Genomic DNA, 72089 nt, shown 5'->3' with positions numbered 1-72089 from the left:
TGAGTAAGTCTTTAAGGCAGCCCGAGACAGATTTACCTCAAGAGTTTGCTCCATTAACACAAGATGACATTTTAATTTGCCAACAGAAATTACTCCAATCATAATTACACATACATATATTTATAGAAGCTGACTGATCTCAGTGAAAGTTTAGCAGATCAAAGACAACAAGAAAAATTAAACCAATGTTTCTCTCATTGACGTGTGCCAAGAGTTTGTCTTTCACTTAAACCCCAAATCAAATTAACTAATTTATCACACAATGTATTCTAAAATATTCATAAAAGAGAAACAAGCCAAGAGGCCCAGATGACGCGAAGCAGCGACGTGGTTGGTATCCGCGTTTGTGGGTCATGTGCATTAATACCGGGACTCGCTGAGAGAGAGAAAATGCGTGTGGAGAAAGAAGCGAAGCCGTGTGTGCAAATGCATTAGTGTTTGGTCTCTTGCTCTGGAGAGACGCTGGTGTGAACTGATTTCTGCTGCCGACGCTCGGGGTGCCAGTGTGCTGGCACATGAGCTAATGGGACCTTATTTGTGCTGACTCCAAGGCCGGGCCCTGTGTGTGCCCCAACCGTGGTTAGTTTACCCTCCAACCCCCCGCAGTCCATCTACAGATGGATCCAAATCAACACCAGATTTTAGCTCCACAGCTATGCAAGCGGGCCGACCTCTTATTAGGACATGCCCTTAATAAGAGTTTAATAAGGAGTAAAATTGTCTGTGAAAGCTTAGCACTGTCCATAAAGGTGCAAGAGTGTCAATGTTCAGCGCTGTCAGGAAATATTAGAGCAGTTGTATGTTTTTTTTGGTTCTGTACTCAGAATTAAAATGAGCTTCAAATGTTGACTTCTAGCTTTAAGGCTGCTTGAGGGTGTTTGCATCATTATCAGGTGAACCGTGTTAGACTTCTAAACCTTTTTATATAAACAGTAGCACCCCCCCACATTAAGGACAATGCAGCATGGCTGCGAACTGAAGCGCTTTAAAATGTGTGTTTATGTACAGACAATGGAAAGTTCTTGACTGACCGGGTCAGTCATTGGAGCATATTGTTCCACTTGCTAAAGGCAGAAAAACACCTGAACAAAGCAGAGATGGAGATGTAGCTGCAGTGCAGGCCCGGAAGGGCAGCTGCAGAGAATATTACCAGCTGATTTACAGTCAGCAATCAGCTCAAGTGTACGACCCAAATACCCAAACATGACTCATGAAATATTATCACCTTTTCTATAAAGTTGCTATAGTGAACATTATGGCAAACAGCTGTCTATGAATCCAACATATATGGAGCAAGATTCGCACTTTATTTAGAGCTGTGTTTGGTCTCGACCAAATCTTGAGCATCCATCCATCGCTGCTGTTTGGTACTCAACAGTTGGACTTTTGATGTAGTAGCAATGACAAACCTTTTGATAACAGCAACATCACACGTTGCACAGGAGCCCTAAGTTATCTTACATTGTAAAAGAAAAGGTTGAACACGTTTTCCCCTGTGAAACGACTTGTTTAATTGTATTATTATGATTTAATAATTTTTATCTTTATTCAAGTTAGAGGAGTCCTAAACCGAACTTAAGTTGAGCCCCACGATATGGCGTCCTATATGAAAGGTCCTGGTAATGTAAAGCCCAGAAATGAAATTAAACTTTTTTGTTTTTGGGGTCATGCGTCATTAAGCAGCTGGAGCACAGAGCCAACGCAACAAAATGTGTTTTTATAAAAAGTGTCAGGAAAGCAGCAAATATTTAAAACAATATATTTTTTCACTGTGTACATCTAAAAATTCCCTACTTGACTACCTTGACGTGGTTATCTGAATACCTGCATGAATTTTAAAAGCAACTACAGCATCTCCCTGTCAATCACTCCACACACACACACACACACACACACACACACTCTCCCTCCACCCTCCCCTTGCACACTGACCGATGCAGACGCTCTCATCATCCAGTTCGGCAGAGGCGTTGCGGAAGTATCCCAGTCTGCAGTGTTGGCAGTTCTGGCCCCTGGTGTTGTGCTTGCAGCTGACGCATGTGACGATTTGCAGGTATTCGATGTAGCTGCAGCGGTTGGAGTGGCCGTAGCACTCACAGTCTAAAAAAGAAAAGAGACAGATTTAAGTTCCTGTGTCGAGCCAATACATAAAACTTAAAGAGTTAGGGTGGTATCCTCGTAGGATTCTTCCACTGACAGCTGGAAATGATAAATGACTTTGGCTCTAACAGATATGTCTGAAACTTTTAGTCTTACACATCGGCGAGCAAATGAATGACTCGGAGTGTGTTTTATGACTCGCCTTTCTGACTCTATATTGGTTCAATAAAGACAAACCACTCCCTCTTCATTCCTGCTCGCAGGTCTGCTGAGTCTGCTTCACTGGGCTGCTCTGATTACTGATGGGAATTCCACTATCCTGTGTGTGTGTGTGTGTGTGTTTGTGAGCGCAGTCATGTGAGTACAGGCATGTTAATTGTGTCTGGGAATTTAATTGTATTAAGAGATGAGTAGATTATAAGATACAGAATCATAACAGAGGGGAGGTTGATGTGAGCGTGCAGTACAATCAGACTGTACCTGACACGATGAAATCAGTCTGACCCTGCTTAACCCGGCACAAAACCTCTAATGCGTCTCCTGTTTTCTCTTCATTCCCACTCTTCAATTCTCCTTCATTTAAACGCTGCACAATCAGACCTCCTTAATTAAATTTTCTCCTTGTAATTCATGAATTATCTGAGAGGATTTGATTGCAGGTTTTTACTCTACATGCTTGAACGCTTGATATTTTAAGACCCTCTTCTGAATTTCACAGTCTAAAAACCAAAAGCTTAAAAAAAAAAGAAAATGATGCTGTGGAGAATGGTGTAAGACCTTTTTTTTTTTTGTATAATTTTCCCACAGAGAGAGCGAGAGAAATGAAAGCCTAATGTAATTCACCATAGGATGTGCATTGTGCAGAGGGGTGCAGCGAGAGGTGGAGGGGGTTTTGCTCCACATTCTCGCTCCGATTATCTTGGCTGAGGTTGGTACCTAATTAAGGTTTTATTAAGCTTTAGAAGTTGGCTGCAATAGTGCGCTGCAAGGCATCACTGTCCTCTAAAGAGGCGTTTACCAGGCATGTTTATGCAAATACACATTTAAATGCACATTAAAAAGTCGGAGTTTAGCTGTTTAATCAGCCGTCACATTATTATTTTATTATTGTTTGGTTGATGATGCCAGCTGAAATATTAATGAGCTGGTTTAAAGGAAGCCAGCGAGAGGAGCACCATAAAGTGCCTCTCTCAGCACTGAGGGAAGCGTGCTAGCAGTGGGGGGAAGAACAGCCTAATTAAATATAAATGGCCAATTACTCCACAGACTGGAGAGGCAATGGGACACTGTTCCACAAATTAACGTTACGAGTCAAGATGCTGCTTTATTGGTGTTTATCAATTGTGAATTGTTAACGGTGAAAGACAGTTGCATTGAGGGGAAAGGAACAGGGCTGCCTGCTTCAAAGAGTCTGCAGGGTTGAAGGGATAATGGTATATTTTGCTAACAAGCATCCGTTCTAAAGCCAGTAAACAGGAATGTCAAAGTTTGATGATTAAATATGAATTTTAAAAGTCCAAAACACTTACCTTCATCATGCACAAAAAAAAGCCAACACAACCACGAGGGAGTGGGAGAAGGTGGAGGAATGAGCAAAATGAAAAACACATGCAGACGAAGAGGAAGATTTTTTTGAAAAACAGCATCCAAATGACAGAAAGAGTTTCTAATCCACTGATCTGAAGTCTTTTCTGTCTATACCCTCAGACCTCATGCTGCTCATGGTCTCTTACCTCTGAAATCATCATATATGATCCCAAACAACTGTCTGGCCTGGGGCTCTCCTGAGCTCAAGAGTTTCAGAAGCCCTTGGGGGGATGAAGGAATCTCTGTTTAAGATCATTCACTGTGCTGCGTTCATCTACAGCACTATACCTCGACAGAGCTGGAGCAGGTATAGCCAACAGGTCACTATCAATACTACGGAGGTGGGGATGGGATTCCCACTAGATTCTGGCTTAAAGACGGGGGTTGCTTTCTTCTATAAAGCTGACATAATCTTCACCTAGTGCAGTGTTTCTTAACTGGTTGAACTGAATCCAGAAAGTCATCCTCTGGCTTTTTACGAGAGTCTGTTTGCAAAGAGCTACCGTTGTGCTGTGCCTGCCAAAGATGTTTCAAGTCAAATCGGGTTTGACAGCTTAATGTTTGTCTGTTTGTGGACTGGAATCTTTTAAAGCATCTCTTAGTTTATAAGATTGATACATGAAATCGGTCCAAAAAGTTGAACTTAAAAGTTCATTCTTGACCTTGGAAACAGGAGTTGGTAATCGTCCAACCACACGGTCCATCATGGTGAGATTAGCCGTTCTCGAGCTTTTGATCTTCCAAGAAGATTGGCAACCGCTGTTTCCGAGGTCAAGAATGAACTCTGTCTTAATTTGTAAGCCTCCAGAGATGAGGAATCCCTAAAGCGCTCGAAAATGTGAAAACGTCTACACTTCCATGACAGCTGGGCCAACTTCATCTGCCGAAGAAGGTTGTGTGATGCAATCGAACGCTCCTGACAAGCTACTAATTGACTGAGATGAAGTTATTTTGCCAAATCCAAAAAGAGTTTTGAAAACTGTCGCGGGAAACCTTCGTCATGATATATTTTGAAGATGCTCCAAGTGGATTCGAACTTTTGACTCACACTTTAGAGGCACGCCTATTAAACTCCGCAGCCTGCAGGTGGATGAGGGGAATAATAAAAAAAATGTCAACTTGAAGATTCAGCCAAGAAAATGATGACTCAACTGTGAGCTCAAATGATTCAAATCACCACATTTAATGGAGCCATAAATGCAATACTGTGTCACCCATTAACCTCATCATGATAAACGCCGGGTCTCAATTTGCAACCAGTTATGAATCACTGCGTTATTATACCACATGTTCGAATTTTACCTTTCTTTTTGGCCCTTGCTCTCTCTTCTTTGTCGTCATCCTCTTTCCCATGAGTGTGTTTGGAGGTTTCATGCCTCCCTCTTTCCCACTCGGGTTTTTCAAAGACTTGGTGAACTACAAAGGAGCAACAACTCGCAAATCAATCCATATTGACCTCGCACAGATTATCTCAGGCTGTTTTTCACTACTGACAAGTCAACAACATCCAATAATTTGTGAGAAACCTTTTGCTGACATAGATCCTATTCACATAATGTAGCTCATGTTAGATGCTTATGGGCATCATCCAAAACAGACAAACTCTCTTACGATCTAAAATTAGCTGGTCAGAGGAGACATAGGAGTATTTAAACTCCCATTATTCTGAACACGGCAACAATATTGTGTTTATTTCAAGAGCATTTTTCAATGTCACATTCACCTTGTTTTTGTCTGTTTATTTCCTGCCCTGCAGTGTCAGTCATCGTCTCATAAGCATAAAGTGCAACAGTTGGTACCAAATTAAGATTTTGCCTTATGGTGTATGTTGACTGACAGGGTATCATCTAGTTAGAGATAAATTTAGATACACTTCCCATTTTCCATTGTGCGACTCTCATCTCGAACGGTTCAGTGTCTCCACTGCGTATTTCCCACCACATCACAGGTAATCTACTGCGTATCCTGCAGCTACTGCAACATTGTCACCACGACATATAAAAGAGATACGAAGAGTCTCGCGTCCGTGTCCCACAGACTTGTGGAAGACTGAAACACCACAATCATTACTGACATAACAAGCAAAAATATCTTTATATTTTCTTGTTTTTCTCAGCAAACTATGATAACAAAAATTATAACAGTGTTTACATTTGTTTGTTTACATGTGTCCTATAAACCTAACTTTCCCAACTGTCCAAGTTACTGAGTGAAGAATCATTGGTCAGCCGAGTATTACAGTTTCCCTATTGGCGGTTGTGCTTTCAAAACGAGGTGTAAAGTATTAAAACTCCAGATTATGTGGGTACAACCCCTGCTTATGCTTACACTGGACTGAAGACTTTTATTTTATACATACCTACTATGTGGGCCGCACCTTGGTCTCACCTTGTTACCATGCTCATAGAATCTAATGTTTTATTTGATATAGACTTCTGGATGAGGGCAAATGGATGTGGTCCACACATCAATCTGTGTTTTAATGGTAGCGCGTTACAGTGTGTCAAATTCACACAGGTGGCAGAGGCTGTACAATACCTGATATTCAACTTAAGGATGGTTACACACTGTAATAGTCCAGTATAGCAAACTAGCAGAAGAGAATATGTCTTTGTGAGTTCACAGTTAAAACACTCGGTACAGAGTGATTCATGGTAAAACAAGACATCCCATCTGATAAACAGGAATGAACAAGCAGGTTAAGTTAATAGATAATTAGAATTCAATTAGAAGAGTGTTTTTATATTACTCAAATCAAATATTAGTGGGACCACAACGGTCCAGCCGTATCCTAGTTTTAATCTAGTCTTGTTTCCTTGCTCCTTTTCTTGCCCTTGAGTTTTTATTCTACAACCTAAGTTTACCACCTCGCAATTGTTTTTGCTGAGCAGAAACACATCCATAAATTTAGATAAATCTCTGCTGTTTATAGAGGCTCAGAGTTTCCAAGTTTAGCTTATGAGAAAAAGTTTTATCTCCTACATATTTAATGCACCATAGGTGAACTACAGCATGTAAATCGACACTAAAATTGCTGCAGCTACATAGAGGACAGATACCTTTGCTTTCTTTATGCTCCCCGTGCCCAGATGAGGCGGTTGGTTTGTGGCCATGCGTGTCATGTCCATGTCCCTCAGACTTGTGGGAGACTGAAACACCACAATTGTCAACAAAATAACAAGAAGTCTAGATGTACTTCTGCTGTTTCCAGGGGGCATTTTGTGCTGTACGATTCAGGCAGGTTTAAACTGTTGTGAAGGTTTGTCACCGCACTATATAAAATGACAAGAACATTGTGATAGTACATATGAGCATGTACCTTTTTGCTCCTCCACACTTTTGTGCCCGTGTGCAGACGAACTTGTTTGGTGGCCGTGAGTCACATGTCCGTGTCCCTCGGAAACTGACACGCCACAGTCGTCACCAACATTAGTGAAAATATCCATTTTTAAAAAAGGATTGCGACGACTACAGATAAACAGGATACCTTTCTTTTCAGCTTTTCTTTCCTCCTGCCCGTGTCCGGGTGAAACTTTGTGGCCGTGAGTCTCGTGTCCGTGTCCCTCGGAAATATGGGAAACTGTCGCACCACATTTACCGCGAACATTAACAAGCTGACTAGTTTTGACTGGCTGCTATTTACAGGTTCAACTTGCATAGTAAACCTCAACGACTACAAGAACAAGATGCCAGGATACCTTTTCTTTCTTTCTGCTCCTCGTGTGAGGTCGTGGCTGTTTTGTGGCCGTGAGTCTCGTGTCCATGTCCCTCAGGCTTGTGGGAGACTGACACACATTTTTTCCATTAATATAGCAATCAAAAACTGTGTATAATTTACAGAGGCCAGTCAAACAGGTACATTTCCTCTACTACATATTAGCCACCACTACAGTACATATGAAGATGTACCTTTATGCTCCTCCTGCCTTTTCTCCCCATGCCCAGATGAGATTGTTTTGGGCCCATGAGTCTCATGTCCATGTCCAACAGACTTTTGGGGGACTGAAACACCAGAATCATCATCACAACAAATGAAATGTGTCAACTTTTTTTGCTGTTTTTAGTTGCCACATATTTCCACCACTACATATAAGCTACAGTTAACTCCAGCTACCACTACAGTACATATGAGGATGTACCTTTATGCTCCTGTCTTTCCTCCCCATGGCCAGAGGAGGGTGTTTTGTGGCCGTGACTGTCATGACCATGAGTTTCAAGCACATGCCCGACAGACTTGTGGGGGGCTGAAAGACCACAATCATCACACAAATGTCATTATCACAACAAGTAAAATGTTTAACTTGTGGCCTGCTGAGTCCACGTTTAACTACCACTACAGGGCAGATAAGGATGTACCTTTATGCTCCTGCTTCTCCTCCCTGCGCTCAGTTGGGGCTGTTATTTTGTGGCCATGAGTTTCGTGGCCATGTCCGACAGGCTGGTGGGAGACTGAAACGCCCCAGTCATCACACAAACGTCATCGTTTAACTTGTGATCAAAGTTCTACTGCTTCACATCCACCACTACAGTCCATATAAATATATACCTTTATGCTCCTGCTTTTCCTCCCTGTGCTCAGGTGAGGTTGGCGTTTTGTGGCCATGAGTTTCGTGGCCATGTGGCTGATGTCCGTGAGTCTCATGTCTGTGTCCCACAGACTGTTGGGGGACTGGAAAACCACAGATTGACATAAATAATAAACCTTAACAATAACACTAGGGACACTACTGTTGAATTAAGACTCAGCATAGTAGCTTATTTTCAGTCCAACTTGTGGTTTCCATGTTGTCATCTACAGTTAGCTGCAGCTGCCACTACATTATATATATATATACAAGGATGTACCTTTATGTTCCTGCTGCTGCCTTTCCTCCCCATGACCAGCTGAGGTTGTTGTTTTGTGGCCAAGTGGCTCGTGGCCATGTGACTCATGTACGTGTCCCTCTGACTTGCGTGCGACTGAAACGCCAGAATTGTTAATAAAATAACAAGCAAAAATAACAAGCTGTTACTGCTGGGGTTTTTTTTTTTTTTTTTTTAGGCAGCAAATGTTTTGCTGTGAGTTGCAGAGTTTAATTTTGGTCCGCTGCACATCTGCACAAGATCTACACATAATTTAGGAGTTATACCTGTTTTTCTTTCTTTCTCCTCCTCCTCCTTTTTCTCCCCGTGCTCCGATGAGGTTACTTTGTGGCCATGAGTTGCGTGTTCGTGTCCCTCAGACTTGTGGGAGACTGTCACACCACAATTGACATCAAGCAAGAGGTTGAATTTTTTGACGTACTCAGCAATTTAAACACTAAATAAATAAATAAACACTATTTGTTATTTTTCTATCCATTATTTATCCATCTTTCACCCGTCCTTGGCCTTTAGCTGTCTCAGACAAAAATATAATGCTGCTCTTTGTGCTAAAATATGATGTAGTTCATGTTCCCAGCCAAATATAATGCTGATTTGAACGAAAATCTGCAGGAGTAAATGCAAATGAATGCGCGTTTCCATCCACTGCTGTGTGAATATCAGGAGTGGAGGATATATTGTATTTATGTTTATTTAATGTATTTATCGGAGAAACGTTATAGACTCGGCGCTCAACACGGATCTGATGTTTTATGCTTCATGTACGTCATTATTTATTGGCTGTTTTTCCATCTCGGTGTAAAAACTTTTTTCCATGATTTGGATTTTTTTGGTATTTCTGCTAAGTTTTAAGAGACAAATGTAGATACATTTCTGCTGACTCCAGTTTTTAGAGTGCTGTGAGTTTAACCCATAATAGTTTATCAGCTGCATTAACTGCATCACAAGTAAACTATATTAAAGATTTTCTATAGGGTGAGAAAAAAAACAATTTATACCTTCCCTCTCAGGTTTTCTTGCTTTCTCCTCCTCCCTTTTCTCCCCGTGCCCAGATGATGTTGTTGTTTTGTGGCCGTGATTCTCGTGTACGTGTCCCTCAAAATGATGGGAGACTGACACACCACAATCATCACTGTCATAACAAGCAAAAATAGGAGGCGCATTTTCTGAAAAGATTGCCTGCTACTACATTTAAAAGAGATACCTTTGCTTTCAGCCTTTCTTTCCTCCCCGTGCCCAGATGATGATGTTGTTGTTGTTGTTGTTGTTTTGTGACCATGAGTCTCATGTCCGTGTCCCTCCAACACGTGGGGGACTGACACATGTCAAGCAAAGCCAGCAAGCAAGCAAGCCAAACATTCAGATACATTTCAAGTGCATGTGAGGCTGCGTATTTCCACAGTCAGCGCTACACCACATACTACTACATATAAAGATATACCTTTCTGCTCCTCCTTTTTCTCCTCCTGCCCTGATGAGGTTGGTGTTTTGGGAGCATCAGTCTCGTGTCCGTGTCTCTCAGACTTATGGGAGACTGAAACGCCACAGTTACGTTTGAAATAAACCCTAAATTGACTGACACACATTTACATCTAGGCCTATTCAGACCTCTCTACTGTACCGCTTACTTCTATCAGCCTACTCTACTCACCTACTGCATATTTCCATCACTACACGTTAACTACATAAGTATGTACCTTTACGCTCCTCTTCCTCCTTTTTCTCCCCGTGCACAGATGAGGTTACTTTGTGTCCTTCAGATGTGTGGGAAACTGAAACACCACAATTGTGATTGAAACAAACCCTAAAGTGATTATCATTGATTATTATACCACTGAAGACCAAAATATAAATACAGATTTTACAGTTTCACACTTTCAGGGGACTTGTTTTGCAGTGTTTAACCCGCTACGTCCTACTTTACTCATCTACTGCACTTCTATTAACTACTACTATTTGCCAGGGTTCCTATAAGTCTGTACCTTTATGCTCCTCCTCCACCTTTTTCTCCTTGTGCACAGATGAGGTTGTAGTTTTGTGGCCCTCAGATGTGTGGGAAACTGAAACAATAAACCACATCTATTTCTAAACTTTCTCTCAGCTTTTTTTGGTCACTGCAGCCCATTCTATACCGATGTTTACCAACGAGATATCATCACAGAAGAGACAAACGTGTATATACTTTCAGTTTCCACTGGTTAAACTAACTTCGTAAAGGTTTAGCAGCACTACGGATACCTTTAAGCTCTTCCTTCTGCTTTTTCTCCTCGTGTCCAGATGCAGTTTGGTGGCCGTGAGTCTCAGGTGTGTGTCCCTCAGACCTTTGGGAGACTGACGCGCCATTTTCCATTCACACAAACAAGCAAACATTCAGACACATGGTCACTGCTGTGAGGTTGCATGAATATTTCCACCACTACAGGTTAACTACAGCTATAACTACAGTATAAGGATATACCTGTGAGCTCCTCCTGCTTTTTCTCCTCGTGCCCAGACAAGGTTGTTGCTTTGTGGACGTGCCCCTCAGACATGTGGGTGACTAAAACACCACAGTTTTTTATTAACATTAACAAGCGAAAGCTCATAAGGAATCTACTGTGCCACAAGTAAACTACAGTATCTAAATCTAGGAGAACTTCAGCTACCTTTACTTTCAGCTTTTCTCTCCTCCCCGTGCTCAGGTGAGGTTGTTTTCTGGCCATGAGGTTCATGTACCTCAGACTTGTGGGAGTCTGAAACAATCATTAAAATAACAAGCAAAAAAAAAAAAAAAAATCTAGATATATTTCAGCCATGTTTTGCTGAGTTGCAAAGTTGAATTTTGGTCTACTGCACATCTGCCGCGACTAAATTACAGTATATAAATCTACATATAATGTGGTAGATTTATATTCTCTCCACCGCTGCACACAGAGGAGTTACCTGTGTGCTCAGCTTTAGTTTCTTTCTCCTCCACCACCTCCACCCTTTTCACCCCATGCTCAGGTGAGGTTCCCTCAGACTTGTGAGAGACTGAAACGCCACAATCATTATGATTATTTGCATCATAGCGAGCGAAAATCTAGATTGTGAAAGTTCATCTACTGCATATTTCCACCACTACAGTTAACTACAGTACATGTATGGATGTACCTTTAGGCTCCTCCACCACCTCCACCTGCCCAGACGAGGTTGCTGTTTCGTGGCTGTGTGTGCCTTGTACGTGTCCCTCAGAAATGTGCGAGACTGAAACGCCACAATCATCATTACATAACATAACGAGCAAAAATATATAAGGTCAATTTTGAGAGATTGCCAACACTACATGACTACAACAAGATACCTGTCCTTTCAGCTTTACTTTCCTCCTCCTCCCTTTTCTCTTCGCGTTCAGACGGAGTCTCGTGTCCCTCAGACTTGTGGACTTCTGTCACGCCACGATCATCATTGACATGAGCCGAAACATAATAAAGGAGTATAAATTATATTGTGTTTATTGTTCAGGGTGCGGTGCTGAGAAATAAGCACATCTTCTATCCATTTCTACTGTCCTGTTTTCATTTCTTGTCCTTCAGCTTCAGTCATTGTCTCGGATAAAAATATGATGCTGCCGATGGTGCCAAAATTATGATTTAGCGGTGTCGCTTATGTTGACTGACAGGCTATCATATCGGCGGGGGGATAAATTTAGAGACATTTCTGCTGTTTTTAGGGTCCCGGTTTTCACTGTGAGCTGTCAAGCCATAATAAAAGTTTATCTACTGCATATTTACTGCACCAAAAGTAAACTACAGTATATAAATCTACAGGAACATTGCCACCACTACAACCTACATAAAAAGCAGTTGTTCTTTCTTTCTCCTCCTCCTCCTCCCTTTTCTTTCCATGCTCACATGAGCTCGTTGTCTCTCGTACGTGTCCGTCAGACTTGTGGGAGGCTGTCACGCCACAATCATTAACACAAGAGATACCCTATGAGGTGTTCAACATGCTCGTTCCTCTGCAGCCTGAACAAAAAGACCTTTTTATAATTAGGGCTGATGCTGCACTGGGTAAAGATTACTAATATCGCCTGCCTTTTCTCTCCCTCTCTGTCTTCCGCCGAGACCTTGTTTTCCTTTTTCTTTCCCTTTCTCTCTCTGTCAGATAGTGGATTGGCCCGTCGGGGGCCTCAGCCCTGGGCTTGGGAAAAAGCTGTGAGAGTCAGAGAGGCTTGAGAAACTCACTTCATCGCTACACTTTCACTCCGGGTGTGAAAGAAAATGACATGCTCTTCCTTTTATCTGAATGTCATGAAGTTTTCTGACTGGCACTGGTTCTAACTCTCTTGTTTCTTTGTTCCCTCCCGTACCAGAAAAATAAAGATCTTGCTCTTATTTTGTACATTATTTACCCAAAATATTAATATTCCTAGGGTGATGTGTGCTGTTTTTGTATTACACCAACCTTCTTCTCATGGGTGTGCTTCCTTTATGTTGAGATTTTAACGTTCTCTCTATTGCTACACTCTCAGGTATAGGGTCAGCTTAGCACACGCATCCAGCTTTCACTGCTTTTTTTTAATTGTCTCTTGCTCAAATTTTCTGCTTTTCTGTTATGTTCCACTTTCCCAGAGGGCATTATGTCATTCCCAGGATCCTTTGCTTCAAGTTTTTAGGGCTACTACACTGTGCGCAAGTGAAAGAGAGGAGAGAGAGAGAGAGATGTGAAAGTAGTTCAGTTTATGGATCAAGCCGCCTCTTCCTTTTTTTTTTTTACCTTTTTCATTTAGTGCAACACGGGCACAATTCAATAAATCAAGACAACACCGTCCTCCTCACAGACATGATTAAGAAAATGCAGATAACCAATCACATCATGTGACCACACCGTGCACATCATTGAGGGACTAATGATCACCAGATCGCTGGAGAATACAGTGCTGCATGCTTCCATCTGTGTTTCCCCCTTGAGGTGTTTTTTTTGTACAGGCGATGTATGTCTCCAGTTATTCTTCCTCAGAAGTGGGCATCCTGCTCCCCCGCAGAGCATCCCCCCTTTAGGCTATCTCCCGCCCACTCGCTCCCCTTCATCCCCTCCACTCCTCCTCCTCCTCCTCCCTGGGGCTCCAGCGAGAGAGAGACAAGGATGCCAGCAGCTGTTCTTCCAGCAACCTGGACCGTTTCACACAACTGGCATCATGCCATCATTACATCTCATCAAAGTAACCCCCGACTACCTCGACTCATGTCCGACTCTGGCCCCAATAGACCTGCTTCCTCTCACACATCTGTCACAGCTGCATCCACACGTGCATGCATGCACAGGTTGAGGGGGGGAGAAAAAAAAAAAGGGTCTCTAGTGGGGGGGAAGCAGGATCCTGTTGTTTTTAAAGGCTGATGTAGCACAGCAGCGAGCGTAAATGCAGTTTACCTCCAAGTCAGCACGGGTTACCGAGATTGTGATTCCAACTGTTGTCGGCATTAATCTCAATCAGCACAGGCCCAAACAACCTGACACACCGGCATCCGGATGCATTCAGGGCTGAAAGAAGGGACCCCGAAGACCACGTCGATCCCTTTTTTTAATATCTTGACACTTGAGACAGTCGGGGTTAATATTAGGGGATGTTTTGGTTTTCGTCCTGATTCTTTACTTTCCTGTTACCTCTTCATATCTTTACGTCACCCTGATCCCACGGCTGAGGCGCCACAATCCTCTCAGTATCTCCGAATGATGCAAAGACAATGTCAACTGAGCTCAGACCTTTCTCTTTTTCTTTTTCTTTTTATTCTCTCTCCACCCCTAAAAACTTGCTCTCGCTCACTCCACCCGCCCGCCCGCATTAACTAGATTTCACCGCCACTATCTAAATTAAATAAGCGTCTCTGACATGCGATATGACGCCGAACAACATAAAATTGTGATAGCTTGTGTACGCGAGCGTTTTAGTGACTTTCACCTCCTGAAAATTGTCCATTTCAGAGAGGTTCCGCACCATAAAAACCATCAGGCCGGCTGGAAAATGAAAATGATCTCCTGATTCTAAATTAGATTATTCTATTTTCTACTCTACTCTAAATCTACTGTCATCTAGAGCTATGGGTGTGCCTTACCTCCTCTCTCACTATGCCTCGGCTCTGAGTGTTTTTGCTCAGTTTCGACCGGGCTTGTGTGTTGATGGCCAACGTGAGTCCGGGGAGGGAGGATGGACTCTGCCGTGATTGAACGGTGAGCGGCTGACTGATCACTCGTGGACTCCTTTGAGACCGACGGAGGCAGATGTGAGCGTTCAGGGATCGTTTGTGAAGGTGTGAACTCCTCCGGTGTCAGGGAAACTCTATGCTCCTCTCCAGACGGAGAGGATGCTGAAGGAGGGAGAACCTCTGCTGTAAGAGGAAGTGTGTCAGATTTTCCCATGGGTACCGGTTGAGGCTCAGACAAAGGGCTGGTGGGTAACACATTGTCTGTTCGTGAGGTTGAGCTGGTTTTCGCCGGTGGAGCTTCGGTGTCTGTTGCATCAGTTGCATGAGGACAGAGAATGTAAATGCAATGAGGGATGAGGCGGCTAAAACATTTGCATAAGAGATGCTGCCTCAGATTGTTTATCCAAAGGAAGCTTTCCTTTCCTACCTAGCTTTCCTTTTTTTTTTTTGCACATATACACACACGCGCGGGCACACACACAGAAAGTGAGAACACACAATGAAAGTGTGATTTCACACTGCTGAGATAGGCTAAACTCAAAAGCTGTTCCACAACCCTTTCAGTGCTGGAGACTTTCCTTCGTTTGCGAATCACAGCGACTGTTAAAGGTGTGACTATTGTTAATATGGTCGTAAAAACAAAATCGCACGCTGTTTGTCAAAGTGTGCCACTCGTGTTTTTACACTTACGATGCTGTGTACGCTGCGCGTGCATATGCATCTCTGAACCCGAGAGACGGGATGAACGCTGAAAAATAATGATGTTCATCTCTCACCTCCACGACGGCAACAAATCAATTACAGATCTATAAATAAAATGACTGTACAGCGATACAATGTACTGAGTTTATGTATTCAGACATCTCCTGGGTTAAATGTCCCTGTTTTTATTAAACTGTTCTGATGTCCTCGCCGATCATCAGACTGTTTTCCACTGATTTTATTCAACACTTAATGAGAGAAAATAACATAATTGTGATGCTGGACATTCAGCTTTGCGGCCACAGCACCGCTCCTCACATTAGTGTCTTGCAGCGTTAATACATGCATGTCCTGTACGGAGAATTTTGACATTATTATTCAAGAAATCTGGTAAAAATTAATCAATTTAGTGGCTGGATAGTATGCGTAGAAATGTACTGCAGGTTATCTTTCTGCTTCTTGTCTGATTTCTGCTTCCAAATTCATCAAAGCCGCTTTGTGATACATCACGATGGTGTTATTACAAAAAGGATGAAACTAATTCTGCCTACCTCATTCTGCGACTATACCTAAACGTTTTGTTCAAATCATTCAGTTCCCTGAAGAACAGACAAACAAGACAGTTGGGAAGCAGGGATGGAGAAAGTGTCAAACCGGGCACAGGAAAAAAGAGGAGTCTGGCAGGTTTTTTAATCTGGCTAGCAGGGGATTTACCAGGATTTGTATTTTTTTGTAAACTCTACATCATCAATAAAAGCCTTACATAACTTTTAACCATCCTACTCATCTATTCTAGTGCAAGTCAAAATTATATTACTCACAAAAAGTCTCATACTACTTAAGTTTGCAAGTGCCTACCTTCTTTTAGATCAGAGTGATGAGAGTTTAGAGAGCTGAAATTTGAGTTTCCAACCTCGGAAACAGAGACGCTGGCGGGAATGGACTCTATATGTAAAAAAAAAAAAAGGCAAGGTCGAGGTCATAGTGTCATTTTCATCCATGCAACAGTGCCATCACTCCCTCACGTAATGCATCTAAGCTTATTCATTACATAATTCTGCCTGTCTCTCTGCAGATGGACTGTCCCATGACACACATGCATATATAAACACACTTCAGCGAGCGCACGGTGTCGGCTCATGTGCGTTTTCAGGTGTCTTCCACGCAGATGCATTTGCATTTAATGAGATCATTTGTCACTTGCATTAATGTAGCCTGAGAAATGATAACAATAATGTTTAATGCCACCTGTCAGTCTCAGCATTCTCATCCTTTTATTACCCGAGTGCTAGACGTTGATTTAGCTCCACACTAATGAAGCCATTGTAATTCAGGCCCAGTTAACGTTTGCCAGGACACCTAATGGCGGCGGGCCGAGTGACAGCATGGATGTTATTAATATGTCACATGATTTTCCCGACATGATCCAATCTCTTTGGGTCCAAAGCCAAGTTAAGTCTTTATAAAAATGCAAGAATAGTGCACAGATAGGACCGAGGTTCAGGCTACTGTAGTTCATCCCCGTGTGTGTGTGTGTGTGTGTGTGTGTGCTTGAGTACACAGATTCTTATACGGCTCTGAAAGATGAATCAGGGTCACGTGAGGTAACCGTGGCGTCGTACATGTATGACTGGGTTTTAGGATTTGTTTTTTCTCTGACCTCCCCTCCCCCATCGCCGCCAAACGCCCATCTGTCCAGCTGACCAATAAGCTGCGCTCTCCGTGGATCAGACGCTCTTGCCAATAGATTGCTAATCCTCATCTGAGCATGCTCACTGACTTAACTGGGGCACGGACACGACAAAGGGTTGCAACTGTGATGACATGCTGTCCAACCTGTAAATCCGCGAGAACGTTTTCTTCGGCAGCAGAAGAACAGAGCGGGGAAACTTCTCGCTGAGCATCTCGATGTTAAAACTGGGATTTGTGTTTTTTAAAATTCCTGGAAAAAGTAATAATCTTGAAAATACAATTTATGTAATCGACTTTTTTGTGGATGATAAATTGAGAAACAAAATCCCAGGCTGCTTTTGTACTTCTTCTACACAGATAATGTGTAAGCATTTTCTAAACTTGTATCGTTGCTACTAATATCTGTACAAGTTTTGAACGCGTCTTTGAATGCAGCTGAGTCAAGAGAGGAAAACTGAGATTTTCAAGATAACTTACGTAAGGTGATCTAGTTTTTAGGGCCCTTCTACTACACATTTAAACCTGTGTGTGTGTGTGTGTGTCAGTGTGTGCACATACAAACAGTAGTGGCGGCTGCTCTGTGAGAATGGAACCTAAGACCTCAGATCCCCGGGAGGAAAAGGAGGGGATGAGGATGATTTATGGGTTTTACTGAACTGCACCATATGCCCGCCATAAATCTACACACACACGTACACAAGCGCGTGCACACACACGCGCACACACACACAGATAACAAGGGTTTGCTGATATCAGGGTCAGGTTCAAGCCAAATACACTTCTCCAAATCTGAGATAAAAAAAGACAGGAAGACTCTACAGTGGGGATGATATTTATTTCTGGTGTCCCAGAAGTGCAACTGAATAGTTGTCTCTGTCTGTGCTGTTTTTGTTTTTTGTTTGTTTGATATGACGTCATTTGCATGAATTAATTGGAGTAAATATATGATTTTATGAATTAAATGTTAACAGTTTTGTCCTGACGAGAAACAGCTTGTATATGAGTAACCCATTAGTTGATTCATGGAAGATTACTAAGCAACAAATGCAAAACATTTAGTGGTTTCCGCTTCTTGAATTTTTTCCCCCTTACAAAGGATGTTAACTGTGTTTACGTCAAAGCTGCTGTCAGCCTAAATCACTGCTAATCTGTGAATTCTTTGACTTCACGACTGATGTAAGCCAAACAACAAAAGTGCTGCGCTTTGCAACAAACACTCTTAATGGATTTCCTCCAGACAAAAAAAAAAAAAAGAAAAGAAAAAGGTCTGACGACATCACAGCGTTGCAGAAATCCCGGCTCCTCCTACGTCCTAAGTGCTTTTCTGGTGGAACATGAGCGGTCCGCTGCCTACAGTACCAAGACGGCAGGTTTAAATTTAGCATGAGGGCTGAGCTCTAGGTTTTGAGGTCCACTTTACTGTACGTTCAAGCGGTTGACAGAATCTGTTGACGTCCGTCCCCGGCTTGTTTAAAAACCACTCAGTCAGAACAAATAAAGTCTGAACGTCCATATAGTATGACGCACGCCTCACTCAAGACGGGACGACCTACGTCTGACATTAACGTCACGGATGCATACGGCCAGGGAAATGGCCAATGTAGAGACCTTCAGTAAGTTTCAGAGTGAATTATGTATGATGGGCTATATACACAGACGCAAACACACTGTCAGCGTCTATAAGCACGTCCACAAACACACGTTAAAGTGCTATCCTGTAGCTGGAATCATGAGACGTAACCCAGCGTGAAATGGTAAATTGTTGCTTTACTTTCGTTAAATAAACGTGATATACAGTCGTCCCTCACTATAACGCTTACCTATAACGGTTCACCTTTCGTGGCCTCGCTGTTTCGCGGATTTTTTTTTACCACGTACTGTACAGTATGAACGCGCATTGTGTTCGCCGTCCTGATTGGCTCATAGGGAGTACTGTACAAAATATGTTCGGCTAGCCAGATTTACATAAATGTTCAATCGCAATTTTTCTACCCGAAAAAACCCATAATGTCGATGAAACAAACTGCACCGTCAGAGGAACTGTGAAATACTTGATCATTAAAATTAAATTTGTTAGAAATGTTTGGGCTTGAAAACAGGTTTTGATCTTTGGTTTCATTTACTAATACAGTGTTGTACTTATTTTCAGGTAAATTGCGAAAGTTTGAACTTTGAGAGTGTTTAAATAAGAGAGAAATGTTAGAAAATGTTAATGCCTGTCTGAGAAAAGTGTATAAAAGTGTGTGGTTAGGGGTTACAGCCTTAAAACATATATAATAATTAAAGCTGATTACTTCGCGGATTTCATCTATTGTGGGTTATTTTTAGAACGTATCCCCCACGATAAACGAGGGACCACTTTAACGTGATAATTGGTGATCTTAAAGGTCCGGTGTGTAGACTCTCCCTCTAGGTTCAAACATTGAAGGAGGAACTACAGTGGCCGTCAAAAGGTCAAGGTCAACATGGTTCAACAAGTAATAAATGCATAATTATTCATATTTTCAGGATATTATACACTAATAAAAACAGTTTCTATCAATAGATATGGACTTTTGTCAACTTTGGACAGAGCCAGGCTAGCTGTTTCCCTTTGTTTCCAGTCTTTGTGCTAAGCTATGCTAAAAGACTGCTGTGGTATGAGTCTTCTCATCTAGATTCCAGCAGGAAAGCAGATGATATTTCTAGAAATAACTGTAAAAAAACAGGAAAAAAATAGATGGTATTCTATAAAATACATGAAACCAGTTGACTTCAGTAGCACTTTAGTATCTTAATAGAGTTTATTTCAACTGTTTTGCTTTGTCTGTGGACGTTTACCAGATTCATGAACATACCTCAACCACCGCCTGTTGAATCGTAACTAATAAAGACGGTTATCTGTTAATTACGGCTGTCAAAGTAGTGGAGTGAGATCTCAAGACTACTCTACAGCTAAGCTACTTTCCACACCTTTCTGAGGAGCTCCAGACTGCTTGTGGGTACCAGCCGGAGGCTGTTCGGCGTCTGAGGTGGTTGTAGCGTTCTCTGTCTCGCCCTTGGGTCCACCCACACCCGCTTCAGGTTGACCCTGTGTTTCACCTTCAGCTTCAACTTTAGCTTCACTGTCTTCAGCTTCAGGATCAGCGTCAGACAGAGCTGATGTTGTGGCTATTCAGCGACACAGGTAAAAGTGTTGATTAGCAAACAGAAACCGAATCTGTGGGGAAACTCGACCACTTAAAGTCATTATCAGCCCATTAGCAGGCATCACAACTTTCTTTGGTAAATCATACCCATTAGTTTTTTCAAGATAACCACACAATTGTATCTAATTGTGAAGAGGAGACCTTTTTTAAAAGCAGACTTCTGCAGTGCAGTCCAATTGCTCAGTCTATCCATGCATCAGCCTTTTTACTGTCCGGCCATGTGGAGAAAAGCCCAGTGCTGTCAGGGTTGATGTTGCCACTTTGCCGATCGTTTCTGTCTAACAGCTCGGAGGCTGAGAGCCTCTCCACAGAGAGAATCCCTAATCAAATTCCCTTTTATTCCTGCCTCCCCGAGCTCTTCACCCAGAATCACACTGCATCACAACACACTAACATATGCCAACATCCTTCTCTCCCATCCCTCTCTCTTTCTGTCTCTTCTCCCTCTCTTTTTTCCCCCCCGGCTCACTTTGCTGCTCCATCCACCCTCCCGTCCTCACCCAACCGCTCGCTCATCCCTCCTTCTTCTTTAATCCATCGGTCTTTATTCTAAATAAGAAAAGCAGAACTGTGGAAAGAATTCCTCCTGTGCAGGTTAGTGTGATGTGCTGTGATGAAAGGACATGGCGACAGAGAGGCCTATTAATAATGAAGCACACAGGGCCCGAGCTGCTGCACCGAGAGAGAGGATATGCAGGAGAAGAGAAAAAAAGAGAGAAATGACTGACTAGAGAGCCAGCTGAACATCACAGGATAGAGGGAGTGTTTAGGAGCCGTGGAGAAAGCGAGGTATGGGGTTGAAACTTAAAATTTCAAAACCAATGCAACGAAAAAAAAGGGAGAGGGAGACAACACAGGAAGAGAAGAAGTGGAATACCACCTCTTCTGCTTTGCTCTGCATTATTACTTACCAGAACCGTAGGGTAAACCAGCAATTGTACCTGAAAGAGAATAAGAAAAGGAAGAGGAGATGAGTACTTGTTTATTTATGCATTCAATTTGCCTTCAAGACTTGACTCTGCCTCATTCATCAGACTCAGGTGGCAGAGAGATCTTAAGAGCGACTCTGCAAAATCAGAGCCTCGTTGTAAGACGACCTCTCGATGTCCTGGAGTAATTACCGGGTCTCCTCTGCTTACCCAACCCTCCCTAATTTAACCTGTTACTCTTCACCCCCCTCCATCCTGCGAACCCTCACATCCAGAGGCCCCTCATCATATATGCATGTTTTAAGGGGAGCGGTACCACTCAAAACTTTTTGCCTTCCTTGCACATTTCTTTTATTTTTTCCAAGACTGTATCTATAGTTAGCTTAGCTTGGCATGTATAATGCAATCTGTAGAGACCACACCGTTTCATGAACCATGGCAACTGAGCAACATTTTAATTTTTAAAATTCCACTAATGGGATTCAGGAGTTTTAAAAGGGTGGTAATGGGCTCTGAAGGTGTGTGTCACTGCCATTAGAAAACGGAGCTTGACAATAGAGCTGTTCTCTGCAGTGTGCAGGTGTATGGGAGTGTGTAGGTGCCTGTGCACGTCTATAACTCTGTGCATGTTTGTTTGAAAGGAGAAACTAGGGTGGGACTGCCCTAGATTATTATTTTATCATAGCTACCTACTGTAGCCGGGCTACGCTCTCCAAGAGGATTTCCACCCACGTCGCTAACACACAGCTCTGATCTGCTCTCTGCACTGAGGGTGACGACAGCTCGGAGAGCTCAGCCCTCACTCCACTTCACTTCTTTTCAACTTTGCTACCTTGATCCTGCTTTTCCTTTTCATTCAGGACCCTCAGAGTGACGAGGAAAACCTATACGTTCATCAATCAAGAGCGCTGGAGATTGAAATAAAAGTGCATCGGTGCCACGGGAGAATCTGGGATCATTAGTAGCAAAAATTCAAATTAAAATAAGAGAGTGAACAGGAAAATGAACAATTAAGAAATAACACCGTCACTGTGAGAATTAAGAGTTCACACTGGCTTGGAGGAGTCTTTGCTGCTATCACAGTTTTTCTGTAGTCACAGATTTAAATCAGACCAGCTTGTTGGACTGGTTTACTGGTGATACATGTTGGATTTATTCCCATTTTTAGTTCTCCACTAGTTCACTTGTGTGTAGCCCGGTGTTGTAGAGTTATCTGTGATCGAATACCAGCTAACAGGACAAACAGCTGCTACAATAGCGGTGTTAAAATACCAGTAATAACAGCTAACGGGGCTCTGAGGTAACATAAAAAGTAGCTATTCTAAGACAGCAACATCAGCTAACAGAGCGAGCGGTAAATGGGACGAGGTTATTAAGTTAAGCTGTACTAATCAATATTTTTTATATTAACAAAGGATAAGGTGACTGTGTAAAGAGCATCATTTGTAATCGCAAATTATCCCCCCGATTTCCCATCAGCTCTGCGAGGCGATTTATCACCTTTCAGCTCGTTGTTTTGGTTCGCTCTCGCTCTCACGCTCTCATCAGCATCGATTTTTTTACTCGGATCAGTGACTCGAATCTGATAAATCCACTCACTCAGCAACAAATAACAACAGACAAGGCTAACATTTGGCAGCTTAAGTGACAGATACGTTCCTCAGGAGTTGGTGGAGACCAAAGCGGAGCCAAAGGGAAAGGGAAATTGTTCATAACTTAAAACCAAAATTGAATCATTCAACGAATGCCTCTGAATATATAGAAGAACTGGAACATGGGCAAACATGTAGCCTAGCTCCTCATATCTGTACTTCCTAAAGCTCCCTAATTAATATCTCGTTTGTTTAATCCATACAAAAAATAAAAAGTTTTACGCTGGGTTATGTACCCGACTTGTTTCTTGACTCTAAGCAGTTGCCAGGCAACTAGCAGAGACTCGATGAATATCTATTATATGGTGTTAATTGGTGAGCTTTACAGGTGCTGGCAGGTGAGTTTTTGACAGAGGCTGGATCGCTGTTTCCCCCTGTTGTCAGTGTTTGTGTTAAGCTAAGCTAACTGGCTGCTCACCGTAGTGATTTGATTCCCTGCACAAACATTCAGAGTGGTGTCCATCTCCTCATCCAAGCTTTGGCAGGAAAGCAGAGAAAGAACTTTTCTTTTAAATGCAAAATAAATCTCCCTAAATCTGCAGCCTGTCTGTAGTATTGTATTGCAACAGTCATATCCATGCATGATACAGACATGCATCTCTAATGAAAGGAGTCAGCAGCATTGTAACCAACTGTGTTTAAGATTAATGAGTTGGTTCAGCACAGTGGGAACGGATAAGCATGTTCTTGGTACGTACAGGTGTTGGGGGTTCCATTGGGTACTGGCAGGTAGGAACCAGCCTTCCAGGACTTGGCTTTGAAGCCCTTCCTGCAGCGCTGGCAGTCCTGGCCAGTGGTGTTGTGTTCACACTGGCACTGGAGGTTCCCGTCCTGCAGCAGGCACTGGGAGGCGTGGAGGTTACACTTACACCTACAAAACAAAAGGAGAATAGACAGATTACATAAAGGTGAGGTGAGATGACAAAAGGTGGCAAATGAAAGATGTAATCACAAGTGGTGTGTTAATGAAGCTTGGTGGTGTTGGGAGTATTTTTACGCCAAGGAAGGGGGAAAAAAGTCAAGTGCTTTTATAGATGTAATGCAGAAGCAAAAACAAGATGAAAGGAGATTAAGATTGCAGGATTAAAGTGAGACTTGTTCCAGATCTTGTAAATTAAAGTTCTTGTGTATGTGTTACCGGTTTATACACATGTATCACTAAAACGCTGAAAAAAACAAATGGTTTGACCAAAAAGACTTTTATATGAAGCAAAATATCACAGTTACTATCTTAACTTTACTACGCCGAGTGTAATTTTCTGCTCTCAAATTCAGTTATCTCTCTAGAAGTCACTGGCAAAGCGGCAACACTCATTCCTAACTTGATGTTTGCCAGCGCAGATTGTACAGTTGCCAGTCCGTCTGATTCTGTCTCATTTGATTTCACCAGAAGCTTTACAATCCACACCACCAACTGATTAATGTTAAAGGAATGACTTGAATGTGGAATGTTGAAACAATTCATCAAGATGTCAACTAACAGATTGATTTTTGATTTTTAGCGAGGATAAACGCCCAAAGAATTCTCAGGGTCCACCTTCTCAAACGGTAGGACTTGCTATTTTTTGGTTTTGGACTGACTGTTGGATAAAATGAGAACTTTAACGATGTCACCTTGAGCTCATAAAAATAATCACTAGTAGCAGCCCTGACATAATTTTTGCGATCATTGCAACCAAGTAGGGTGTAGAGTTTTCTGTTTATTTTATAATTTATGAAGTTTTCTTACAAAAAATAAATGACATGTTGACATGGAGGATGTACACAGAAAATTCAGACTCTAAAAGTTGCAAATGCACAAAATTATAGGTCCAAAGTTGTTTGGAATCCATTTACCCGCTCTCTACCCAAGAGCGCCATTCGGGAGAAAATTGTTGTTTACAATTACCGTTCTGTTATATTCAAGTGTGTGATTGCATGTGCGTATGCACAAGTACGACCTCAGCAGAGGGCAGGGCCCAGGTGGGCTGATCCAGAGGTTGAAGCTCTGCGGGGAAGGAAATGAGGATCTTAAGGACACTCTGCAGCTACGACTTCAAATTACAGCCTTTTCCAGATGAGCGACTGGACTCCAATCCAGTTTGTTCCACTGGAGTGAACAGCTATCCGTCTGCATCAAATATTCAAAGAATGGCCGCTGTATCCTGGCGAGATGACTACTTCAATCTTCCTTCCTCGCACTAATCTGTGCTTTCTCATCAGTTTTTTTTTTTCTTTTATTTGGTTTATTCCGTCAACATCAACTCAGGTCTCGCATTACATACAGAATAACGATGACGGAAACGTTTTAACATGCGCTAAGCTTTACAGGAAGAAAAAAAAACAAAAACGGAGACACTCGATCGCTGCGAGTTGAGTCTCGTATCACATTGTTGCTCTCGGTCCTATAAATTACCCACGTCTCTCTCTGATCACCTGGACGAGCTGACAGGACGTGCCGGGGAGAATCCATCCACCGACAAGGCCTTGTTTCCTGCATGCTTTCTGAAGGACACGAGCTGTCCACTTAGCGAACAGGGAAATTGAACATCTCTTTTTCATGGAGAAAATAGAGAGTGTGTGTGTGTGTGTGTGTGTGTGAAATGAGACAGGTGTGCGTGTGTGTTTCTGCTTCGTGTGATCGTGATGCATTTGTCTGAGCGCGCCGATGACAGACAACAGATCAGAGAAGCTGAGGCACAGTGACTAATGCCTGCATTGAGTGACTGACAGCGCCGAACGAATCACTGCTTCTCATCTCCTGCATCTTCGGTGATAAATCTCATCTGTCTCATCTTAAAAAGTGGAAGCAGCCGCTGAGTGCGGGATCAAGAAGTTGTAGTTTAAAATCAATACAGAAGAACAGAGTGATTCTCTAGGTGTGCTGCTGTGCAGTTTGTGTCTTGCAGGCCTAATGGCTTGCAGCTCGCTCGAGGAAATGGCTTCCCGTCTGGTCAATTATCTGGACAGTTGACATACACCGAGGTTTAAGCCTGAATGAGTGCGCCTGCATGAATTTAACTTGATTGAATGTCTCCACGTTCCTAATATTGACAAAACCCTCTGCTAATTTGATGACTGAAGCTAAATTTTTGACTCGCACAGTCCTGCAAGTTGAAACTTTTTTGGACACTCCATCTCCTTGACCTGCTTTTTCTGACTCCTGCCACATAATACAGCCCATGAAGACCAAGAGTACATCCAGCCTTGCACTCCTTCCGCACGAATGATGTGACACGCCGACTTTTTCAAGTGCCGTGTCTCCTTAGCTCTCTCTCTTTCGGTTGACAGCTTGCACTGGGATTTCTCCCGATCCCTTTCTTCAGTCCCTCCACACACAAATAATACATGGGCACAATCATATGTTAATGTGCAAGATGTCTGCCTTCACTGCAAAGTCATCAAAGTGGGAGTAGCTGCTCCGAGCTGATGGAAGTTAAGACGGGACAGCTGGATTCATCACAACCCTGTCTATTTACTTAGAGAGAGAGAGAGGGAGGAGTGATGAAATGAGAGAAGGTGAGTGAAGGGAAAGACAAAGAAGGGCAAGAGAACGCTGAGTGAGAAAGAGAGTCGAGGAACAGAAGGAACTAAGTGATTCAAATGTATTCCAGTCTACATTAGAAATCACACACACAAGGTGGTGTTTTAATTAGCTGGTGTAATTATGGGTCAATACTTCTGTTTACCAGTCTGTTGGAGACTGTCCTCCCAAGAAAAACGAGGGTATCAGGCTTTCCAGCAAATGGAGAGCGAGACAAAGACTTCCAGCAGAGTTATGACTACAGGAAGTCAGGTGACTTTATTAGATATTAGAGTCTCTGATAATATTGGAGACATAATATTCGTGGAAGAAGAAAGTCAGAGTGAAGACCACAGTTTGTTTCAACGGTCAACCTTTCTTTTAACCATGACCGTGGTCGTTCCTGAACCCAAACCACGATCCGTCTCTAATCCTAACTAAGTTGTTTTTCTATCTAAAACATAGTGGAGTAAGATCAAAAAATGATTTCTGAAGGGCATGGACCAACAGTGTATTTTGTTGGTTAATTTGGAAGACTTGTTGGACCGTTGGCTATGTTCCTTTTTAAGTTATGGAACTTGTGACTATTGGTGGTAACAGGTTGAAGGTCCAAAGTTCATCACTTCCTGCAAATTCCTTGTAGACAATGTGGACGTCTTGCAGAAAAGGTGGATGCCGCCACTCATAATAAAAACTGCTATATGCAGAGATCAATATGAATATGCTGACCAGAAACTGAGGACTACTGTGTATAAGACGATGAATTACTCGAGGAAACACTGTTAGACACTAAGAAATAACCAGTACTTTTGTGTCCCTTTAATCAAAGTGGTCCTACGTTACTCTGTTAATGCTTCAGCTCAGCATCCCTATCTCTTGAAAAAACACTATTATATATCACAAATTTGCAACAGCATTCATGTCATGAATATTACTCTGGATTATGTTTTTGGGCAACTTTAATGAACATAGCGTCGCTGCAAAGCAGTAGCACCATGTGTGATTTCTTGTTCATAACTAATAACGTAACTAATGCATGCTCATGCACTTTAAGTTTAAGCTTAGAGAAGGAGTGTGGTCTCTAAAACCAGTGACAGTGTCTGTACCTATGCTTAACCATGATCTTTCTCAGTGCTATGTATGGCTAACATCCACCCAACCACCTTCCTGTGACATCTGTGTGATAAAAGACAGGAAAAGAAATATCACCAGTGAACATAATCCACGCAGCGATTATGTTTCCTCCATAACATATCAGGTGAAACCATTTAGTACGACATTAATGTCATTTTTTTTGAAGACATAAGATCATGTAACATCATACATATCTACATACCTGCATGCCAACGCTATCTTTTGGCATCGAGGCGGTGATCTGTAGTAATTATCTGATAGATACAATCACTGTCAAGCCTATGTACTGTATGTGCGTTTCTCTGGCCGCTCTCCTTGCAGTCTGTCTCTGTGAAGTCATGTCGACTCTGTATTTAATGATACGAGGGGCTGCCTGTTTTAGACAGCGGAGACGCAGCAATTAGGGGAATAAATAATAAGAAAGATAAACAAACATCAAGGGGGAGTCATGTGGTGGCAGAGCCTGAGAAAGCAGCTGGAAGCAGCAGTTAATGGGGCTTTATCTGTCTCTTTACTGTAGTCGACGCCTATTCCTCTATTCCTCTCCAGGGACACAGCTATCACTACCTCTCTTTTATTTTCTGTTTTGCGCTCTCCTCCCACTGTATTTTTTACTTTTTTCCCCCCCACACACACACAAATTCCATCCACTGTAACCGTTCCAGTCCTCCACTCTTTCCTTTTTGCTTTTCCTCCCTGATTCCCAATTTTATCCTCCATCTCTTTCTGTCTGTCCATTCAGCCTTAGCCCTTTAGCGCTTTTCCGACTGCCCGTTGCACCAGTGTTCACTGAGGAGTGCATTGGGCAAATTGGGTTGTGGACATGTGTTGTTTGAGAAAATAAGGGGGGCGTGAGGTAAAGATGATGCGTGAGGGTGCCGAGCAGTCAGTACAGCAGGGAGTAGGGCAGTTGTGTCAAAGCGCTGACAGTCTGCCTGCCTCTTTGTCTACAGTGGTGAGGCTCGGGGAGGAGGAGCAGGAGGAGGGTCCGCATTGACGTGCTCTAACCTGTGATGACAGACCGCATTGATGCGGCTCTGACCCAGCTGGAGATCTCCCTCCCTCCTCTACTCTGTGTTCGATCAGCCGTCACCGAGAAGGCCCGCTCGCTACTCGCAACAACTTCCTCCCCTGACAGCGCGAAAACACACACAACCTGCTCTACAACCTGCCGGAGTAATAGTAGAGTGAGGGGCTAAGGGGCGATGAGTGTCAGTGCTTTTCTCAGAGAGACCAAAGACTTAACACCCAAACCAGGACTGACTCATGACATGGAGGTCCATGTGCATATGCAAGGGATGTATAAAAGCAGGAGAATGGACAGGAAATTACAACATAATTCGATCATATACATTAGCCCCAACCTTTGGGAAGTGCATTAAGTGCACAGAAGTTTTGGGGTGGTACTTTTAAAAGTCCTTATGCACTCAAAAAAGTTTTTCAGGGAAGTTTGACCATCAGTGTGCATGATGTATGTGCAGAGCAGTGGTGGAATGTCCCTAAGTACTCAAATACTACCAAATTCAAGGTACTTGTACTTTACTTGAGTATTCAATGTTTATGCAACGTCATACTTCTACTCCCCAGGCAAGTATTGCAGTTTTTATTGCACCGCATTCATCTGACAGCTTTAGTTACTTTTAGGATTACATTTTTATTCACATCCTCTCTGTTAAAAATCATGTAAATCCCAATGTTGTGATTACGAATGTGGACTTTTCTGATAAACTGAAGGATTAAGAGTTCCGCAGTACTTTCTGCAGCTAAATAAACAATTTTAAAATCCTCTTTGATCAGCTGGAAAATGTTAATATTGTCACAAGATAAGAAGAAAGGGCTGTTTTTCCGAGCCGATGAAAAGAGACAGATTCTTGCAGAACCTTTTAAAGCACCGGTGATATGAACCAAAAAAACAGAAATCACTGCACCTTAAATCTGACTTTAGTACGTGTACATATGGATGATTCTGTGACATCACTACTGGTATAACAGCCAATCACAATCATGGTGATGCGTAAACTTAAAAGCTTCGATGCACACACACACTGAGATTCGACTTCTCAGTGAAGCAGGAGACGTCTGTGTCCGGTATTCTGGATTTCTCAATGAGATAGAAGGTGTAGATGTCGTTTTAACTAGGCAAAGATAAATGATCATTCAAAGCGGAGTCTTTTTTTTATATGTCTTAAAATATGTCAGGGGGTGATCTTGAAGTGTGTTCATGAATTAAGATATGATTGGTGGAAGGCAGTCTGCAGGAAACGCGGTGTATCCCGAGCGAAAGCGGAAAGCGATCAAGCGAGGAGTGGGAGTAACGTGAAGCTGGGATCATTGATCAGCAGCACGCCTTATTGGCTTCTTCTGAAGTCTTTATCACCACGTCCCCTCCCACTTCCTCCCCCGCCTCGCCTCGTAAATTCAGAGCGGCTAATTGGACATGACTGCGTTTATGTTCCAGCTTCATAAATTTCTTTCTCTGAAGGGAGAGGATCGATTTTCCTCGAGTGCAGCCTCCCGTGGCAGAGGAGTCTCTTCAAACCGTTCCCCTCTCCTCTCCACCCTGCCTCTTCTCCAACAATCCATCCATTCTCTCACATGTGTGTGCTCCTTTTCTCTCTCAACCCACCAATAGACTAAACAGGTAATCTATAACTGACCTCCCTTGCGATCATGTGGTGAACAGGACTTCCAGGGCCTCTCTTTTCATAACCACAAGAGTCCTTTCACACGTTTCAATCAACCTCTCTCTCGCTCTCACTCTCATTAATAACAGACGTGGGGACATTTTTTAAACAAATCACTCCACCCGAGCTCATTAGCTGTCATTATCTAATGGAAGTTGTTGTCAGCAAATGTTTTAGATACATTTCCTGCCCCTCTCATCCTGTCTTTCCCTCTTCCGGCATTGTTTTCAGTAGTTTTTTTTTGCGACACATCTCCGAAGATGTCAAAGGGAGCGTACAGGGAAGCCAAATGAACCGTGCATACATGCAGCATACATACTGTACGCGCATTTGCTAAATGTGTCCAATGTTGAGAGGTCACAGTGTGTTTCTGTCCAGCAAAAAGACATCTTAAATTATTCAAAGTGCGGGAATGACCTTGATTGTCTTTGCAATCCACACCCTGTGTGTGTTTGTAGTGTGTGTGTGTGTGTGTGTGTCTCTCTCTCTCTACTATGCAGTGTACAGGGATGTGTGACCTCCCCTGTGTGTATGCGGGATGATTCATTATATTATCACAGTATGCTCTGTTTGAGTTTAAAAGTGTGTCTTTTACTTTGTGATTCTGCACCAGATAGATGGATGATGAGACAGAGAAACACAGAGGGAGAGAAAAAGATATTGTGTATGTGACTAAGCGTATGAGTAAATTATTTACACGGGATACAGTAAAAGGCTGTTGCGTGCATGCTTAGCCCCGGCGCTCAAGAGCTGAGAGCATCTCTGTGATTGGTCGGCGTTCGGTCGTGTCAAAAGCAGAGGGCAGGGAGTCAGGGCCTACTACCTGCTCTCTGAAGTATGTACTGTGTATGCACAGCACCAAATAACTAAATAATGGAGCCCGGGCACATCCTGTTCTCCGGTCCAGACCTCAGAGGACCGTTCTCATGAGCACAGCACACACTGTGTGTGTGTGTGTGTGTGTGTGTGTGTGTGTGTGTGTGAGAGCTTTATATTGGAACAGTTCAGGTGTGGGTTACATGCCAGCTGTGTAAAATTTTACTGTTTCTGCTGGCCTTTCAAACTGCAGGGGTAATTAATGTGCAGCTTTCATAGGGTTTTGTCACCCTGGCTGTTTCCAGTGATATTTTTCTTTATGAGGATGAGACACAATTTGTAAATAACTTTATCGCCCACTTACAGTGAACAGCGGGGTGTAATGCTTTAAGAAGCGGCTTTATGATAGGAAGGTTTACGTACTCCACAGGTATATTTTCCCTTTTGTATATTACTGCATATTTTTTTACATGGATAGAACTATATGTGGTGGCAACGTGGTGCAGTGTTTAGCACTGTCGCCCCGCAGCAAGACGGTGGTCTTGGTTGGAAACACAGCTGAGGAGTTTGTATGTTCTCCCTGTGTCTGCGTGGGTTCTTTCCCGGTACTCCGGCTTCCCCCCACAGTCCAAAACATGCAATTAACAGGTTAATTGGTGAAGATGGGTTTGTCTGTGATGAACTGGCGACTTGTCCAGGGTGTACCCCGCCTTTCGCCCAATGTCAGCTGGTATAAGGTCCAGGATAAGCAGTTAGAGGTAATGGATGGATGAATAGAACTGTATGTTCTTCCTTCCCTTAGGCTTTAATTCTATTCATACTGTGGTCACTTTAAATGTATCTACCTCATATCTTTTTGTATATATCATGCCATGTTTTGTGTTTGTAACTTGTAACTGCGGCTGTGACACAAGAATTTCCCTTCAGGGATCAATACAGTAATCTATCTATCTGAATCACACTCCCACACTGTGACAAAGTACAGGCAATTCCAGCCTGTGTGGACGTTTCCTTCACTGTGGGTATAAACACTGGAACATGTGGTGTGTATGCACTTTTTTGCTTTTGTTTCAGGCCTGTATGTGATTGTCTTGTTTGCGTAATAGTGAACCAGAGATTGCATAAGATCTTGTTCAGACCAGCTTTGACTGGATGAAAAAGTGGAGCCTGCAAAGAAAAACCTCCAGAGGTGACCCAGCCACAAAAAGTTGAACCTGGCTCAACTTTTTTGCCATAACACAAAGTGAGTACATCTTGCGAGAAGCCGGCCAAATAAAATCCGTGCGCACATTCCTGGTAGATTACTTTGTAATCTGATTTGTATTTCTGTTTCGCAACAGTCACAACAAAAAGTTCAAATGATTGCAGCTGTGGTTGCAGAGTGTTTCGAGCTGTCAAACTTTGGATCTGCTTCCTGAAATGGACTTTATTGTCTCACTCTACCCAAATAAAGCCTCCCACCAACTTCACCCAATCTACAAGTCATCCAAATGTTCTCCAGGTACATTTTAGACGTTTATTTTTTTACTGTATAAGGATTAATTTGTGTCTTTGTCTTTGAATCCAATGAACTATCTGCAAATATGTGTGGACTTTCTGTCAACAAGCTCCGCTCCAAATCAAACTTATGACTCAGTCAGTTCAACAAGCTGCCAGAAATTATAACATGACACAAAGAGCCTATACAAATGTACAACTTTCTACTGATCTAACGCACAAACAAAGCAGACAAACGCTCAGTACTTAACATCATTCATTGTATTCGCATGTTAAGTGTTGTTTAAAAGTTGTTTTTTAAGTTTTATTGCCGGTTTCTCATTGGTCCATATATTTTATTTTTCTGTTTGATTGATTTTTGTGTTCAGAAAATATTGAATTTTCCATAAATTCATGTTGTGGACTAACATAACTACCATTCATTCTTGTGAAAACAAGATTTTATGCATAAACACAATTTTATTTAAACTTCCAGTAAAAAAAAAGAAGTCTGCGCTCAGTATGCAGACGTGAATCAGAAGCCTCACATCAGCAACTTCACCGAGTTGTCTCTGCATGATACTAATGAAATGTTATCGTCCTATGAATAACATATGCTGAATGTTATCACCCATGAATAGATGCACTCTCGAAAGTCAGTGACCACTGTGAAGGGTGACCCTTATTAATTCGTCCACACTAGACATATTTTACTGGCATTTGGCACTTGGCGGGTGGTAATTTAAGACTCTGCATGCCGGCATTGTAATATTCATGCAGCATGATGCAGCATGAATGATGCAGAATGGCTAACGCCACTCTTACTGAAGCAGCAGCCATGTCACTGCATCTTAAGGCTTCCCTCCTCCTCCCACTAAAAGAGAGTCCGGCCTCGCTCTCATCCGACCCCCCCGATCCGTCCGGTGATCACTGTGCTGGATATTAAGAGTGTAATCTCCCCCGCAGAGTCCTTACTGCTGCTGAATATGTTTTAATGAACACTACGGCAAAGAGTAACACCTGGGGAGAGAGGAAAGTGGGTGTGAGATGGAGGGGGAGTGTTATTGTGCTACATCCTCCTTATTTAAGATATGAACGAGGAGGAGGAAGAAGAAGTAAAGGGAGTTGGGAGGCGATGGGAGGAATGAAAAAGTGATGAAGAGACAGAAAGTCTGGGACGACATGGGGTTGGGTGGGAGGTTCTTCCTGTGGTGCAGTCCCCCCACAGAGTCCTCGGACCCCCAGGGGTGATGTGGATCTTTATATCTGTAGCATGTGTGTATCAGAATGAAAAACTTTGAAGTGCAGAACAGAATATACTTCTCTCTGATACAATACGCCCGCCGCACAAACTCTAGAGACGCACTTTAGAACCTCTGATACATTAAATGCATGTTATTATAAATTATCACGCTAACACATTAACAAACCTGCACCCTCAGGCCTTAACCCTGTCCTCACCTGTGCGCCTAATTGTTCGCAACAAACACAATTACTTCACATACTTCATTTTCTCTCATTTAAATGATAAACTGGCTCGCAGAAAGTCTCCTAAAAGTCACCAAAACTTACACACACACACACACGCTCAAACAAAAACACACATACAACTCTAATGTTCCTGTACGGCCATGTGTGTATTAGTGTCTAATTCCGGTGAGACTGTGGAGGGGAGGATGCCTGGGGAAGAGGAGCTGAGCTGGGATCAGCCAGAGGACAGGGGTTAATATAATTATCCTGCTAAAACCTTGAGACTGAAAGAACATCATTAGTCATAGCGAGAAGAGAGCCGCCCGAGGAGAGGAGGTGAGGAGAGAGGAACAGAGGAGGAGAAAATGGGGGGAAGGAGGGAAGAAGTGCTTCAAAACACAACGGTGCGGTTAGCGAGACAATTAGTACAAGGACTAAAACTTCGGGGGTCATTGTTAAATAAATTAATAAAAACAGAGAGGACAGAGTTTACCAGAAACCGCTTCAATAATTCACTAATTAGGATATTTTGCTTAATAATCTCTATATTCAAATGAATTACTCTACTTCTGGTGAAATCTGATTAATATGTGATGTTACTCGGGCGCGGCACTATTTTGACCTCAGGTTTGTTGCATGTTTTAATGTGAAGCTGTAGTTGTTGAACTTTTATTTTGGAAAGTGTCAACCTCCTTAGTGACCGACAAATGAGTTAAGGGAGGAATAAAGCACAAATCTACAAAGACGTGCCACTTAGAGCCACGAGGAGGACTCATCCAAAGACCAAAGAAGTGAATTCACTGCACTCGTTTCAGTTCAAGTGTGTGAGGACGGTGGGAGAACTGTGTACAGCTTTGTGCCTGATTTCAAGTTTGGGGAACTTGGCTTTGTATGTGTTGTAAACAAGGCTGGCTAATACAACTAATGATTATTTTCATTATTTATTAAGCTGCCAATTATTTTCTCAACTCCTCGATGAGTTGTTTGTTTAGTAAAATATCTTTTCTATAAGGCCTGAGGTGATGTCTTCAAACCTGAAGAGGTACAGTTTTTAATATCACGTAAGATTTTTTTAAAAATGTAACAAAACTGATTAATTAACTAAATCAAAATCATAATTTTATCATTTCCTGCCACTGTATTCCATATTATAAGCTAAGGTGAAGGAGCGTGTTGCACCACTTTACTTAAAAGGACACAAGCGAAGTAGCTACATAATGAGGAAGTCATGATTACGGTTTATGTCCAATTTAGCAGCTGATTAAGAGTTAATAAAGATTAATTGACAAAGCGGTCGAGTAGATTCGGAGGAACTCATCATTACACTTGGCTCGCTTCACATTTCGTCTTTTTGACTGTATCACAACGTCTTCGTCGGCAGATGAAGCTCAACTTTTTTTTGACGGCGTCAACAAGAAGGTGTAAAAGTGGCTCCGACTAATGTAAAAGTTTGAACAGCTGTGAGACCTTGTGTTGTAATCAAAAGCACGGGAACAAGCAAGTTATTGGACCTTGAATAGAGATTGTTAATTATAGTAACACGGTATACCGTCCTGTCAGTCCTCAAGTCGCTTATGATCAACTCTTGAAAGTTATTTTCAACTTGCACTGTAAGTTATTGATTAATTAGGAGACCCTGCTTTTTGTTCTTTTCTCGTCAAGATTTCGTGTCTTCTTCTTACAAACCGTCATCACCCAGCGGGTCGGATTGGAAAACCTGCTGGCTCTTGACCCTCCACGCCCCGCGATGGGACGACCGTATGCTTAGAGTGAAAGTCTCCGACATGAAAAACGGACTGATCACAGCATGAGCCGGCGTGTCTCTTGCATTCTGACTTTAATGGACGAGTTGCTCATCGGCGCCGATCTACATGTTACTAATGACGACAACAGAAAGACGCCGGTGTGTTTTTTGCCTATAATAATGCTATGCTAATTAATGTGGCTGACTGAGAACAAACCATCTTTCCAAGGACACCCTCCCTCTACCTCATGTTCTCTCACTTACAATTCCCAGCATGCTTTTCAGCTTTAAAGCACGCTTGCGGTATCAAGAGATTCCCCCACTCTCACCAGATGCCGGGGTAAGGCACGGTGAAGGCGCTAGTGGGGAGAATTCTTTATTGTATTTGTGAATTTAAAAGGATATTTATGGGATGAGTAAGAGGAGAGGGAGGGGTGGGAAGGCAGGGGAAGAAAAGAAAAATCTATTGAAGAGTGAGGGGGGGTGAAAAAAAGAGAGAAGGCGTTCATCTGTGAAACAAAAGACGGGGAATGAAAGGAAAACAGGCGAAATCGCTGACTTTAACTTTCCTCCCTTCTGAGGGGAAATAAACTGTGATTATCAAATCAGTTACAACCATTGTGTCATAAATCATCGCATATGAGAGGAACAATGACACATTCCTCATTGCGGTCCCTCAGCTTTCTGCATGCCTTTCTTTTCTGGGGAGTGCTCATGAATGATTTAAAAAGTGATCTGTTTCCGAGCCTTGCCTGTCTCGGAGGGAAGATGGCTCAGAGGGAGGAGGAGGAGGAGCCTGAAACGGGGTGGGAGGGATCCACGCGTGACAGTTTCCCGTATTTTCGCTGGGAACGCACGAGTCACCGCTTCTTATGTTCACCTCAACCCACACATCAAAACGCGGATCGTATATTTCATTCATGAGGGGGTAAATGCAGAGCGGTTTCCTTCATGAAACAGAACGGTTTCCAGCCGACGGTGGAAAATACGGGAGGATATGTGGGTAGACTTGTGCTACTCTGCTCTGCGGTGGCCGTGTGAACTGGAGAATAATATTTACAGAGCATCACACCTCACATCATTCATCACAAAATCACACACCCCAGCTAGTCCCATGAAACTAGGAGTTAATCCATCATCTGCCTCCCACTTTTCTTTCTCTCCCTCTCCCCCTGATCCAGGCTTTATACCTCCCATCCACTCACCTTCACTCTGCGAAGGACGCGAAAGAAAAAAAACTTTGGTGTAATTCAGAAACAGTGGTGACAGTTTCCAACGTCAAAGTCACCCTACGTGGATAATAAAAGACACACACACACCACACACAAAAAAAAAAGACTTGAGGCTGCGAAAAGGGAGCAGAGGAGGAGCATCTGTTCCTCCTTGTTCTCCGGTAGAGAAGATGGACAAGCCTCGAGGCCACAGAGATTTCTTTCTGTCTGCCCTGTCATCCTTATTCATGCTTCCAGTACAACAATAAACCTTTGTAACAGTCAGTTTCAGCCACTGCAAGAGTCTAATTAGTCCATCCCTGAGGAGGCAGCGTGACTGCAAATGTACTGTATATATCAGGGTTACTGAAGGTTTGTGTAAATGAATATATTGCACTTAAAATTTAAATTTGTTGTTTTTTTGTTTTTGTTGCATAAATTAGTTTAAACCTTCAGATTCCTGGACTGGCTGTTTTTTCTTCTTCCCTATTTAGCATTGCACTTTAACTTTAATGTCAGACTTGCAGTTTTTAAAAAATCGATGCAGCAGAACTTCATCCTCCTCATCAAAACCTGGGCGCCTACGTTACCCACAGTGCAACTCTTCAGACCGATAATTGCCTGACTGCGTGGAGGGATGCGTGTTGTTTAAGATATCAGTGAGACAGTGAAATAAGATCCAGGAGGCCCAGCTGGAGTAACAGGTTAACGCGTTTAAAGGCTTATCAGGCAGCAAAACACTGCACTCAACGGTTTATAGTACTCACACGCAGGACTTTACAACTCTGGAAGGTTAAGACAACAATGTGTAAAAGCAGTGAAGGTTTCTGTAACAGACGTCATATTCGTGATGTCCCCGACAGGTTTCTGAAGAGCCGTAGTCGCTCTGGCGTATGCCATCTTGGCAGTCCTCTCTCTGCCACTTTCCAGCTAATCTAAAAATGGGCAAAAGATGTGAGTCATTGGTGGAGCTAAGGCGAGCGGAATGACGCCTGGGTGCTCAAACGAACCATCTCTAACAACACCCACCTGTGAATCAAAGCAGCCACGCTCTTAATCCTGCATAACTTTAAGCCTTAATATAATGTGAACAGGTGAGTTGTATATAAATTCACCCTCAGTACAGTTGTCATGAACGGGGAAATTAGCTACAGAGACCAAAACTGTTTTTTGTACCAGGCTGTAAACATGTTTATTTCTGCTGTGAAGTTGGACATTTGAACATGGGGACTTATGGAGATATCCAGCCTCAAGTGGACGTTTGAGGAACTGCAGCTTTTGGCACCTCGGCATTGGCTTCACTTCACAGCTAAGGAGGATGCCACTTGGTTTCCCTTTTGAAAAATCTTCTGACACTCCCTGAGTTAGGAACTGCAGTTTTCCTGTGGGTTACGTCATCAGTGAAACTTTGCATTTACTTACTTGATTTATTTTTATTTTTTAATATTTGCTAAAATATAGTAACGTTTGATTTAAAGTCTCAGTGAATCGCAGTAAACCTGCTCCAGATGTGGTTCCACATACACAAACAACAAGTTACTCTTACCCCATTTACACCTGGATAAGGTATAAACACGTTACTACAAGGTGTAAATCAGCCTCAACACATCAAAATATCTAAGGTGTAAATAGGTCTTCAAGTTGCATGCTGCCATCCAGAATTGGCCGTGTAGTGTTTTCAGCACGTTTTCAGGCCTATATTTAGATTTCTACACACATTCAAGTTACGATGCAAACATTAGAAGTGTTGTGAAGAATGCTAATCCGATAATAGATGGAGATTAGGCATTTGTGGCACAAATGCATGGACCACATTATCAAAAAAATACTCCACCCAGCATATTAAAAGATCACTTAACTTAACATCTATTTCCAATAGGATGAGTAAGCCCAGGAAAAGCTGCAAGTAGCAGCAGAAGCTAGCGTGTCTTCCCTCGCTGAAACTGATGCATGAAAAACGAGCGATACCTCTCCAGCCTGCCTAAATAATTTGCATATGGAGATCTGCTCATAATGCAGGCAGGACGAGATAACAAGAGCGCTTATTATGTTGTAAAATCAGGTGCAAATACAAAGGATCAGATATCATTATCCAGATAATGCATTCATGACTAGAGTTGAAATTTCCGTGAAACAGAGATATCGCCATTTGATGGAGAATTTCAAAGGACTGCTCCAGCTGTCACGATATAACCACAAACGGACGAAGAGGAAGAAGAACGGCTACAGAAACATGAAAGAAGCCATAAAAAAAAACGCTCTGACTGTCCTTTCCTCTCTCTCTTCTCTGTAACACGTTAATAGACACCAGTAAAAGTTTTCTGTGCCAGTCTGCGAGGAGATGGAGAGCTTAAACCTCTCAGCACATTAGCTGTGTCAGCAGGGGGCCAGGATGTCTCTGAGAGGAACACAGACACACGACGGATAAATGAGTCAAGCAGACATGAAACAACACGACCATGTAGAGACACTCTGAATATCATTAGCATTCATATGGCTTGTTTTTCTGGCAGGTCTACTTTTAACTAATTTTCACTACTGGAAGATAATTAGTTGTTGGAAAGAGATAGACAAGACTGGGCATATCATATGTGATTATTGGTTCAAGAACAAAACTAAAGCACTACATTGTGTTGTGGTGCCAGCAGCAGCAGCAGCAGCAGTATTAGTAGCCCACATTTTTAGTCAGGCCATGACTGTAGGGGTGGTAATGTTGCTCCAGACTGGAATATGTGGTTTAATATGGTTACAGATATTGATGCTTTCCAGACGATGAATCCTACTGACTTTGGTGATCCCCAAAGATGGCTTGACGTGAAACTTGATAGAGAACTTCATGTTCCTTTCAGCGTTATTAGTAATAACTTTGGTGATTTGAATTTCTTTGCTTTATGACAAGCTGTACTTGTGCTAATTAGCTAAATCTATGCATAATAACACACTAAACAGTTATATTTGCACAGGCTTAGTATTATCTAGGGACGATAAGGACCTTAATCCCGTGCAGAAATGCCATTAATTTGTAAAAAACAGAAAAATTCCACCTCAAATTACTGCCATGTAATATGTCATGTTTTCATATCAGTCCCGTGTGAATATGCATCAGTCTGCTTCTTTTCCGGTCGAGGATAATTGAGGCTCGATCTCGCAAACCCATTCACAGAAACGACGAGCTCGAATCCATCGAAAGAGCAACATTTTGAAAGATGAGATGCACGATGTTCACGGCAGCAATCAAGGAGAGAGCTCCGTGAATATTTTTACCACGTGTTGTGGTTGTGCACTAATTGATCCAATTGCTGTGTAATTACTGGTTTAGACAGCAATTAAATTGTGTGTCTAATGTCTGTAAATTTCAGTATAATACAGACTTTGCTGGGCGAACGTGCCACATGAAACACAGAGGCATATGGGGGTGTTTGCCAAGGGTCATCCCCTGAGGAACCTTTGTAATAGTAATCCCGTAAGCGTAGCATGTTAGAACCGCCTTTGACTTCTGCGTACATACAGTATACAGCCATAGCAAGGCTGATGCAAGGTTCCATCTAACTGTAACACTCATTCGCACACACACTTGTCTTTCCCAGTTGATCCTTCGGGAGCAATTTGGGGTTCAGTATCTTCCAAGGACACTTCAACATGCGGACTGCAGGAAGCGAGGCACTGAACTGCTGATCTTGTAGACGTGGGGTCTACTTCTCTACGACCACAGACACACTAAGCTTGTTACAAGCACAAGAAATTCACTGGGTCCTCATTGCTCATGTACCATAATCTGTAAAACAGTTGCAATATATTCAATAAATTCTCTCAAAAACTTTAACTTTTTAACATCCTGGTTTGGCTGGAAACACACTTTCAAAAAAATCAATCTGTACAGTCGGTGGCCAAGTTTTCTAAGATTTAACATAATATAATTTCTGTGTTTCACTAGGTGCGTATTGGCATGATTAATCTAACTTCGGATGAGTGCTGTGATGTTGTACACATGCTGAACTTTTCTCTTTGCTCGCTCGGCTGACTGACGTCGGGGAGTAAGCGACATTCAGACTGCATACTTGGCTTCTCTTAAATGTCACTCTTCCCCCCCATCAGCCAATCAAATCAGATAGAGAGGTTAGGGGAGAAGATGGCCCCCGATGCTGCAACGATTACCAGCGAAGAGAGAAAAAAAAACGATGCAGACTTCGTCTTCCTCCTCATCCTGCTCCATCTCCTCAGTCTTGGCCCTAATCCACTTAGTTGGCTCTTCCTGAGCTTACAGCCTTTCCTTTATTCCATTATAAAGACCTAACGTACGACCTGCTGCTTATTTCATTAAAAAGGCCCAATCCATGACCCCTAGCTAATCCATAATGCAGACTACAGTCTGGCCCCGGTATAGTCCACGCCATAGTCCAGTATGGCGGCTGACAGATGGGATAGAGGAAACGGGGATGGAGGTCCAATGAATGAGGAGGAATTTGAGAGCTCCGTTTATGAGTAAAGCTTCCCGGTGAATGTGATTTCACTGATGTAAATGATGATAGAGTTGAGGCTCTGCTACTCTATCTTTGATGGTTGCAGATGGCTTTCACATGGCCCATCAGTGATATGGAAATGGCCACATCTAAGGTTTGAATATAGCCTGTAAAATGAGCATGAAGCCTGAGGCTTTCCAAACCCCCCCTCCCCACCCAAAAAAAACACCTTGGCTTGGAGTTTATATTGTAGTCAGTACTGTAGCTCATTACAGTTAACCTTGGGAGAACTTTGCAACACAAAGTGAGTGATGCTGAATCATATAATAATATTCATCTCAACTCTTTCCAATTTGACTTTGCCTCTCCTCTTCCTCTGTTTGACCTTCTCCCCTCTCTGCCTCGCTCCACCTCTGGCTGCCCCCTCCCTCCACCACCCCCTAAAATTCCCTCTCAACTCGACTCAAGATCCAGTTTGCTGAGTGTTTTTTCATCGCATCCACAAATCTAAATTTACAGCCTCCCTCCCGTCAAACCTAGCTTCCCTGCGTTTGCACTTAATGGCCTATCGGGTTACGTATTTATTGATAAGGCAGCACTATTTAGCCCTGAGTACCTGGCTTCCCGCATACCTGCGCCAGCTCTTTAGAGGCCGGCCAGTCACTCTGACAATGCAGCGTCAGATAAAAGAGACACGTCCCATAGAGGTAACATCTTCCACTGGTTCGTGGGGGGAGGTTGTTTTTGTGCTGTCTCTGTCCGGCCTCAACTCCGGTCATTAAGAACAGTTAACTAATAATAATTACTTTTAACCGGGTTCAGCCGGAGGGCCATCGCTCGAGGCCCGGGGACATACAATACGGCCAGGAAGTGACTACAACCCTCTCTCCATCGATAACACCAGCATATCTCATTACAGTGGCGACCTGCGCTACACTGCCATTCGGTCTTGATCATATAAAACCCATTTCGGTGCGCCGTCCCCCGCCGGAGCACCACCGGAGCGCAATATTCATTATTCAAATTTTAAGCATTGGAAATCCCAATATGTTACTAAGGCCAGATGAGATGAGATGAAATAGCTTAGCCTTTTGTCCGGGGAACATTGACTAATCGTTTCGCTCCCCAGAATCAATTTCCCAGCCGTAAGCATCAGACACTCCTGATTGTACTGTACTGTTGAAGACCCCCCACCACTATCACCTAATACTCCTGCTGGCTGCCTAGAATAACTTATTGATTAGTGATTATGTTACGGGAGGTGTGGGTGGCCGGGGAGGGGGGCGACGGAAGACGGACTGGCCTCAGTCATCTCCACGGAGCTAAATTTGGGTCCTCTGTTACCAGATCCAGCACATACTGACACTATCAGCAGCTGTCACCAGCCATCAGTCCTGCTCTCTGGGTGAGGAGAGAAATTAAGAAACGGTTCTGGGAGTATAAATATATAAAGAGAAATTTTTCAAGCAAAGCACCGCAGCAGGGGATCTGAGACGGATGATACAGTCTTAGATGTGGTGCACTCGCGGACTACTAAATAAAGAAATAAGCACAAATATTTCAAAACAGGGACGGTTGATTATTAAATTTGCTGGTCGTGGTGGAGGTTCTGGCATGGTGATGGACTGTTTCACCCCCAGGGTATTGGGCTGATCTCTCCCTCGTTCTCTGATTCTGTGCTGAGCCTGAAAAGTGGCTGTGATCAATACCTGCAGGCCCTTTCCACAGTGCCAGAGGGCTGTTTGTGTGTGTGTGTGTGCTGTGTGCTGTGTCAGCATCCACTCAGGACTTCATCAAACAACCCCCATACCTCCACTCCACACACACACACAAACACATAAAACGCCCCCATCAGCCAACGCCCCTCACAAACAGTTGCTCATTTTCACTTTTCCCCCTCTCACCCACCACCCCCTATCTTTCTCTGTCTCCCTCTCTCTCACACACACACACACACATTCGCACCTCCTTCCTCCCATTCCACGCCATCCCGACGAGGATGTTAAATACCATTCAAATGTCAGCCTGCCGTATTGATTGGAATGATAATTCTGAAAGGTAGGAGGGATGGCTTGTTGATGCTAAGCAGCCGCGTGACGGACCGAGCATCCTTCACTGTCACAAAGTTGCCATGTAAGGGTTCCCGGCTCCCCCCGACAGAATGTGGATGGCGGGTTTACGTTAGACCACCGAGGCCGCGTGTTTCTGTCATTAATCATTGTCCTCACGGGCCCGGGTGACAGGCAGGCCAGGATTCATGTTGAGAGATAGGGTCATTTTAAAAAACGCCCTTAGATCAGAGTGTCTGTGTGTGAGTGTGTGCTCGTGAATGTCAGAGCAGAGGGTATGTTCATCACCAGGTGGTTTTCTTTTATATGTCAGCTTCGAGAGACGACAGCAGTCTTTGCTTTATGATTAAAAATGTGATTAAACGTGTGGAAAGAGTCATTACTTCAGGGAAGATCAGCCGCTGTATAAAAAAAGACACTCTCTCTAACCGGCACCTACTGTAGCCATGCTGTCTCAATTTATCTGCTGATGTTTTCCGATATCCATTTCTACTGCTGCCCCAGTTCAGTGGAGGTGAATGGCAAGCGCTGAAAAATGACACTGGGAAATAGTGTCAATAATAGTTTTCGCAGCATCTACTTCCTGCTGAAGGAATAGTCCCAGTGGAAAGCCTTTAACTTCTGCACCAGAATAAACCCCGAAGTTGGGAACAGTTAAACTTTACTGACACTTTAGACTGAGAGAGTTTAATTCATGTCTCACTGCAGTGAATCGTACTATTGTGGTATAAACAGAGATGCAACTAATAGTTGATTAATCAACGTTGTAGTTACCATTAAATTAATAACTGTTTTTGAGCATCAAATTGTTTTGCTGTTACTGTTTTTTGGGGGGATGGTGACATGCACCCTGGAGTCGAACCCGCGGTGTTGCAACCAGGATGCAGCTTTTCATACATGGTAGCCACGGGACACGACTGTTTTGATTCATCTTAAAGCAAAAGTGTCCAGATTCTCTGATTTCAGCTTCATGAATGTGAATATTTTCTGTTTTTCTTTTAGTCCTCTATGACAGTAAACTAAATTTGGGACATTTTGAGGATGTCACCTTGAGCTCCAGGTCAACATTTTGTGTTGTCTCCAAAACTCTGAATCACTCATCAGTGGACGAGTCTCACAGCGAGATCTCGAATCAGCGTTTTGGTTGTTGACCGAAGTTTTCGTCACGTTTTTGTCTCTCCCTCCCGATTGTCAGCTTTCGTCTCAATAGCGAGTGTAAAGTGGCCTTTAGGGAAAACGTGGGAGATGTAAGAATGCAGTGAGATTTTCGCACCACATAATTATCGTTTAGCTGAATAATAGAGCACTTCCTCCTTGTAAATGTTTGGTAATAATTATTTCAAAGTGTAAACAAAAACCTTTTATATATGCATATATCGCAGTGCAGTTTATTTTAAATTGAGCATCAACCTTGACCCTCACCTGGCAGGTACCTCGATGTTGGAGATGGCATAGAAGTACTTGAGCAGGTTGTCTCTTTGGACGTAGGTGCCTCCGAGGGCGGGCCTGAGAAGCCTCAACCTAAGGTTGGTGAAGGTGAAGAAGTCCCTCAAACCCTTCATACTTTCCATGCGAGTGTACAGGTTGTCCATGTTCTGCAGCCGTGATCCTGCAAACACGGCAAAGCGCGCCCGCACCTCGAACTTCACGTTCTTGTCGTTCTTGGAGCCGACCCAGCGCGAGTACTGCTCGGTGCAGATGACCCGCGTGATATTGGTGGGCGAAAGGTCTTGCACGCGTCTGGGTAGCATGTTGAAGGCGTCCATGCAGTCGTCGGCGTAGAACTGGTAGGGCTGCCAGGAGCGTCCGTGATCCATGGACTTATCCATTACCATGATAGTAGGACGCCCGTACTCAAAGGTGATCTGGATGTCGTCCGTGAGCTCCAGACTCTTGTTCCAGGACATGGTGATGTTAGCCAACAGGGGCTCTGGGTGTCGTCTCCATGTGACTGTCTGCCAGTAGGTGAGCAGGCCGTTACGTTCACGGTCCTGCATCAGCTGAGGAGGGTGGGCCAAGTCTGGGTTGGAGGCATCACACTCGTCACTGCACAGGTATGGGTTCTCCTAAAAGACAGATGAAGACAAAACAGCAATACATCAGTCAGGGTTTGAGAAGGAATCTAATGATAGTCGCCTTTGGGTAGTCTTTATGAATTGTGTTTGTGTCCTGTTGCATTTAAGTACTCATAAGTTACAGAGCACACAGCAGACGGTACTCAAAAGCTAGACTGATGGAATAAAGGGGTTTTTGACAGAGAACATCAAGATTAGTTAAGAGAGCAAGATCCACCTTAATAGCCTTATTATTTCAGTTCATAATGTGCTTTGATGGTGCGTATTCAGCCCTCCCCAAAACTGCAATTAATCAAATTACAAAGTAATTGCTACATAGAGAACATGGGGCCTTTAGGGTCCATGGGGCTGTTGCCTGCTTTGCCAATTTGTTAATCCGGCCTCATGCAGACTTTGTCAAAAATGTACTTTCAGCTAAAAATGTCTGAACTGATGAGAAAACAAAATTGCAGCGAAATGTTGAGCTCAATGTCTGAGTCTAGACACCTGAAAAGTATCTCGAGCTAAACAATTACTGTGTCTGCATCCAGTCTAAAGTATAGATGTTCCCCTTTATGTGATCATATATCATTACTGACTTTTCTTGTTTATGACTCTACAAAAAAGCATCCATATTGTCCCCGCAAAGGGTGGTGCTGTGTGTGTGTGTGTGTCTAAAATGAGGAGTGCCTTCAACTCCTCGCAGAGAGGGACAGAGCTTTAAAAGTAAACTTGCCAAACAACACAACAGGAAGTGTGAAGGTCAAGAGGATCGTGCATCATCACTGTCTTTGCATAGACAGCAGAGTGCCGCTGCACTTTTTAACTCCAGAGAATTGATCCACCTCCTGCTAGTGATGCCAAGACTTTCAAGCCTCGGCCCTTTCCGCAGAACTCAACGGGATTGAGTACAGGCCTCTTTCTATCTAACTTCACATGACTTTCTAAATTTCCAGTCCCACCCCCCTCTCTCTCTCTCTCTTCCACAGTCTCTCCGGCTCATCATATTGAGACGTTTGCAGACATTTCAGTCAAATTGATGCAGCTTTACTCATGTAAGCCAGTTGTCTGACATCTACATCAGCACAGAAATTAAATATTTGCACAGAGAAATCCCAGAGATCCTCACAGCCATCTCTCCTGGTGCTTAATTTGCAAAATGCAGCTGTATCGCTGTTTAGATTGTACCGCGTTCTGAAGGCTCCACACGGCCTCAGGATGTACTAATTAGACTGATAAAAGGTTATTATTTTCCTCTCGTATTTAGTCGTACAGTCATTCATCATCTGAAAGGGGTCATTACTTGTGTTATTTGACCAAGTATTCATGATATACAGCCACCGGCTTATTTCATTATAGTTAACCGTGCACGTTTGTAGCATTACTTGAAAATCCAGACCCCAAAACTATCATTTCTATCTATTAACCGATTCATTTAATTTTCCCCAACAAAATCATGAACACTTTTCTGCTGTTGGATTTTATTAAGGTGAAGGATTAGCTGCAGATGCCTGTGACGTTTCCGCTCGGCTACGTTTCCGACCTCCTCTCCTGTTTTCTACGCTTGCACTAACTTTTATAGCAGTAAATTATTTTTCTTTTATTTATTGGAAATCCAATAGACCTGCGTTCGGCTTAACAAGCTCTTGATGGAGTGCAGAGTCTTAACATATCCGTTCACCTTCCTCCTTCTCTCGCTCCTTTCTTCTTTTTTTTGTTTTGTTCCTTTTCTCCTCGTCTTGTAATTGTGGCGCTTAAGAACGCGACTAGCTCATTTCAAAAAGCTGTTTGGTAAAAGGTAATGGAAATTATGTTGACGACAACAACAACTACAGGGAAAAAAACAGCCCATTTGCTTTTGTGATTATTTCTGGAATATTTTTAGATATTTAAATAAGTTATGACAAAGAACAAATGACTAAGAGTAGTAAGATGCAAGGAAGGAGAAGTAAAGCTCTGGTAACATCAAATATTTGCTCGAGCAAGGCACTTAAATTAACATTTCACCTGCACTGACAAACATAAGCTTCTCTGCAATTTATACTGTTTACATACTCATCTTTTTCTCTATTAGTCAAATAAAAAAAAATCTTCTACAGTATGCGTCGACATAAAACAAATCCTGTTTAACCTTGCAGCCTGTCTGCTGTGTCTTTGTAAAGCACCGGGCCCCTTATTTATCAAACTTTCAAGAATTACAGCCAAGGATGCTTGAACCGGCCAATTTAGGAGTGGGGGAAGAAAGAAAAAAAAGTGTTCAGCTGAAAGTGAATAATAAGGCACTTGTTACAAAGCGACTGAGTCCTACTTTCAGTGAAGAGTAATAGCAACCTTTAAGAGCAGAGCTCTCAAGTGATCACATGATTAATCACATGTATGCTCGGAGCAGGAAACAACACAAGGTTTTACCTTCTATCTGCCCCTTACATTGTACTCGAAGAATGTCTGTATGTGCTTTGAATTTAAGTTCATTTTATTTGTGTGTAATCCTTGATACATCCAGCAGCAGTTGAAAACAATGTAATGATATACGTAGGGATTGATAAACAGGGATTAAATAATGGGAAATTTGGCTGAAATGGAAACAGAATAAAGCAAACCTAGAGTCGAAATGCATGAAAAGTGATTACAAACTAAATCAGTATCGGCTTTATGTTTTGTTGTTGCACTAAAGTTTTGTAACATGATATCAAATGTTCAAATAAAAAACTAATACTTGGCTAAAGCTCTTCTAAATTACACATATTGCTTCAGTTAAAATAACATCCACCTTGACGAACGTCTGTCTCATCTAGGATCTAGTTTATCAACTCTAAGAGACGGCTGACGCTCACGTCATCTAAAGAGCGTTTAAGACGTTTATTCACTCATTTTTTGATTAATGTTTATTTTCCTTTTTTTTTTTACCTCATATTAAATTCTTACAAGAAAAATCCAAATGGACGCTGAAAACTGTGGCAACACGGAATGAAATATTTCATGCGGATTCACGCTTACTCTGATTCGGAGTGATGTGCAAAATTAATTCACCTACTTTGCCATTTATCAAATTATAGCGACACGAACACGAATTACACAAATTGATGGAGCATTAATGTAACGTAACACCGCAACTGCTTTAAGTTCAGCACAGCAGAATTAGGTTGCATAATGACTTAAGTGATATTCCACCCTCTGTAGACTTTACTGTAAATAGCTTCTAGTTTCATACTTGATGGAAATGTCAGTCAGCAGGAGGCTTTAACAAACCAATGCACGAGTCATGTGCGGGGATTCAGATACAAGTTGTGTGTTTGGCCATATTTTGCGTGGAGTGTTTGCAACATACCGAGCAGACAGATGGGAAGCGGAGAAGTGGATTATGAAGTAGTTTTTTTTAAAGTTTCCCATGTGTGTTTTCACACGTTTCCATTCTAAGTAACATAAATTGAAGCTGACCAAACTTTCGACAGCCACCTTTACAGGCGTACAAAAGCTGATTGTTCAATACTCCAAAAAGATTTTTGGGTGAAGTATCACTTTAAACAGCAGTTTCTCCTTTGTGATGTAAGCTCTAACGTGAAAGCGATACTGCATATTATCGATGTACTGTGCAAGCACAGATCGTGTGTCACCGCTTCTTTTCAGACGTTTTTTTTTCTTTCTTTCATGTCCGATGCCAAGAATCTGCACCCGCCGACAGTTCTGCCTTTTGAATAAAGTCATTGGACTGCACCGAGGGGAAAGTGAACAGTCAGTCAAATCCACTCTAGTGGTCTAATAACAAAAGCAAAAGTTACAATCCTGCGAGGGTGAGATTATAAATCATCTGATTTATGGTGACAACGCAGAGTGGGGAAAACTCCAAACATAAGCAAACGCTGAGCCCGGTGCTGAGGGAAGCTGCACGGCACAGAAGACAATATACAGGATCATGATGCATGTGAAGACACAGCAAAGAAACTACAGTATCTGTATACCAAGAGAAAAAAAAACTGCTGATAATCTGTCTCCCTCTCTTCTCGCTGGAACGACATAGTAGCATTGTTCTGTATCTGATAACCCAATTATCCCGGTTGCACTGACTCAGATAGAGATCACTGTCAGCGCAAACACACTTAGGATGATAATCTACAATGCTCATAAAACAACTGCAACTGGAAAAAGTCATTAGAATTAGACGAAGGAGGTTATGGAGAACGTCAGCAGGCGGGGGAAGCTACTGTCGTGGCCTTTTTTTTGTAGCTCTACATTTGTGCATCTTCTGACCTTAGTGCAGACACACGTTTGCACACACGGGACAGGATTAGTAGGCCTGTTGTTCTGGAGATGACCCTCGACCTACAAATCCTATTGAAAATGATCGCACTGTCACACTGTCCCAGATACAACTCATACAACTCCATATAGGTTAGCTCCCGGAGTCTGTTTGTGGTAGCGCCTTATGCATCTTAGGAAGCGTGTGCAAACTAAACAGAAAGTCTTTTTACATACTGTTGTCTCTCTGTTGGACTTGAGTGTCTGGTCAAAAAGCTGCTGTCTGCTCTGACCTTTCTGGGCCCATTAGGATTAGCTACAGTAGAGGTGATATGTACTGTAATATAGGCTGAAAGATTGTTTTTTTTATCCCCCATGGGAGACTTACACACGAGGTTATGTTTAAGCCCTTTGTGTGCCCTGTCCTCCTTATCCCACTCCGGCCCACTATGTAATATAGATATATTATATATATATCTTATATATATCTTATTATATATATATATGCCAGGATACACGTACCCGCAAACACACTCTCCCACACATGCATACGCACGCAGATCCCGGCCAACTGCTGCGGCAGGTGGCCCGCACTGCTAAGCCCCTCCAGCAATTATCCTCGCTGGGATCCTGTCTCCACGACAACAGCCGCCATGATGCCCCCACCGATGAGTGACTTCCTTGTTTTCACTTGTGGGAAAACAATGTGATTCAAAACACTCGTTAATAAACTCCTCCAGGGCGAAAGTTGTGCCGCCGCCGCAGCTACGAGGACTGATTGCAAAAATGCAACTTACCTCCTCATAAACATCGGTTTAGAAGTGAGTTATTTGAGTGTTTGGACACTAACAAAACATTACCGGTTGCCTACAGAAACAGCAAGCTGCACAAAGAAAACCTGCACGTCCTTCCTCGCTCTCTTCCCTACTCAGAATCTTTTCCGTCACCGCCTTGCCCTCTCCCTCCTCTTTATTTCTTCCTCCACTTATAGAAGTTTCTAAGTTATATTGCTAGCAAGGGGAATAAAGGTAGGGACACACACTCAGAGAACACAATTTATTTTGTTTTGGAGAAACATCAAATGAAATGACCCTCCCATTAAAAAGGCCACAGAGGGGAAGAGAAAGGGATATTGCTTTTTCACTTATAACGTTAATCTTTTATTTTGTCTGAGGTTTTTTCCATCATACTGGAGATTCCTGTTACCCTGAGTGAAGATGGTGTATGAGTGTGTGTGTTGTCTGAAAACCCTGTACATACATGTGTGTGTCTGTGTGTGTTAAATTGGAAACACTTGCATTTTACTTTAATTACCTGAAACTGTGATTATTAACTCGCTGTAAAATGTCTCACCAAGGACCAAACAGCAGTTGGCAAGTGTAAATGTGTCTTAGCCGTGTGTGTGTGTGTGTGTGTGTGTGTGTGTGTGTGTGTGTGTGTGTGTGTGTGTGTGTGTGTGTGTGTGTGTGTGTGCGTGCAAGCAAAAGTAAATGTTTTCTGTAGGCTTGTGTGATTGTGTTAGAGGAGGGGAGAAGAAGGACAGAGCAGGGGACAGCACAGCAGATCGCCACAGCCGGACCAGGTCGAGTTATATTAGGAAGTTATCTAAGAATTCAGCTGATACACTGAAAGAAGAGAATATGAAGACGCACTGATGAGGTGAATTCACGTAAAAGCTATTATCTTTTTATAGACGTCTGGTATTAAATCTTAAACCAATCACAAAGGAGGAGGAGATGTAGAAAAAGGCAGACGGGCTGGGAAAGGATTTAAAGCTTTGGATTGTGCAACATTTTTTATATAAGCCGATTTAGCATTGCACTCCTGTAGATCAGACAGTTTTTAAAAAGAAGGATGAAGATCGACGATATCGGCTTGTCAAAACATGGCGCCTACATTACCAACAATGCAACTCCGTCGTTCAGACGGAGATTCACGTGTGCCTTAAGCAGAGATGATGAGCGTCCTACAGAAATCTGGTTGGCTCTTCAAACATCCTCCTTTTTTTTCACACAGGCAGTACTGTAGTCTTCCCCAAGACCTGTAAACAGACTTTGATGTGCAAAACCAGCAAACTCCCCCTTTAATTAAGGAGCTGTGTTAGGAGATATTAAAGGGAGATGGTGGTCAGCCCGTGTGTTATCATATTCTTGTCCCTTGGTTACATTTTACTATCACTTCTATTCTGCAGATTTTCTTTTTGTGGAAATTTTGGACTCCCGAAAGAACAAGCATAAACTAGGACAAGTTTTAAATCAACAGGAATCAAACAGACTTTGAGTGTGTCTGGAAGTAAACACAGAAAATATCCCTTTTTAGAAATCCTCGTGTTTGAGCGGCTTTCTGTCGGTTTCAAGTTTTCTGGCCACATCTCTACTCGCCTACCTCTCGTTGTAAAATTTTGTGGGAATGTGAACTACAGCAAGAGCAATCTTAATAATGGCAAAGAGTCTCCTACAGCTTTACCCGCACAACATAAATCATCTCAAATACTCGTCTTCAGACATTTCCAGGGGACTTCTTCCTTCTGTCTGTCTGTCTGTCGCGTTGAAGTTTTGCTGGAAAGCAAAGAAGCTCGCGCTCCTCGTGTATTTCCCAAACGTCTACAGCGGAGGTAAAAATTCTACGAGACACAAATATGATGATGACAAAATTTCCTTTAAACTGATCACTCGTCAATGAGGCCGCTCTCTCACCGGCTGTAGTTTCCATACATACGCCGTCTTGTCTCCAAATCAGTACGGCGGTTTTCTACGTTCACCTCAGACTAAGCCTAAGCTTATCCTTCTTAGTATCACCTCAGCGAGGGATAAATCTCACTTATAACCACCCCCCCCACATTCTGCCAACACATCTAAACGCACACTGATCACTTTCAACTGTGTCCTAATGGGGAAGCAAGCCATGCTATTACATCACCACACCCTCCTCCCTCTTTTCTTTTTTTTTTCATAGTCACTCTTTTTCTGTTGCTCTCTCTCTCTTTTCTTTCCCTCCGTTAATCATGCCCTGCGCTGTCAAACCCGCCTCACGCTGTGCCCAAATTCACCTCCAAGGGTGTATTATTAGGACGCTGGCTACCTGGGCTACCTTTTTTTTTTTTTATACCCCAGGGAGATGCATCTGGGATGGCCCACTGCTGGGTGTGGGTGGCCCTTTTGCATGGCCTTGATGGCCCCACTGCTGGGCAGGGCACGCCAGCCGGGCCTGGCAGGGCTACACTGGGCAGGGAGTATGAAGTATGGCCATAGGCCCAGTCTGGGAAGCACTGATCTACGCTACCAGCTGCCATCTTCCTCCCCTTCCTGCAATGCTCCCCTTCCGCTGCTGCGCGGCATCTCTCTCTCTCTCTTCTCATGTCTATTTTTAGAGCTGGCTGATTTTCTACCTTCTAAAACGGGCAAATGTGTTGTGGAACAGGAAGGTGTGGGGTGTGTGTGTGTGTGTTTTTTTTTTTTCCCTTTCTAAGACTACAGTGCGCCAACTCGTGCACATGTTTCACACACACCCCTCTCCTGTTAATGTCACAGCACACTGTACATTCCTGTACACACACACACACATTCCCATTTGCATTCGGCTGCTCTCTGTTCTCCGCCCCAAGAGAGATGTTTGATTGAAGGTTTCGGTTCAGAACCAAAAAAAAGAAAAAAAAGAAATAACAAACAACAGAGCGGCGAGACCTTTTTGAATGCAGCATTCTTATATCGACACTGTGTGTACTACTGTGGAACCGTGGTCTGATTTCATCTTTCTGCTTAGCTAAGCTTGGATCTTCCTCACCTCTCGCTCATCATTAGCTATCCCCCCCCCTCTGCAACACACCTCCTTACTCCATCATCCATCCACTGCAAACTCTATAGTAGCTATGGTACAGAGAAACTACAAAGAAACTATTGAAGCTCCTTAACACAGCACTAGTGACAGTAGCATCTTTGTCAAAGTGCTGGAAGCCCGTCATGTTGAAAGAAGCCAACATGCTGGCCTGTTTTGGCTGAGGAGAAAGGGATGCTGCATTCCCAGAAAACAAGGGAGATAAATATGTATCCCTGTGGATATGGAGGGACCGAAAACTACTGTAAACCAATGCAAGCACAGGAAGCTACAGTATGCCTTAACATCAAAACCCACCACCCCGAAAAGTGAATTCTCCAATAGTTTTTTAAGGAACACACTGTAGCACTCATGGGGTGAGAGAAGGGGGAAAAAAATTATTTTGCATCTTCCGCAGTATGTCTCAAGTCTTATTAAGGATGAGCAGCTCTGCGCATTGGGTGATGCAGTGTTTTTTTTTTTTTTTAGTGCCCCCCCCCCCTCTCTCTCCCAGTGCCCTGACTTTCCCTTGACTTGTGGGATTGCTGAATGAGTGAATGTAAATGTACACCAATTAGATAAGAAACTGGCTTTTCTGTAAAGCTGCCAAATCCGGGGGCAAGAGGAAGACGGGAGGGAGAGAGGAAAAAAAAAAAAAAATGCCGCTTGCCTGAAAATAAATGATCTGTATACCAATAACTCCGACTAATACCCAGCTGGTTGGTCCAAAAGAAAGACAGAGGAGACGTAATGGCCTTGATTCCCTGCTGAACTTTGTGTATAGATGGATTAAACCTGTTAGGGGTAGATGTGGTGTGAATGCGCGGCCAAAATGCAGAGATTTACTGTTAGATAAATGCAAAAATATGGATTATTACATGCTGGAGAAGCATTTCTTTTGGCTCAATTATCTAGTTACATATTAAACTCTACTCTGCGCTCTCATTATGTAGGAATTTGACTGACTTCTTAAGTAAACTTTCATCTCGCAAGCTTCTTCAATCTCTAAATCCCCCCAGCGAGCGCACTAGGGGTGCCGGTACAATCCCCACAGCCACGGATGACCTGAGAAGAACCAGAACTTTCCACTATAAAGACGCCGTCCGATATAAAAGTGCTGACTAAGCCCAGGCTCCTTCCTGTCCCGCCCTCTATACACTCCCCCCCCTTCACTTTCTTCTTCTCTCACCAGCGCACTCTGGATCCTTGGGATGAAGCAACGCTGGCTAACCCCTGTAAGGAAGCCCATTAAGGAGCCCATCAATATTTCATCATTGCTCACTCAGAAACATAGTTATAGAAGTTTCCAGGCCAGGGCCATTAGGGGGCAGACGTCAATACGTTATGGCAGCGAGCATCTCTCTTCTCTCCACCCCCCACCCACCCACTCTCCATCTCCCTCTCTCTCTCTCTTTCCCTTGCCTCCATCTCCCGTCTCAATAGAAGTCATCGGAGAGGCTTTCCGAAGACGACAGTGGTTTCCGCTCCGTCTACATTAAACAAATCATTAACCATTAGGTTTCCAAGGAGCACAGTATCCTTTCCTGCTCCTGTCAAATGAACCCCAAAAGTTATTAGCATCAATAAGAGGAAGGGAGCGAGACTCCGGGTGGAAGGTGGTTTGTAAAAGTCTGTCCTAAGGTAACAAATCTGCAGTCGCACAGAATGCAAACACCCAATTAACAGCATGACGTGACTGTATAATGTGATGAAGACGCTCTGTGTAGAAACACTTTGACTCATGGCTGTTGAGACGGGTCTAGCACCTTCGATTCTTCAACTTCAGGAGGACCAACTTGCTATGAATCAAACATAAAAAACTTTCCACTGAAGAAGCAAGGCAGGCGGGAAAACTTAATTGCAGTCTTCTTGGGATTACAATGATTTTATAACCCTTATTTCAAATTATTACACTTACATTAGCCCGGGATGGGAACTAGCCTGCAGGCTAAAGTCTGTTAAATACTGCTGTGGCAGACATTTTAACGAGTTTTCCTCCAGCTCACCCTTCAGTGTCCTTGAAACTAAAAAGGTACCCCCCCATATGCATTTTACCAGGGGGAAATGTGAGGTCCTCTGGAAGCCAAAACCAAACCGGAACCCAGGCTGCCAAGTCCATACTAATGTAAACAACACCTCCGGACCTCTCTGAGGGAGGTCGAACCATGCCAAGTCATTGCACTTATGTCATCCCTTTTAGCTTTTATAGTGTGAATCCTGCTCTGACTTTAATTAGACCCCCTTTTTTTTGTGTCATAACTTTTCATTGTTGTCATTATTCAGCTTAATTGCATGACCCTGTGATCTTGTTAATTAAAAATCAGAATAGGTTACAACTTTTAACACTTGGAACTAGATGATAAATATATTTAATTCATGTTTTCTGCACGTGTGTTTGCACTGTGGCCACATTTTAAAGTTAATACAGATATAAAAGAAAAAAAGTCCCATGAACTCACCAGAGTGCAGAATCTCTCGGGTGGATTCCCACACGTGATTCCCGGCGGATCCACCTTGATCCGCATGTAGTCTTTCATGGACGCGGATTTCGGCTGGCACGCGTACTGCTCCCACACCGAGCCCTCATCCGTGCTCACCAGGGACTTGCACAGTTCGTACTGGCCCAGAGTGGAGGCCAAGCAGTGCAGCAGCAGCAGAAACACGACCTGGAGGAGCATGGCAGGCTGGGGGGGTGGTGTTTGGAGCGGGGTCCGGCACAGGGTGAGGGGGCCACGGAGCTCAGAGGAGAGGTGAAGCGCATGGAGCGGTGATCATAAGGAAATAGTGGACATCCCTACCACCATACTGCTGTACTGTGAATTGAGAGGTGCAGGTAAATTGACACAACTCCCCTTCAGGCTTTTTTAAAAGACAGGAGAACACTGTACGGCGACTTATCGCTCAGTGTCTCTTCACAAATATTGACGGCCCCCGGAGAGCCGAGAGAGGGACGCGCTCTTGTTTTGACGGCTGACTTCCTGAGGAAGATGGTCGGTGGGTGGAGAGGCGGATAATGTGACAGAGATTAATCTCGGCATACACTTTAACCATAGTGTTGCTGTGTGTTGATGGGAGAGAGATGTTAACGCGGGTCCATGTCTCAGAGAGCTGCGTCCTGCGGGGTAACAGTGGAGCTGGTCCGGGAGGATGTTGGAGAAGCTGCTGCGTCTTCAGGTATATCCATTGGACGAATTGCACTGGCCGAGCTCCTCTGATTGTCCTGGTGCGAAATGAGAACAAATGTTACTGTAATGAGTAATGCATCCTCATCAGTTCAACACATCCTCAATCTTACTGTAAATACAGCGACATCAGCTTCGCGTGGTGGTTTCTCTTTTGCATGAATAAAAGTCTTAAACGCGCACTCCAATGGGTGGGTCGCGTTCCTATTTTGCAGTATAATTAAGCCCTTAATTATGCTGTAGTAACTTAGGCTAATTTAGCTCAGAAAGTGGGAATAAAACATCTCATTCATCTTCAGACTCTAAGGAGAACTTTAAAGTGAATGTGTGACACAGCAAGGTTTTTTTCTTCTTTCTTCTAAATATATAATGCGGGCATGTTTGGTTAAAATCCTCTGTATCCTGCAGTGCACACGGCGATATTTAATCTGAAAGAGCTGCACATTAAATCCGCAATAAAAGGCGCCGCTCCGTGTGGATCACCTTGTGCGTAAAAACACGTGCTGCTGCCGGGTGCCACCTGCGCGTGTAAGAGTTGTAATTGCTCCTATAGCTGCACAATGCTGAAGAAGGAGGCAGATGTTGTTGTTGTTGTTTTTTTTACAGACATGCAATGATTGCACTGCAAAAAGGAAGATGTATTTAAAAGCCTGTGACACACATTTTCTTAAAATATGCGCAAATGCGCACAAAGGGGGGACTCAGGAATCGACTTATTTCCAGATTTTTCTTGAATCAAGTGTCATTTTCTTGCGATTTTATGAATTCTAGGCCTTTTAAAACGATTATATCCCACTTTAGCACACTGTCTTTCATTTAATAATAAACTTTAAGCATAACTAACTGCACTGGGAGTCGTTTTATTCACTTAATTTGACCATAACTCGATCTTAAACTGGATACACGAATAAATGCATAAATATGGCATGACATTTTTTTTTTTTTTTTTTTGCAGCGTGCCCATCAATTGATCATAATCCGACTGTCATCCCCCAAACACACACACACACACACACACACACACACACACACACACACACACACACACACACACTAACTGACTGAGAAAGAAGCCTGGTCCTTTGCACAACCTGTCCCACACACATGCAGCCCTGTGGACTCACTGACTTAGTTCAAGCTGTCAAGTGAAGTCGCCAAAGCTATTTCCCCGTCACTGACAGTCTTGTAGGGGTGTGTCAGCTTCTACAGTATCCCCACCGCGCAGCATCGCTCACACCGTATGGATGTTGTACGTTCACCAGTTTAACGCGCAGGTTTTTTTTTTGTGTCTAAAACAAATGTGGATTAAGCTCAAAGTCGCTCTCACCCTCCTCTCTGTTCTGATTACACCGGAGTGGTCCGGTCTGTAATGTGTGTAACTCAGAGAGAGAGAGAGAGCAGCTTCCCGGTGCAGACTTGCAAAGAGATAAAAATAGAAAAAGCGAGATTAATATCAGATACTTACTTCTAACGCGCATCCGTGAGACAGGTCAGCACTTTGTGTGGCGTTGGGCTGCGTTCACGGTCCCCTTCTTTAGGTTTAAAGAAAGATTAAAAAAAAAAAAAAAAGAAAGGATCCCCCCCCACCCCCCTCCCGATCATCCACTGTACTCGTTCCCCGCCGCGGTCCTCACTGTACTCCCGGTTATCTTGCCTGGCTGCCCCGGCTCGCTGTTTGTTTGTTTTTTTGCCTTCTGTCCGGATACTTTTTCTTTTTTTATATATATATATCACACCGTGAATGGCTGCGCACGGTAGATCGGTGTCCTAGATCTAGAAAACGGCTGGAGAGGAAGAAGAAGAAGAGAAAAAAAAGAAGAGGACTGAAATTCCAGCGTCAGGGAGTATCAAAAGTATAAAATATTGACTTTGAGGAAAGGCTCGTGCCCGCCCTTCTTCTCCCCCCCTCTCCTCCTCCTCTTCCCACTTTACAAGCTCGGGTTTACCCGGGATGCTCAAGGGCAGAAAGAAAGAGAGGAGGAAAAAAAAAAGGCTTTATGGAAAATATCACCCTCCCTCCTCCTCCTCCTCCTCTCTCTCTCTCTCTCTCTCTCTCTCTCTCTCTCTCTCTCTCTCTCAGTTAATGCCCAGGCTAAATCCTTTTACCATCACTTTCAATCACTATCTGAGCTTTTATCTGCTCTAGCCCTGCTGCCTGAACCGAGGCGGTGCAACTTCCCCTTCTCCTGCTCCAAACTGTTTCCCACCAGGTCCGGTCTGCACCTTTCTCGGCTTAAAGGACCAGCGAGGGGGGAAAAAACTGGGACCCGGTGTTACTGTACACTCGCCCTTAATCTGTAAAGGGATGGGAAAACAAACAAATGACGTGCTTGTACACGGTGTTTAGTTGCAGGGTGAACTCTCAGTTGTGCCTGCATCAAAAATGACACTCCTCATCCTCACCTTATCCTGCGTTTGTTGTATTATTTATCTGCTTTAATGCTGCTGCACACATGCCCCATAAGGTCCCATAGGTATTGAGTTTTGCTGTGGTTGCTTCAGCCTGCAGTGTATGTAATATTAATTATCTGTAGGATTATTATACAGGATTATCAGTGGATATGAATTTATATGCTGCGTAATGGATCCATACTGCAGCGCAGTGGTCCGTGGTGTTTATGTGGAGCAGGGCCTTTTAACTTTTCATGCACAGGACGCCACGTGACTCACATTCATCTGCAACAGATTTGGACAACAGAGTTTGTTGTTGATTCCCACGGTTCAGTAGGCCGTGGAGTTGCACACCTATGCACGCTGTGTCATAATTCACAGGTTTATAAGATAAACAACAGAGGACAGGAGTCCAAAAAGCTACACTGCTTTTTTTGTTTGCATACCTTTAAATGAACATGACACTGATTTTACACAAGTTTTTTTTTTTCCATCAGGATGAGTACAACCATTATTATTTCATAAAAAATGGACATAATCGCCACAAGGTCATCCACAGGTTTCTGTAGAGCCATGGCACCCCAGGCTAATCCAAAAATGGGCAAAGGCGTGGAGCATGGGTGGAGCTGTGGTGGTCTGAATAAAGCCTGGTTACCCCTGACTGCATCCACCTGTCAATCAAAGTGGCCAAACTTTTAATTATGCATAACTTTGAGTGTTAATATAATCTGAACAGGTGACTTATATAATAATTCACCCTCAGTACAGTTGTCATGAATGGGGAAATTAGCTACAGAGACCAAAACTGTTTTTTGTACCGGGCTGTAAACATGTTTATTTCTGCTGTGAAGTTGGGACATTTTAATATAGGAGCTTATAGGGAGTGACTCACTTTTGCAGCCACCCTCAAGTGGCCGTTCAAGGAAGTGCAGCTTTTAGCATTTATGTGTTGGCTTTATTTTACAGTCAGGGAGGTCGCCTCTTAAATACTCCTCTGGAGGGAGCTACCAAAGTTTTACAAAAAAAAGTCCCCGAACAAAGATGCTGTTGAATTGAATCCTGGGAAATGTAGTTTCCAGCATTGAGAAAAGGTCTGAATACCAAGTGTACTCCAAGATGAAGAAGTGTGGTTCCAGCTGCAACAACCGCACCTGACCACACCCTTCTGCTCGGGTTAAGCAGACTTGAAGATTTCAACATCAGGCTGCTTTTCGGTTTTCAGCTTTAAGTTTCTCTTTAATCTGCCTCTTGAGGGTATCCTAACTTTGTGAAAGTGCAATATGAAGTCACTGAAGTGTTCTTTTAATCATGTTTTTAATTATGAATTAATCATAGACCTCTTCGAGGCTCTAAAAAAATGTAACTTAAGCAAAGAAAGAAGACGTGTTTGACGTGTTGCAACCCACAGGCAGAATGTGACAAAGATTCATAAGTAGACATTTCATCATTTTAGGAGGTCACCAGCATAAAAGGTTGAGAACTACTGTGGGAACTGGTGGCTAACCAGTTACAAGAACTAGTAAAAGAAAGGTGAATTTAAACAATCCCTCATTCTGCTTTGGACCTGCTGCAACATCCTCAAGAACCCCAGAGGTTCCTGCACCTAATTTTGGAAGTAACAAACACCATCGTCCTGCCAACACAGGAGCAGATGTGTATAATCAGTTCATAGTGAGCCAGATCACTGTAACTCACACTGCAGAGGTGAATGACATGCATTTGGGCTTACATAATTCACACCTCTGCTCGTATTTCAGGGCAACCGAAGAAGAAACAGGCCAAAAGACAAGGGGGGCAGAGGGAGAAAGAGATGTACGATTCAGAGGAAATCATGAACCTCTGTATGAAACACTGGCAGTATAGCCAGGAGAAGATCGATAGCTTGTCCTTCCTTCTCTTTTCGCATCTCTGTCATGAGCCTTAACCCTTTTTGTCCTGCTCAGGCATTTTAGAGGAGAGCACCCTCCTTTCAACAACAGCACCGTGAACAGGGCAAGACTGAAAGACAAATTCCCTCCTCTGGGATCAATAGAGCATCACAAATATGGCATTCGCTCCTGTAACAGGCTCTTGATATACAATAACACAGGCCTTTAATCGACGCCGCGCCAGGGCAAAGGGAGGAAAAAGAAAAGCGGCCCGCTGAATCCGAGTCAAAGATGAAACACAAACTACGTGGCATTTGGTAGAGGTTGGGAAAAAAAAAACACGTAGGAGCCCGTACTTCACTTTCGGTATTAGACTTTCAAAGGTTTTCAGATTTCTGTGGTTAGAAAGCGAGGCCGTGTTTTTCCTTCTTCTTACTTGTTTGATGTGAGTGATTTCGAGCAGAGGTTCATCAGTGATTCAGCGATGGTCAGAGAGTGTCAGCCGTGCTGAAAACATGACTTAGTATGATTAAGCACCAAACGTTTATTTCACAAATGGATAAGGATTACATGTGTAGGCAGTGAAACTGATTGCAGCCTCTGTGATTTACTGTTCTGTGCCTCTAACAAAAAAAAAACAAAATCATATTTAGCCAACTCCACATTTTCTATATCTGTATATGCTTTTATACTTACTTATGTGCATCAATAACCTGATAGAAATGTCAACCCTCAACATGATGAATGAGTGATATTGTATTTTGGAATTCAATTATGTCTAACTAAATAAGAGCATCAATAACAATAGAAGCGCCTGTCCTGGCTAATAGACCTGTACACATTACACTATGTAGCACAACAGGGCATTGCTGCATTCATTTCCTGCAACAATGTTTAGTGACTTGACCGTGCTGTGTAAAATTAGACATCCCTTTTGAGAACTGACTCAATTTTGAAAGTGGCTGCATGTGAATGTTATATAATTTCTGTGATTTATTTCACAGTTTATATAGAAATACAGCTCTGTGAATCATTTTGGCTCCCGGGAGCGCGTTCACCGACTCTGAAAAGTTGTGTAAAACACTGTCAGTATGTGGCAAAAATCAAATGACAAGACTCTCCGCAGCTTTTTTTGTCACTCTCCATCTTTCTTTATACTCTCCCTCTCTTTCACTCTCGCTCTCTCCGTGTTTGTGTTTTGGCAGAGGATTGAACTGTCAGAGTAGCCTAGCTGGCAGACCTTGATAAAAAAATATACCCTTCATCGTGGCAGCCTGCTGAGTTTGGACAAGGTTCAGGACGGGCCCCATCCCTCCATCCCTCCCTCCCTCCCTCGCCTCCCTCTCTTTCCCTCTATTTGCCGAAAGGATGACGCAAAAGTCAACCTGAGCGGGAGTCACGCTCTCCCATAAATCATTTTGGGAACTTTTGGGAAGGCCCAAACAAGTTGTGTATTATCAGACATAATCTATCTAGCCATCGTGAAATGCTTTGACCAGATGGCCAGGGTGTAATCTCTCTCACACACACACACCTACACCTACAGTACAGTATACACTTTTCTGTTTGTATCAAGTGGCAAGCTCCTTAGCTGTGAAGTCAATGTGGAAGTAGATGTTGATTGTATGCAATAAAAGATGATATTTCTGGTTTTGTTGCATCAGTTCTGATGCTAAATCGGTAATATCTGAAAAAAAAACACACACTATTTTGTTTTTCTCAAATAAGCCCCGAGATTCAGATTTTAGCTTTAATAGTTCATCTGATCAAAAGACACTCAAATCAGTTCGTGTGTGAATATTTGCTACTTCTTTTCACAAGTTTAATTTCCAACATCTCGAGCCTCTTTTTCCCTTTTTTTTTTGTTCAGTAAGCCTCACTGACTATAGAACACCTGTCACTATGATCATATGATGTTCTTTAAACAACCAGATGGGTCCTCTAGAAAATGAGTAGAGACACACACGCACACACACATACACCAATCATGGTCTCCTAGCAACTCCTAGTTAGTGGTCCTACCTTGGGAGTGATGCTCTTTTTTTTTACTTACATCAGGTGTTTTGCCCACTGGGGAAACCAGAAATAACCTTGGAGTGACCCCGAATCGCAGACACATTTCACCTCATTCCCACAAACCACATCTAACCCCGTTACCCAGTCGAGCCCCCCAAAAAAATATTAACACCACAAGCAGTTTTTCTTCTTCTTCTTCTTTTATATTTCCCCAGCCTCATGTGTTAGTTTGGCACAACATTGATAGGGGTTTTAGGTGACCTCTGGTGGTTTATGTCCCGTGAAATCTGACGGGTGGAAGTGAATGAGGCGGAGAGGGATCCAAAAGAAGTGAGCAGTAATGAGCGGGAGTAACACCTGAGGGCTCATGCTTGTACATCACAGATCAGTCACTTTATAAGGAGGGAGGACAAGCCGTCGACTGAGATTTAACAGCATCTGCGGAGGGCCCTGTTGGAGTCCTATCCCACACTGGGCCAGCAGCAGAAACACTAATCTGTTGTGGTGTGTGTGTGTGTGTTTTGTGTGTGTGTGAGAAGGACTGAGCATACAAAAGAGGCATTGTTTATATTCATTTTGGTGTGTATGCAGTGTTGCAGGGGTGTGGAAGGTGAATCCGTGTCTGAGGTGTACTACATTCGCGAGTGTGTGCAAGTGCTGTACAGTATGTGTGTGTGTGTGTGTAGTGGCCTCTTTTCTGCTTGTCGGCCGCGGCATGACTGAACCTCCTCAGTGTCCCCATGTGATCCAGTGATCGATGGAAACCTCTGGAGGTGCCTTTCACACACACACACACACACACACACACACACACACACACACACACACACACACACACACACACACACACACACACACACACACACACGTGCTCTCTCTCTCCACTCCAACACTGTGAAGTGTCTGTCGCCACTGAAGGTTACGGTAACAAACCCAACCTCTCACTCACCCTCTTCTCACTCAATGGATCAATCAATTAGTCGTTCACTTCCTCATTCCTCCTCACTCGCTCATTTGCTTTACTCATCTATCACGTCACCAAAGGTAAAGTCACACTCCCCGTCGCCGGCACCTCCGGTAAATCTCAGCGACGTGACTGATGCAGTCACTCAAACACTCGCACTGCTCACTTACTCATTCATGCGTTGAGTGAATGAGTGAGCTTATTTTTCATTCTATTCTTCACTGTAAGAGCACACTTCATGTTTTCTCTACTGGAAGGGCACCCTTGATAGTGCTTCGACACATTTTCTCCACTAGAAGGGTACCTCGGAGGCCACTTCATCACATTTTCTCCACTGGAAGGTCACCCTTGATTTGGCTTCATCAAATTTTCTCCACTAAAATGTCACTCTTGATGGCCCTGCATCACATTTTCTCCACTAGAAGGGCATCCTAGAGGGGCACTTCCTTATGTTTTCTACACTAAAATGTAACTCTTGATGGCCCTTTATCACATTTTCTCTACTGGAAGGTTACCACAGAGGGCACAGCATTATGTTTTCTCCACTGAAAGGTCACCCTCGATGGGGCTTCATCACATTTTCTCCACTAGAAGGGCACCCTCAATGGAGCTTCATCACATTTTTTCTACTGAAAGTCATCCTAGTGGACATTTAATCACATTTTCTCCACTAGAAGGGCATCCTAGAGTGCACTTCCTGATGTTTTCTCCACTAAAATGTAACTCTTGATGGCCCTTCATCACATTTTCTCCATTGGAAGGGCACCACAGAAGGCACTTCATTGTGTTTTCTTGCACAGTGGGCCACTGTAGAGGGCACTTTATCATGTTTTAAGAGGAATCCAATAGGGAGTTTTGCTGTTGTTCTATATACTTTTTGCAGTAACTATATAAACGCTGAGAATATTGAAATATATTCATACAATTATGCAAATTATACAATATGAAAACATGCACCATTGCTCTGTGCAGATCCTCTATTTTCTTTGTGCAGTGAATCATGGGACTCTTTCTTGACGAGACTTCTACTCGCTGTCTTGCTCTCTGACACTTGTTAAACTATTACTCCATTACTCATCTAGGCATATTGTGTTATTTTAAGTGAATTCAAATGAACAAAAATGAGTAAAATCAGAACAATTTCAAACTTTTATCTAAAAGAGAACTCTGACAATGTAGCACTACCGTAAACCTGGGAGACTAGAAAACTTCTGTAGAAATTTCCTGACTTCTAGTTCCTAACATTGGACACTGGATCCTACATTTCCAAAAAAAATCCTTATGATGCAACTCATTATTATTATTATTTTAAACTTGAAAACCCCCCTAGAACCAGAGAAGACAATATACAACAAGCTGAATAATATCTCCATGAATAGTGAGTTGACTTTGACATGTAAAACCTTTGACACAGGTTTATTTTCCTTTCTTTTGATATATTGACATGGGAAATGTTGTCAAATAATAATATCTTATGTATGTTTGAAATGTATTAATTAGGTTTGGAGTGCTAGATATATCATAACTTTCGTATAATTTCCTCTGTCCAGGTAGAAAGTCAGAGGGACATCAAATGGGATTTCCAGCGAGAGAGGGTTGAGAAATCCTGATTTAACACTTTAAACTTTTATTGACTCTTTCCTTTTTATGGTGGCGTTTATTGATTTATTTTAACAGTCATTACATCAGCGTTAATTTAAGTGGTTTTGTGTTCGGTGTGAATGTAAATGGAATTATTGAATCCCCCCAAAAAAGTTCATGTAACTAAAGAGGAACGCATCATTAGCCATGTGCTAGCGCAGCCACTTATATGTGCCATTTCAGATTTATAACTCAGACTTGGCAGCAAATTAAAGTCAGGTCTAGAGGAGGATAAAAGATTTACAGTCCATTCACCAGAATGGTCTGCTAACAGTCGTTCAGCCTACTCACACCATTATATCCTTCATTAAATGAGCTGTAGAGGAGAGAATGAGATTTATCCTGCTGCTCTCAGGGCAAACAGGGCACAGTCTCTTCTTCAGACTGACGCTCTGTGTTGACATTGGGGGGGATAAATCCAGCAGGATCAATACCAGCTTTTCGTCTCATTGATTTGCTCATACAACCTCGCCCTCGTCCCACCCAGAGGTTCTTCCTCCACGCTGACCCCTCTCCGTCACCTGTGGACACCGTTCATTCATCTATCTACATATAGTGCCTATCCATTTCACCGACTGGGGGCAGTGACATTGTACATTGAGAGCAGCTCTTAGAGGTCTCATGATGTCATGTTTTTAAAAAAAGGGGTGGATGAAGGTATAACCCAACAGTGACTGTTGAAGTTATAAATACTTTGTATGTTTTGTGCATTTGGACAGTGCAGTTATTATTTGTAAAAGTTAACTTAAACTCAAATTAAAACTCAGTAGTAGTTTTCTGATGTTACACCACTAGGTTTAAGTGCTTGAGTATCTTGCCCAAGGACACTTGGACTTGCAGACTGGAGGAGCTGGAGATCGAACGCCAATCATCTAATTAGTGGACAACCCGCTCTACCTCCTGAGCCACAGCCGCACCAGCAAGGTTAACAGAACATCATGGTTTAACTTAATATACTATGCTAAGGTTATGCTGGAGTTAGACTACATGATATTTTTGTCTGTTAAAACAATCACCGTGTCGGATCAAGTGATTATATAATCATATATTGTCACTTGATCCAAAGATTCAGCAGATTACATGCTGGTCCCAGATCGATCCAAGCTTTCACGGTATGCATGACGTCATCTGGGAGGAGGCGCTTATGACCGACTTCTGGGAATAAAGATGAAAAACAAACAATGACATCCAAAACAGTGTTTCATATTTAGTGTCATGATTTTTTGTTTTGCCGTGTTTACATTGGAACAAATCATGGAATTAAGCGGTTAATTAAGACTCTCACATGCTAGTCTTTCTGTCTGGACATGGTGAGTCCCAGATGCGAGGTCAGCTGGACTCCATTATGATACACTACATGACCATTTGTCTACCCCAATGTCTGTTGGGTGAGGCTATTACTGGGTTGACACTCTGAATCCAGCATTAGGTTGGTGGTTACAGTAATAATCACTTGGGTAAGGTTTGGGAGCGATCACGGTCACAGTTAAAAGAAAACTTTGTAGAAAATCCCTTGTTAGAGTTCGACGTTTAGTTGACCCACCTCTCCCTCCTCTTCTGTGGACTTTTTTTTGCTCTTTAATAACACTGCTCCGCTCTGCTTCCTCTTTTGATCCCAGCGGACAACAAAAATTAGCAAATGCTGAGATTTTTCTGATCAGCGACTGTTGATGGCAGACTGTCTGTAACCTGCCACCTGCCAGTATTACCACTTTTCTCTCTCCTTCAGACTGAACAGTTCGGTGTGATATAATGATGTGTACGTGTTGTGTTGCTGTGACATTTCTTTCATTACTGAGACAATGTCACAAATGAGCTTCGTTTTTTTTTTTTTTTTATGATTGAAAGCCAGTGGGCACTGAACAGGAAGACGGCCACTCTGACCTTTTCGCTCCAGCGGTGTTTTGTTTCCATCACTCGACCAACGGTGGTCTTTGTTTATTTCTGTCCTTCCTCGGGGGTAAATAAAACCCAGCTCTGCCAGAGAGGAGTCTGGGTAATGAGGCTTGTGTCTTTGGAAGAGCTACATCCAACAGGTCATGGGGTCAACCTCGGAGATAAAGGGGAAATGGATATGAGGTTGGAATCTATTTATATTATATTATATTATATTTCTATGCATGCATGCGTGTGTGTGTGTGTGTGTGTGTGTGTGTGTGTGTGTTATGTCCTGTAATACTATCCAGGCCTATTGTTATCATCATGACAACATTTCAGAAAACAAAATGACGAAATCAACTCAACAAAATGTCAAAAAACAACAACTCAGTGTTATCTTTAAAACTAAGGTGGATTTGTGAAGTTTTTTTATGCACAACTGTTCATTATTATACTATATTTCAGGCTCATTTTAAAACCATACAGGAAATACAAAAGGAGTAAGTAAAGAGAGGAGTCATATTTAAGATAAGATAGATTCAGTGAACCCCCACGAGGGAAATTCACTTGTCACAACAGCTCGTACAGCAGCTTTTATGCACAAAAAATAGCTCATTATTAAGAAAAATATAGAAAAAGATATTAAGTCATTCTGATGTTAAGGAGTCTGGCAGCTGCTGGAATGAAGGACCTGTGGCAGCGCTCCTTCTTACAAGCTGCTGGAATGAAGGACCTGTGGCAGCGCTCCTTCTTACATGGTGAAAGCATGTTGTTCTCTCCAGAAACATACGTGTAAACATCATGATACATTTGTAACGGATTTATTCCCAAACCTCGTCTCTGACTTCACACGTGCCTTCAAAGGGGAAGAAGAACAGAAGCAAACATAATTCATGAGATGTAAACAACTCTTCATCTGCATGCAGTTCCGAGCAGGACTGTAAAAATCTGACTTTATCTGCGCTGATGGGTCCAAAAGTTTGACTTTCTGCCAGCCCATTCTATTTCTTATTGACCTTTCTTCTTCCAGAGCATTATGACCATCTGATGGACACACTGCACCAGCATCAAACCTGATTATGCCATCTACAGTACATTGGCAAATTTGATAAGCCTGTTTGTATTTTTCTCTCCATGTCTCCCGTTAATACATTACAAATGCACTCCATCATCAGGAAAACCAACATGAAGGACCTCCCATGCCGTTTGAGCTCTTGACTGACAGCCCATCTAATTACTAATTAATCTTTTCATCCCTTTTGCCTTTGGACTGTGGACAAATGCCCATTTTACTTGGAAACCGAAAGAGCTAGTGATGAATAACTGTCTATTACAGCTAGGATGGCACTGAATATTAAAGGGGAATAAAATATTGTTGGGGTTTTTTCTACTGTGTGAATACATTGACTAATTTAAGTAATAAAAGCAGCACAAATCAATATTTTTGTTTTACCAAAAGGCCAAGTTACTATGTGTAAGGTGAAAATAACTACTTAACTGCAGTTCCCCTCAGTGTTTTGGAGCATTTTAGTGTCTTTCAGCTCAGTTTTTTCCTACATAGTACCTTTTTTTGTCTTCTGGCTTTACACTACACTTCAACATTGACCCATTTACACGCCGACCTTCGTACGCTGATAAAAGAGAGAGCCGTGCAAGGTGCCAACTGCTCATCAGAAAAAAGAGTAACAAATGCTCGTTCACACACACATTCACACCGAAAGGACGGCCACATTTCCAGCAGCTGTTTTCAGAAAAACAAAAAATCCGGCTCCGATCCACCACCAACAGTAATACAGTGAAGCATTTAGCGGCTAAAGATCCAGATATACTGTATCCCTCAGGAGTTAAAGACTGAAACAGAGCTAAAGGAGAGTGAATATAGGACTTTCATTAGGTGGACACAAACAACTCTGAGTGAATGCTAATGTTGCACCGTGTCTGCTGGATGTGTAAATAAGTAACAGCCACATCAACTTTAGACGCTGATGATCAATGTTGTACTCAGAGCTTGTTCTGCTGCATCCCAGGTGGAAAAAAAAAATCAATTAATACTGCTTTAAAAATAAAAAATAGTCTCTTTTTAGAAAATAATTGTTTAAACTAATTCAAGTTAATGTTACAATTCTATAATGTAATCTAAAAGTTCTTAATGCAAGCTCATTAAAACATAAATAGCTATTATTTTGCACTCCGGGAGTTAGTATTATACTGTACATCAATAACCAATGTTCAGTTTGACTTCATACACACACTGTTGGATGTTTTTCCTGGCCTGACCACGCAGTGTTTTGTGGCCTTTTGCTTTTTCTTTTCCCCCCTCGCATCAAAAGCCTTTAAACATCTCTGTGAACATCTGTAAAGAAACCTCTGCTAATTACCAACAGGCCCAGCACACTACAGTAGATGTACACCGCTGTGCATCAGTGTATGCCTTCAGTACAGACCAAAGGTTTGCAGGATTTAAAAGCATTTCTTCTTCCGCTCTCTCTCTCTCTCTCTCTGATATCTCGCTTATTAGATCCAGACAAAGAACATTGATTCTTGTGCAATTATTTTTTCAGCTCCACCACAACAGGATGATTTTTCCTTCATGCTTTTAAGTCTGTCTGTCTGTCTGCTGCTGCTGGATGTCATGGCTTGTCAGAGTGTGCGATGTGTTTTCCTGTGCATGAGTGAGCATTTGTGTGTGTGTGCATGTTCTCATATATGAGTAACTTTACTGCGTTCTTCACTTTGTATGAGCTGTTTCCACATGAGCACAGTCTGTGTATCTGCATGTGAGGCTTTTTCTTTTTTTTTGTATTGTTGTATTTTCCCACAGCATACAGACTTTGGGGGTGATGGGGTAGAGGTGGTGGGTGTTAGCGGTAGGAGTACCTCTCCTCTCCACTCAGTATGGGAATCAAGCCGGTAGTGGGTGGAGGTCTGGCCAGAGATTAGCCCTCCTCTCTGTGAGTGATCCCTGGACTGCAGCAAAGGGAGGGCCGGCCTCTCCTCTGCAGCTCCCCACGTATCCGTTAATGTAAACACGATCAATATGTTTGTTGTGAGACCTGCGCAACTAAAAGGAAAGAATGAAACCACAGGACCGAGAGGTCAGGATCTTGCCTTGTTCTCACTGTCTTTTCTATAAACCAGCACCTCTTCGTGTCCTCCTTGTTTTGAACTTACTGCACTGTACTTTAGGTGTCTAACTTATTCTGTTTAAACACCTTTAAGCGCCTGCCCGGGTTCTCAAGCTGCAACCACTATAGCTGAATTTTAAGGCGATGCAGAAGTACAAGGAGTCCAGTTCCCCTAATGACTGCTAAGTGCTGGTCTGAAGGTCTTAAGGTGAAGAGAACTGAACTATGTCAATAACAGTACACACTTGTCTTAAATAACCTGTAACATATGGAATATTATAACATTCATAAAGAGATGTTTAAAGCAAATCAGCTGTAGAGAGCTGTAGCTCATGAAGTCGTTTCACAAGCTTCTGTGCAATCTCTCGTTTGGCATTAACAAGATGTGTGTTCCTGGAAAAAGCAAATTGCCATCCACTGCAGCACTTCCTTGTTACTTCGTAAGAAAACGCGGTTGCAATTAACCAGCACAGCTTGTTGTAACTTGGTTTCCATGTGCATTATATCCATTACCACTCTCTTCTTCTTAAGTCATTTTAGAGTTGTGAACGTCTGCACTGTTCAGTCCTAACTGCAGCCCCCTCTGCTTCACCTCTTTTGGGGTTAATGGGAAATGGTGTTTTCTATAAAGGCCACAAGTAAATGAAATATTTTCTTTTGAATTACCGCCAGCTTTTCCTCAGGTACTTATTTTTTAGTTGGCATTGACGGTGATGTTCTGTGGGCACAGTTTTCATTTGTTTGTCTCGCTCATCTGTGGCTCAAACGCATGCACCTCTTTTCTGTAGTTTAATGTTGATTTCATAATCATCCTGACTCCCTGAAGTCAAGCAGCAATGTGCAGATATTTCAAATATGCAAGAGGAGTCTCGCATGTCACTGTTTATAACACAGGGTTTTTATGCTTTGCTAGACAGGCGGCTTTAAAGAAAAAAACTTTGGGCCTAAATTAAGAGTATACCCGCTTCTTCAGGCACCACTGATTACTGTACTTATCTAAACGTATGAAGTAAATCAGAAAACAAACTGTTGAGTTAAATTCTTTTCTAAGGATTTGGTTTTAGGTTATTTGTGCAAAAAGAAGTTTTCTTACTTCTGGAACAAAACCTGCAGTTTCATTTCCCTTCATCCCTTTTTGGGATGTTAGATGTTTGAAGTGTTTTTAAGTAAATCTGTGAAGACCTTAGTGTGCTTGCATTTATTGTACCAACTCCAAGGATGTAGATTGGTCAAACGTTGAATGTCCTGTCCTCTCTCTCTCTTTTTTTTTTACAAACTCTGTGTAAAACCTCACCACATAGTAAACCTCACCTTATTGCTCCAGATTTCATTTTCTGGCTCCAAGCAACAGAAAGATGGTAGCAGGTGGTAAACCGAACTCCAGGCTTGAGAAAGGTCTCCGTGGTCATTGTACTTTTCCTCAGACCTCTACTGTGTTTCTGTCATGTTGTGAGAGATGACACATGAAAACTCATTTT

The 72089-nt window shown here is 42.8% G+C and overlaps 2 protein-coding genes across 4 annotated transcripts in view; both read right to left on the bottom strand.

Annotated features, from left to right (window-relative positions):
* Positions 1-13847, bottom strand: part of LOC104924483 (sarcoplasmic reticulum histidine-rich calcium-binding protein) — an 18014-nt gene extending 4167 nt beyond the window's left edge. The window contains exons 1-22 of one of the 3 annotated variants that reach the window (XM_027282140.1): positions 11683-13847; positions 11473-11562; positions 11196-11282; positions 11009-11089; positions 10789-10881; positions 10533-10610; positions 10248-10322; positions 9992-10084; positions 9755-9865; positions 9549-9662; positions 8817-8921; positions 8533-8646; positions 8234-8356; positions 8044-8136; positions 7827-7931; positions 7597-7689; positions 7386-7472; positions 7175-7267; positions 7007-7090; positions 6747-6836; positions 4990-5103; positions 1933-2100 (exon numbers count right to left, since the gene is read on the bottom strand). In XM_027282140.1, coding sequence (XP_027137941.1) covers positions 1933-2100; positions 4990-5103; positions 6747-6836; positions 7007-7090; positions 7175-7267; positions 7386-7472; positions 7597-7689; positions 7827-7931; positions 8044-8136; positions 8234-8356; positions 8533-8646; positions 8817-8921; positions 9549-9662; positions 9755-9865; positions 9992-10084; positions 10248-10322; positions 10533-10610; positions 10789-10881; positions 11009-11089; positions 11196-11282; positions 11473-11562; positions 11683-11806 — 2215 coding nt within the window. In that variant the 5' untranslated portion in view covers positions 11807-13847. Of the gene's footprint in view, positions 1-1932; positions 2101-4989; positions 5104-6746; positions 6837-7006; positions 7268-7385; positions 7473-7596; positions 7690-7826; positions 7932-8043; positions 8137-8233; positions 8357-8532; positions 8647-8816; positions 8922-9548; positions 9663-9754; positions 9866-9991; positions 10085-10247; positions 10323-10532; positions 10611-10788; positions 10882-11008; positions 11090-11195; positions 11283-11472; positions 11563-11682 lie in introns of all 3 variants that reach the window. The other 2 variants (XM_027282139.1, XM_027282141.1) reach the window with 2 other exon arrangements.
* Positions 13848-20031: 6184 nt separating this feature from the next.
* LOC113746459 (netrin-G2-like) lies at positions 20032-58717 on the bottom strand. The gene is made up of 6 exons (XM_027282226.1): positions 58194-58717; positions 56006-56766; positions 44866-45509; positions 23576-23748; positions 21208-21237; positions 20032-20258 (listed from the first exon to the last, which is right to left on the bottom strand). The coding sequence occupies exons 2-6, from the start codon at positions 56222-56224 to the stop codon at positions 20032-20034; spliced, it is 1293 nt and encodes a 430-aa protein (XP_027138027.1). The 5' UTR covers positions 56225-56766; positions 58194-58717.
* Between the last annotated feature and the right edge of the window lie 13372 nt (positions 58718-72089).

The sequence above is a fragment of the Larimichthys crocea genome, chromosome IX (assembly GCF_000972845.2).
Source record: "Larimichthys crocea isolate SSNF chromosome IX, L_crocea_2.0, whole genome shotgun sequence".
In the NCBI taxonomy this organism is placed as follows: Eukaryota; Metazoa; Chordata; class Actinopteri; family Sciaenidae; genus Larimichthys; species Larimichthys crocea.
This window is presented reverse-complemented; position numbering and strand designations above follow the sequence as displayed.

What these genes read in the sequence shown, in the direction of transcription:
- LOC113746459 (XM_027282226.1), bottom strand. Translation starts at nt 56,224, where the DNA reads ATGCTCCTCCAGGTCGTGTTTCTGCTGCTGCTGCACTGCTTGGCCTCC. An exon ending in CCGAGAGATTCTGCACTCTG is followed by an intron (nt 45,510 to 56,005) that starts GTGAGTTCATGG and finishes TCTGTCTTTTAG; the next exon opens with GAGAACCCATACCTGTGCAG. An exon ending in AACATCGAGGTACCTGCCAG is followed by an intron (nt 23,749 to 44,865) that starts GTGAGGGTCAAG and finishes TTTGTTTTGTAG; the next exon opens with GTGTAAGTGTAACCTCCACG.